The sequence below is a fragment of the Andrena cerasifolii genome, chromosome 11, assembly GCF_050908995.1.
Source record: "Andrena cerasifolii isolate SP2316 chromosome 11, iyAndCera1_principal, whole genome shotgun sequence".
Lineage (NCBI taxonomy): Eukaryota > Metazoa > Arthropoda > Insecta > Hymenoptera > Andrenidae > Andrena > Andrena cerasifolii.
Genome location: NC_135128.1, coordinates 11,553,043 through 11,625,131, shown reverse-complemented (window position 1 = coordinate 11,625,131; position 72,089 = coordinate 11,553,043). Strand labels below are relative to the sequence as shown.

At 50.1% G+C, this 72,089-nt stretch overlaps 1 protein-coding gene and 1 long non-coding RNA gene across 2 annotated transcripts; one reads left to right on the top strand and one right to left on the bottom strand.

Annotated features, from left to right (window-relative positions):
* Positions 1–44,691: 44,691 nt before the first annotated feature.
* On the top strand, positions 44,692–45,389 carry LOC143374489 (uncharacterized). The gene is made up of 2 exons (XR_013086670.1): positions 44,692–45,176; positions 45,250–45,389. It is a non-coding gene; the product is annotated as an uncharacterized LOC143374489 (long non-coding RNA).
* A 10,111-nt stretch (positions 45,390–55,500) lies between these two features.
* LOC143374888 (uncharacterized) lies at positions 55,501–66,906 on the bottom strand. Its single transcript, XM_076823436.1, has 4 exons — positions 66,902–66,906; positions 61,670–61,808; positions 61,330–61,399; positions 55,501–55,583 (listed from the first exon to the last, which is right to left on the bottom strand). Exons 1-4 carry the CDS (start codon positions 66,904–66,906, stop codon positions 55,501–55,503), a joined length of 297 nt encoding a protein of 98 aa, XP_076679551.1.
* Between the last annotated feature and the right edge of the window lie 5,183 nt (positions 66,907–72,089).

The following is a 72,089-nucleotide window of genomic DNA, read 5'->3' as shown; positions in this document are numbered from 1 at the left end:
GGCGATACACTGCGCCAACAGATCCATATAACGGCAAGTGTGCGGCTGCATGTTAAATGTCAATTGACGTCCGCCTGACGTATCGGATTACCACGAACACGGCCGCGAGATGGTATGGCACACGTCGATGTCGATGCCGAATCGAAAGCTAATATCTTGGGTTTGTTTCGCGGAAACGATATCACAATCGTTCGTTCTTCCGCGTATCGCGTATCGGGATGCGACGATTCGAAAATTCCACGGACCGCGGATCGTCCGATTACACTGGCGAACGCTTCGCCAGCCCATCTGTGCTCCTGTCGGCTTGGATCCTCCTACGATATTCGAGATGCCGATGAAATGGACGCGACCGATTAACCTCCGTCGCGTCGCGTCGCGATGCCGCGTGCCGCCCGGCCGAACCGCGGTGCTGGCTAGTGGCTACCAAGCAAACGTGCTTCGTATCGAGCCGAGCCGAACCGAGCCGAGCCGAGCCGAGGCGAGCCGTGTTTTCCAACTTTCCTTCCTGCTCCCTTTCTCTGTCTTCGACCCTGAACCCTGCTTAGTCCGATGTAAAGGTATAGCTCGTACGTAGGGGAGTTGTCGGCAGGGCGGTTCGCAAGCCTAAATATTGAGACGGTGTTTATTTAGCAGGGAGATATATGATATGACGCGGACAATATAATGCATTGTATTCAAATACGGGAGCCCGCGAATCGTGACCGGGAGCACCGTGGAGGCTTGGTCGTCGCTATCGTCGGCCGGTCTGGGTTAGGTCGGCATCGACGACACAACCACCGGTTACCACTTGGCCACCGGTCACCGTCGCCGCTCCCACCTATCTGCCCTTCTGCCCGGTATAAATAATATCGGGCGATCGCCGGATTCTTAGGATTAGAAGACGCGGCTCGCGCCCGCGAGGCCCGCTCCGGGAGCGTAGCGCAACAACGTAAAACAGTCGAATTACGCGCGCACCTACGTACGTTTCTTCGCTCGTGTCGAGCCGGTCGAGGAACGGGCCGATGTCGCGTCGGTCCGAACCATATATACTCGGACGGTTCGTAGGCAGCTATGTAGCTGCATGACAGGGAGTCTGCGCCCGGCGTACGTTACCAGCTATCTCCGGTCCATATCAAATGCGACCGTGTCCCTCCATCCCGCCCCGTTTACGCTCCGTCCCCAACTTTGTCCCATCCTGCGCCAACCTTCCTTCTCCTTTTACTTATTCTTCTTTTTCTTCCTCCCTGCTTCCACCGATCTCGCTTCGTTTTCCCATGATTCTTCGGCCGATGGGTTTCGCGACTTATCGATTCCTTCCCTTACTTTGTTCTCGCGGGCAAAAAGACCAATCCCTCGCGAGAGCAATTACACCGTCTGCCTGTCGGTCGATTCACCAACCAGATGATAATACCTGCGTTCTTGTTTTGCAGGTTCGCCGGTTCAGAGAAATAACGATACTTGCCGAACGAGGCTTCAGGGAAAGCGTGTCGGAACTTTCCGGCCGTTTCATATCGATAGGGCGCGTCCTTTCTTCTTTTGGTAGACCAAGAACAGCGGCTGTGCAGGAACATACGCGGCGGGTGGTCACTGGTCAGGAATCGTTTCGGCACGTACGCCCGCCCGTCAGCGATTCTCACCGTCTCGCGTGCATTATAATCGACGCGTCGCGTCGCGTTCATCCGCGTTTATCGAGTCGCCGCGCGTCCTGCGTACTCGGCAACATACAGGAGGAATCGTTTGGCCGGATGTGGCAAAAGAAGCAGCCACCTTAGCCAGGCAGATGGAGAAAGCTGAGGGGGTCTCTAAACCATCGACTACTTAGTCATCTCTGCACAGAGAAAAACAAGTATGTAGCCGTTGCGAGAAAAGGTCGGACGAGACACTGCTTAGGCTAGGGTAAAGGGTAAAATATACCGGACACAATATTCATTTTCATGATTTATAAAATCCAGGCTATATAAATTGAAATATAATATTCTTATAATAACACTTGAAATTCTAGTTTTCGAAATAAATGAAGGTTTTTATAATTAACGTAGATTAAACGTGTAAAAATGTATAGAAATTCTCATTCTAGCAATTATCGGCTTTTGACCATTTTCATTATCAAAATGGCTAAGCATCGCTTAGATTTCAGAGTCGATATAATAATAATTCAAATGATATAATGTACAAAAATGATTATGTAGCGATAGTACTAAGTTTAAATAATAATAAAAAAATGCATACGAAGGTGATTTAATAATATTGTAAAAAATTAAAGCGAATCCGGGGACTGCGTCAATATTCGCGTTGACTCGACAGAACGTTCGAAGAATCTAACCCATTTTCGAATCGATATAGATGTTTACATTAAAGTAACATTTTTAACATTAAAATTTTTATTTGGCAGATCTGAGTACGAGTAAAACTATAAGAAAAGAATACAGTAAAGATTCGAATAACAAAGCATTAGAGGTTATTACCTTCCATCAATCTTCGGTAAATGCAGCCAGCATACAGTTTGACATTCCAAGGAGCACGTTGCGCGTCAAAATTGAGAACAAATATAAGGACAAAAAAACAGGAACAGAATCTCACGAAGATGTTTTAGTTAAGTGGATAATGCATCTAGACAGTGTCCGGTAGCTCGGGCACGGTAAATAGTTCTCAAGCTTTAAGCTTGTCCGGTAATTACGACAAAATTTTGTTTTACATTTTTACTAATATCTCTTTAGTATTTCATTATTTATTTAAATCAAAAAGTCCTGAACTTATGAAAATGCTTAATAATCAGTTCAATGCAAAAAAAATCCAGAATGTATGAAAACTTATGTTGAAATTCTTAAATAACTTTCATGCCGTCACTAAATGTCCGGTATATGGACCCCATACCCTATCAAACTCTCTCTACCTTCGCTGAGGGAACGGATAAGCAAGAGCAGATGCAGCGGGAGTAGTGGCGGCAGAGTCTTTACGGAGGGGAATTAGGTCTGGCAGAAGGAACGGAAGGACGAGGGAAAGAGAGAATTCGGGGTAAAGTTTCGTCATTGCGAAATGACACGAGTGGTCTTTATAGCGACAACGCCGCGCCGAGAGAAAGAGAGAGAGAGAGACCGTCTGTTTCGGCGATGGTCTTTCTCATTCGTTCCACGTGTATTGACAAAAGTGTCGGTCGGCCTCTCCACCTCCCGTACTTTCGTCGCGCCATTCTCCGATATTACCGCCCCGTCGAGGGTTCTGGCACCCGGTAGGATGAGGGTGATTGCGACGAAATCATTGCGAGGAATAGAAGAGGTGCCGCAGTTGGCAACTCATAAGACGTAAAACCGTCTTACTGACGGAGGCAAGCGCGGCTACGAGCCACGGTGGTGCTGGCGGTGGCGGTGGCGGTGACAGTGGCAACGGGAACGAGGACGACGAAGATGACGACGACGCTCAAGGCAACGAAGATGGCAACGGCTGGGGCTGTGGCTCTGAAGACGTCGAAGGCTCTAATCGAAGGAGGAAAAGATGACAGTTGGAAAGTCTTACGTCTTCGTTTCTAGACCAATAAGGCTGTAGCAGTGGCAAATTTATTTCCCGGATACACTGCGAACTGCTAAACGCGATCCGCGATCCGCGCGGCTACGACATTCCCGATCGGACGCGTTCCTCGCCCGTCGATTTGACGCTCGTCCGTTTGCCCTCGATCCCTTGCCAGTTCTTGGCTCCGGTAGAGTCGATACTAGTCGCCTCACCGGTGATAAAGCAAATAGATAATGTCCGAACTTTAATTAAAACTGGACGGTTGAGTGACACATTTGATTACCCGAGAATTTAATTAATCGCTTCGCGAACTCGCAGCGGCGCGGCGGAACGCGAAGGAGGCAAGTCCGGTGAACGAGATGGAAGGGCGGCAGGGTGGTAGGGCAGCCAAGGCCGATAAGTCGTGGATTTGTATTGCAAAATTATCTCCTTCCCGCGTTGTCGCTTGTAGAACGGCCGCGTTCGCTAACGAGAGACTAATTAGTCGCGCGAAATTACTCGCATTCACGGACACGATAAGCAGCGACGTAGCTGTACAGCTGGACGCTTTGCGACACGCCTCGCTTCTCCTGCAGTGTCCCAGATAGGTATCATTGTCATCCTTTTTCTGCTTTGGAGACCGATAGATCGACGCGATCATCTCGGATGCCTCGCTTGCCCTCTGTACACGCTAATACCTACCGTTTAACCATCGTCCTTTCCGATCCTCGTCCAATGGGAAAGCATCCACTGTTATGAGATTATGCCGAGATACCTCCTCCTCCGATAAGTCTCCGTTCACGAGCAAGAGGTCGAAGTGGAAGGTGGACGTGTTCGCGTGTTTCGTTTGTGCCACTGTGAACTGGACATCGCGATAGGTAATTCATAGGGGAAACGGGTGCGGGATGCGTGGGCTTTGTCATCACGTTAGCGTAATTATCGTTTCCATTACGTTTTCCAAAGATTATCCGAAAGTCTTAATAAAGTGCCGTGGTCGGTTAGCTCGCATAACAGTCGAGTGTTTCGGATCGCGAGATTGTTAGCCACGAGGTTTTACATTAAGGGGTTATACCTAGTCAGGCGGCCGAAAAGAGGCGAATGTTTGTGAATTTTTTTTGAAAAAGCGGAAGCATATATTCCTACAGAACTTTTTGCGCTTAAAAGAGCAACATTTAAAGAACATTTGGTAATTTTTTCGGAGAAAAATATTTACGTTTATAATAAAATAACAACCGACATCCAAGATGTATTTTTAAAAATTTGGTTTTGCGATGAGCACTGCCATTCGGAACCAGATTATCTAAAATCAGAAAACAAAAAAGATTTCGTTATTATATTAATGTATCCTCAGGTTGACGGAGAGAATTATCCGAAATATTAATTTAAAACAAAATGGCGGATATTTAAAGTTGTAATCCTGATTTTTTCGCGTGATTTTTGTACGAAAGAATGCTTCTTGGATGTCGGTTGTTATTTTATTATAAACGTAAATATTTTTCTCCGAAAAAATTACCAAATGTTCTTTAAATGTTGCTCTTTTAAGCGCAAAAAGTTTTGTAAAAATATATGCTTCCGCATCTTCAAAAAAAAATCACAAATACTCGCCTCTCTTCGGCCTCCTGACTAGGTATAACCCCTTAATGATTCATCTCGTCGAGAGGTACACGCGCCGACAACGGTCAGGTTAAGAAATTCGTGTGTATACCGAACCGCGCACCTATGTAACCGGCTACGACGCGACGCGTTCATCCAAGAAAACGCAAGGTGCACAGCCAGACGTATAATCGAATGGTTCGATGGACACTGGCTCGTCACGCTGTTGCGTTTGAATTAGGCGGCGCGCGCTCGAGACCATAGGTACATAGAGACCAGCTCGGATGATCTCGGTGGCGAGAAGTAGAAGGGCAGAGCGGAGCGCCGAGCGAAAGGGAGACGGATGTAGAGAAATCGCCGAGGTAGGCTGAGAAGGGCACTCGCAGCGAGTTCTTGCGGCGAACCACACAAGGAGAAACCGAGGCGGATCCCCATCACCGCTCGTCACGCTGGCTCAAAATACCGACGCTCGCAATATTCACGACCGTATCGCTTGTACGTGTCCCGCGTGAACCGACCATCAAGGGTGATGGCCGTTCCGTTACCCCTGCTACACCGTGCCGCGGGAATTCTCAAGCGCTTCCCATCTTTCGAACGATCGGAAGTAAAGTTTGCGCGCGTTCATCTCTCGGGCGGCGCGGGCGCGGCGTCGGTATCGCTATCACGGTTGCGGTCGTGGTCTCCGCCGTGATTGCTAAAGGTTCGAAAGACGCGACGAGGCGCAAGACGCGAGACGCGCGATATTCGTCGGAACGGAAAGAGAAGAAGAACGCTGCGCCGTCAGGCTTTCAGCGCCAGGGTTTGCCAGGCGACTGCCGATCGTAAATATCGCGTGGCGCATCAGATATTTCGGAGGGAGCGACCGAGAGTTATGGCGGCCAGTCTGCCAGACGTGGCACCAAGAAGTCATAGACAGGGAGAAACGAAGGCCGAATGAAAGAGACGACGAGACGACTCGACTCGGTGGAGCGCCAGACAGAGAGATGAGAAACGAGAGAATGCGGATAGAAATTGAAGAAAGGGAGGAAACGAGATGGTGGATAAAACAGCGAGAAGAGAGGAAAGAAGTGAAGGGAGAAAAACAAGGAGGGAGGAGAAGGCGTGCAAGAACCCTTTGCTCTATCGGTCGGCGCTGGCGAAAACGGCTTTGGAAGAACGGAGAAAGAAGAACGAGCAGCGGAACGAAGAGACGCAGCGGCAGCATCGGTATAGCATAACTTCAGGTATATCCAGTGCCAGTAAATTATACGCAAAGTGTACGCGAAGGCCCCCTTCGTCCCTCCGCGTCACCGCCAGCTAACCCCCGTCCTCCCTCCTTCCTCCCCCTACCCTCTACCCCCTACCCCCTAGCAGCCGTCCCTCATCCTTTTCGTTTCGCCTCTCCTCTTTCTCGTCCTTCTCCACGACGCTGCTTCCCACCCTCGACACCCCAGAGGCCGCGCCTGCCTCACGTACATCATTATGATTGATCGCTTCACCTTACTTTGTAATTAAAACTAGTTGCCATTGTGCCCAGCTCCGTGTGCTCGTTCGCTCGCTCTGGTTCTCTCTCACCCTCTAGCTCTACCTCTACCTCTACCTCTACCTCTACCTCTACCGCTGCCTCTACCTCTCCATCACCCTCGCCCTCAACCTCACCCTCATCCTCATACTCTTCCTCTCCATCCTCGTCACCGACCTCCGCGTCTCTCGTCCACATTTACATACACAACGACGAAGCAAGAGCAATACCGTGCACCCACCACCGGTTATCGTACAACCACCCATTTAGCCATCCAGCCATCCAGCCATCCAGACAGTCAACCAGCCAACCAGCCAGACCAGCGACAGCGGCGAACCAGCAATGTCTGTCCTCGGTGCGAGAAACGCGAGAAACAGAAGCACGCCTGCCGACTCTGCTTCTGATTCCGCTTCTGCCGTTACCACCGCCGCGTCGCACAGTGGGCCGGATTTAAAATTTGGCGCCTTTTGGGTCTTTTTTTTTAAGATATCGGAATAAAATTTGCGCCAAAAAAATAGGAAAAAATATTCCTTTCTAATGATGTGTAATTTAATATTTCTTACATTTATAGGATATAGTATTTCTTACTTCTAAAGGATCTGTTTATATTGTAGGCACTATATTCATTAATTACTAATAGAAGATGGTGTTTAGCGCAAAAAAATTGGTCTTTAATTTAAACAAAACGATATTTGGCTGCATTCATTTATTATTCGACTTTTGCTTATAACATGGAAACGAAAACTTCCCGAACATTCCATTTAAACTACTGAAAAGGGCATTAAATATGGTACCAAATAAACAGAATTAAATTTTTTTCTATCACAAATAAGTTAAAAAACTGAAAAATAAATGTAAAAAAATATTAAATTATACATCATTAGAAAAGAATAATTTTTTCCTATTTTTCGGCGCAAATTGTATTCCGATATCTTACAAAATAGACCCAAAAGGCGCCAAATATTAAATCCGGCCTACTGTGCGTCGCGCCGTCACAGTGCAGCTCACGAGGCAACTACCCCACCGCCGCGCGTCGTGTCGAGCCGCGCCGGCTTTCTTCGCGACTCTGCCCTTCTTACCCCTTTATCTTTCTCCCCGTGCCCTTTTTCCTCTTGCTGCCCCGCGCTCCTTGTTTCCTTTCGCCTCGTCCAAGCTTCTCTCGACTCTTGACTCCTTCGACATCCCCTTTTCATGATCCGACCATCTCCTCCTCTTTCCCCTTTCGCGCCTCCCGTCTCTCGTGTTCTCTCTCTTGCCCCCTTCGTCGCGTTTCTGCCCATCCGAACGGAGTCACCACCGCCACAATCCGGTAAGCGCACCCTTGTCTCTTCCCGGGGGCCATGCGTCATAGTTATCTATGCTTTTTGCAACGGAGACTGATTTAGAGCTGTCTAAGGACCTGGAGCCCTACGAAAATTAAATAATTGCTAATTTATGGCGCGCATCGACCGGCTCGTTACCTCTCCTTCGAATCTCTCACTCCCTCGGTACCCTTAGCTCCCTTAGCTACGCATACAGGCACACGCGCTCGCGTTCTCTCTCTCCCCCTCCCCCCCCTTGCTCCCGGTGTTCGTTCTTCTCACAGTACTTCTGATACAATAGAAACGCGTCCAATGAAAATGCGCAAATCGAAAAGTTTCGCGTTATCGCGATACGGCCGCGGCGTCAGTGTTGTCGTGAGAAATTATTGCGCGCAGAAATACGAACCGCAACGTCCGGAGTGCTAAGAATCGTCATGCGGCGTGGAATTCCAGACGGCCGTTGACGTTCCTTTACGATTGTACGCTTGTGGTATGTAAATTAATGGTGACGCGCTTTAATTCGGCCATAAATAGGGGTCACTCTTGTGACAGCCATCGGACCATCGCTCACCCCGTTCCCTCTTTACGTGTGCAACATGGGAAAGCTTCGGATTTATTTGACGCGTTTCGATGATATTTATAGGTCCGGTTCACCCCGATCATGCATACGTCGCGTCGACGCGACGCGACACGGTCCGACCCGGCCCGACGTGGTTCCACGCAACCTTTTCTTCTTTCCTTCCCTCTCCCTGTTCAACTCTTTCTGCTTCCCGCTCTCTCCTATGGGACTGGGTCCTTCTATCGGCAGTCAGACCGCGAATCGTGGCGAAAAACTGTTGAGCATAATCGATTACCACCCCCGGACCTAACACCCTTGCCGTTTCGTTTGACGATCGATCGACTTCGTCGAAACTCGAAACTAAAACATCAGTCGCCATTCGTTGCAGTTGGGTACTTTGTAGTAAAGTTACTTGAATATTTACGAGACGTTCGTTAGATGTCGGCTTTACGGAGATCGTTCGTCGGTCGACAGTTTGCTAATCTACGGTAAAAGAGGAGAGAAGGCGATGAAATTTATCGCTAAAAAGAAAACGGGGCTACGGATATAAATCTTAGGTATTATAATGGGATCTGTCCATTATTAAAGAATGAGTGATTTAAAGGGGGGGTGGAGCTGAACCGTGCTTCACCGTCCAAGTGGGTGGGTTACCGGAGGATCGTGAATTTGATCGGCAATTCGGCCAGATACGAGCATCTTCTTTTTCGGTGGAGTTGCTTCGCGCAAAGTAAAGCAGGTACGTATACCTACGTATCAAGTCTTCGTGTAACTTGTGTCGGCACGGATGCCACGAATTCAGAAAGGATCTGGAAACTAATTTCAATCGTGTAGCCTGTAGATGGACATTTCGGGCGCAGATAGCAATTCGCCGACAACACGAACGTTCTGGTGCTCCAACATTCGTCCATTCGGGCCATTCAGGCCATCCGAGCCATTCGAACCATCCGGGCCATTCGGGCCATCCGGCTATCTGGCCCTCCTCCGCGCTCATCCATCCGTCCATCCGTCCATCCGTCCACCGTCTAAGAGTCTGCCAGGATATTTACGACTGACCAACTCATTGCCGCGGTGAGTTGAGCGAGCGGTCGCCACAAATCACGCCAGAGAAAGCCGGCCTTTCTCTGCTCTGGGAAACGTCTGGCATTTTTCTCTGCCGGGGATAACTTTGACTTATTGGTGACGGCAGCTAGAAGAGATAGATGGATAGATATACAGAGAGAACGAGAGGGAACGAGACTGCGTGTGTGTTCGTCCGTAAGAAAGAAAAGGAAAGAGCTGGAATACGAGAAAAACAGGATCGCGACAGGACGGAAAGCAGACACGCACGATAGGAGAGTTGAAAGAGGCGTCCAAAGAGATCGCATAAGGATCCCGTTTACGGGAATTGGGTAGCCATCTGTGGCGATACAGGGTAGATTTTTGCGCGCAATAGAGGCGAAGATTCGTCCTATATAGCGATGTTGTTTGGGTAAGTCATCGTTTGACAGGGGCAGGAAAAGGGAAAGGGAATCGCGGCAGTGAAACGGCACTAAAAGGGTAGCGGCCGTTTGGTCGCAAGACGATACAGGGAGAGTGGTTGTTGGGGCTCGGCAGTGGTGGTGGTTGGTGCGATGCGGTGCGGTGCGGTCGGTGCGCTCGATGCGCTCGGTGGATGTCCCTGTCGCATAAATCACTGCCGGTATCTTCTGGCACGGCGGCTCGCTCATCACGGCAGAGTTCTTGTCGCGCCTTAATAACGCGGCCGAGCGTCTCACCCGCGCCTCCGCTTCCTGCCCCACGAAGCCCACTCCAACCTATCGTACCTCTCGTCCTCCTCTGCAAGCCGTCCGGTCTGGCCCGGACGCTCTCTGCGCCGTACTGCCGCGGCTGCGACTTCGTGCCTCGCTACAAATCCTGATTATACTCTGCCACTGACGTTATGCTGTAAGGGGACGATGCCACGTTCGAGTCTGGTTTTTGTATTTCTCCGCGGTGTTTCTTCCTTCTCGCGACGCAGCGCGACGCCTTCTCCGCCCTTTTGCTCTTCCGCGTTCAACTACTATCACGTCTCATCGCTCCTCCCACGTTCCTCTTCTCACAATCAGACACGCCACTCGTCTTGCTCCCGGTTCACCATTCCCCTCTTCAACCGTATTTCTCCGGTCTCATCGCCAGAGTCAGCAGCACCGGCAGCGAGAGGAGAGAGCAGCTACCCTCGCGAAACGAGCCAACCTCCTCCACTCGTCTTTGCCAGAGCGACTGACAGCCTGGACCGCGTAAATCAATTTTCAATTACGGCACAGGCAGCCGAGCAAGACGGCGTAACGGTCCGCCGAGGTAAGGCAAAGTGAAGCAAAGCGAAGCAACGCGAACCGTCGTGGAGGAGAGGCTGATGGTAGGTCGGTCGATCGACTGATCGACCAATCGGTCTGTTCAGCTAGTTGCCTCTAAGCTTCACCGAGGCCGAGAAACAGTAAAGTCCACGCGTGAACGGGTCCCGCCTGTCGTCTCTCCCCCTTCTTCGCTCTCTCCCGTCCTAGGCATTCCACGTATCGCGAGCAGAGACAGATCGTATCGGGGTCGATGATAAAGTCGAAGAAGGAAAGACGAAGATGAGACAGCAGAGAACAGTGGACAACGTGCTAGGGAGCTAGCAGGGTGGAGAAGAGAGAGAGAGCGAGAGAGAGCTGGAGAGGGCACCAACGCGGCTTGGTGGATACGTACGTAGGTATTATTATACTTCGCTACAGTCATATTTATAAATCAGCGATATAGCACGACGAGCGGAGACGCGGAGGGATGGAATTTATAGCTTCGTTCTCTTTCCTCTACTGCCAGTTACTGCTACCCCTCCCCTCCCCGCTGGTAACCGTTCCCCTCGTCTTCTTCACCCTCCAGCACCGCTCATTCTACGAGCCACCCCTTCCGATATCCTAGCACGCTCGCTCTTCAGATACTCGTTCTCTCTCACTCTCTCTCTAGATTCGTAGCTTCTCTAGACGGAGAGTGCGCAGGCATACAAACTGCCAGGCCTGTACGTATGAGCTTAGGTCGACATTTTCCCTTCTCTCTTTGGCAATAAATCTGCGAGTCTTTTGAGCCGACGGTACGGTACGGTATGGTATGGTATGGCATGGTTCGGGGAAGGGAGGCGGGGGTTCGGAGCCGCGGCTCGCCGTTCCTGGGGTACCAGAGGTCGCCTTCTCTTTCTCCGTCTTTCTCCCTATCGACCTCTCACCGGCTCTCCCCGCTGCTGTTCCCCAAACCTCCCTCTCGCGCGTCACGGGAATGTATATAATTAGCAGCATTGTGCTTCCTCGGACAGATTTACGGGTCGTATCGCTACCGCGGCTGCATGCATAAGCGCGTTAAATAAGTATTTATCCGCCCCGTGGGGGATGCGATGCCGAGGCAGCCGCCTGATGGATTTGCCGCTCGAACGGCCGAAACTACGTTAAACGGATCCTCGCTAACCATCGCCCAGCTATGTACAGTGTACACTCCCACCCACCCCTTCCCTTTTCCTCGTTCTATCGCCAACCAACCGAACCAGCCAAAGATATCATCCGTTTTTCGCCCACTAATTTCTCTCTCTATCTTCAACGAATTTACGAAAATTATCACCAATCTCCCCCGCCGCAAGATATCGCGACAAAATGCGTAGCTTCCAACTTTCTGATCCTTGATTCCGCGAGCTGGAAAGGTTCCAAGATCGGTAAGCCCGGAGTAGGCCACCACCTCCGAGTAGAATCCACCTCCAAGTTAACTGTTAAGCGCCGGGGATGTATTTTAAATTTCAGCCGACATAAAAGAAAACTGCCCGCGGAGAGATGCAAGGAGGTATGTGCGCGTGAAGGAGCAGGAGCTTCCGGTACTGAAACGGACGCGAACGTACATAAGCTCGCGACCACGGACTTTGCAGCGCGGCGGTGAATCGGTGAATCCTCCGTCCCGATGCCATAATTTTGGCGGCAAAGTTGGATAGTCACGAATAGCATAGAACCGGGGGGGAGCGGTAATAGTAGGTAAACGAAGCGTACGCGCGAGCGAGAGATGGTGGTGCGGAAAGAGAACGCAGAGTAGATTCATCGTTTGATAACGACTATCGAGGCGAGTACCCCACATAGCTACCTATTTCTCCATCCGTTACGCCGTTTTAGCCAGAGCTTTCGAGAGCTTTCGAGTTAGGTTTGTTTCATTTCTGGGACACAATTCCACTCTGGGCTCGACAAGTTGCAACTTTACCACTCCTTTACAACGTCCGAGAAGTTACGTTTTGTCACAGGCTTTCGCTAGTAATGACAACTGTAGTGCTAGGAAAGGCAGCCTGATTTTGAGAATTTTTTTACGCGAGTGTAGTGAATGAAATACAAAATCTGTTTGAAGGGCTTTATTGTACATACCTTGAAGTATCAGCATAATTTTTTAAAAAATTTTTTAATACAAAATGGCAGCGCCATAGCTTAATAAAAGAAACTTCTTCTGAAAAACAGTGTTTCGCGGCCGGAATGATTTCTCTATCAATTTTTGATCTAGAACAAAAAACCGACAATTTTTTAGGTCTATATAAGATTATCTCGGGAATTACACGAGGAAATTAAAAAATACTGATTTCTGTAAGAATGGTGCGTGATTGAACAAAACACGGAACTGCCACAACCTCGAAATTGTTGAAACATTTTGTTCAATCACGCCCCATTCCTACAAAAAACAGTATTTTTTAATTTCCTCGCGCACTTCCCGAGATAATCTGACATAGAACTCAACAATTTTTGGTTTTTTGATCTAGGTAAAAAATTGAAGGAGAAATCTTTCCGGCCCAGGACACTTTTTCAGAAGAAGCTCCTTTTGTCGAGCTGTGGCGCTGACATTTTGTATTAAAAAATTTTTTAAAAATTTGTGATGATATTTCAAGATATGTACCTACAATAAAGCTATTCAAACAGAATTTATATTCCATTCACTATACCTACTCGCAAAAAAATATCCTCAAAATCAAGCTGCCGTTCCGGGCTCTACAGTGTCATTACTCCTTAAGGCTAATTGCGTAAATTCCGCATTCCGCGAAAGGAAGGATGCTTCGCAGCTGTGAAACTGGGGTGTCGGTTGGAGTAGGTAAGCGAAAGGATAAAGTAGCGGGCGTAGTTTTGCCGATGGCGCGGTCGTAAATCGGGGAAACGTAGCAGGATTATCCATAATTTTTCGCGACCTCGTCACGATACGCAAATGTCACCGGGCGACAGAGCGAACCACCGCGCGGCAGGGGGACGTGCCAGAGGATTCAATGGACCGGCGTGGTCAGCCCCGTTAAAATCGATGAATTACGAGACAACGCATTAGTGCAGTCCGCACGATACTAATCAGTGAAATTTCCGTGCGATAAATAAACGAATGAAAGCGCGTAACCAGATACGCGCGGTAATGTCGATGCGATGGAAACGGTGCCCTCGTAAATCGGCAGATTTTTCGGTAAAAAGGGAAAAACAAATAAATGAACGAAGAACGAAAATCAAAATCTCGGCCGCGCTGGCAACGATTGCGCCGCGCCGCGCCGGGAAATGTATACGAGGCCGCGGCTTATTGGTGGTTTCCAGGTGAATTTGCTCGTAAATATGTATTCGTAATATTGATTCGACATAGACGCATAAAGATAGACTAAACGGGATTTAAGCGTGGAATTGTAATTTGTGTAAATATTATGTTTGCGCGCCGATCTCCCCGGAATATCGTCCGACGAAATCATTTTTTAAATCTCGTTGTGGTTTTACACCAATTTCATAGGCGATCGAATAATTTCCGCTGGTACGAAGCGCGGCCGGACCGGCGCGGCGCGCGCGGTGAGACGATCGCGCGATATCGACCGCGATAAATTAGCAAAAATTCAAGCACACCCCTGCTTGCGGCACCCGCCCCGTCTGATTCGCCAAGTTTTCCGGAGATCACACCGCCCCGCGCCGTGTGCAGGAGGATCGAAAATCCAAACGCACTGGACTGCACACAGCGAACAAGAGAATGACAACGAGCTCGCATAACTACCGCGTCGAATGTAATGTAACGAGCCGTTCCTCTTATCTCTTTGCTATTATCTCCGCTCGATCCGGCCAGCCTTGCTTCCATTGGCCTGCTACGGCCGCGTTACGGCCTCTTACTTTGCCCAGCCTATACAAGAGTAGGTATTATACGATATTCCAGGTAGGTATGAATCTAGCTATCGCTAGGCCAAGGGGAACTCAGCCACGTAACAATGCTAGCCGGCAAATGTCCCGTCATCTTCCTTCTGATCCCTCTGATCCCTTGCACCAGTCGCTTCCCTCTTTTCCCTCCGCCTTCTCTCGGTGCTCGCAACTGCGCGGAGCCATTCGCGGATTCTTCGCATAGGTGGTAAGGTGAATGTCCCAATTTCTGATCATTTAAGAGGTTGCTCGTCAGAAAGAAGGTGTAAAAAGTTTGTTTGTGATCAAAATTTGCAGAGTAATTGATTAATTCTTTAATAATGAATCAACCAGTCGAAAACTATTTCAGAAAGATATTTCAAGATGTTTAATTACTAGTAATTTGTAATTAAATATAATGCTTTAAATGTTTAAATGATATACGTATTTCTACTCACCATTTGTACCAATTTCTGCTCACATAATATGTTGCCTTTTCAGGTTAAAATAAGTTACATTTTTTATGCAGGTGTTTTATAACACAACAGTAAAGCATAAAATAATGATAAACAAAGAAATAAAATGCCTTCGAATAGAAATAGAGGTTACAGCATATATTGAATTGTTAGGTTACGTTGCTAAAATTTTGATGAGTATATAGAAATGCGGACACGACGGTGATTCACTTGATCCTAAACCTACTCACCTGTTTTCTACTTAAAATAATAAAAAATAGTAAAAAATCTACATCTAGAGCACAGTACGATATTCATTTTAGTTATTAAATAAGAACTTTCAAAACACGGTCGAAAAATCATGAGTCTCTCATTTTAAACGTTTTTCGTTGCTTATGCTGCACTTTGATTAGCCCCAAGCTCGTGCAACCCTCGCGTAAATGTTCAAATAATTTACAATTATTTCGCTGTAACTATAGTACAAACGTGACGCTTATAATAATAAGAAAAATACGAAATGAGCAGAAATGGGGACATTCACCTTAGGCTTGCTCGGCGCCGCGTCGGTCGCGCGTCACCACTCACCTCGCGTCGTTTCGCCTGCGATCGTCACTGGATTACCCGCGGACATTCAATTGTCCTCATAAATGAAACGCATCGATTTCCGTCAGTCAACGAGCGTCCGGTTCTCCCTGCTATCGAATCACTTGGTGCAACAACGCAAGACGATCATGACTCGGCGTCTCTTCGCCGAATGGAGCAGACGATACGAAACGCGACGAGATGAGGCGGGACGAAGCGAGGCGAGGCGAGCCAAGAAGAAGAAAAAAGCAAAGAATCGAAAAGAGAGAGAATAAATATAATAGAAGAGACTGAGCAATGAGCAATGTGTTCTTGATCGGAGTGGTCCGAATGGTGATGTTTAAAGGTTTAAAGTTTGCCGCCACGACACCGCGGCAAGCGGATCGATCGGCGAGAATGATCGTGCACGGAGCTGCCTGGATACCCTCGATGACAATGAACAGTTCAACAGCCGCGTTGTTCCTCCCGCCTCGTCTGCTCCACCTGTTCGAGTCGTAACAGTTCCATACGCATTCTTGAAACAGTGAAAATTGTTTTAGAGTCGCGAGCACCGCGGGGACAAGGCGGAGAAGCTGAGGAAACAGAGGCACACGGTGGACTCGCGGTAACGAGATCAATCGTGCGTACGTCGCGGATAGACTCGATAAAAGGGGGGAAATATTAACGGCTCGCAGGGCACGGGAACGGTGGAAAAGTTGGAAAAACTCGTCCGCGCGGACAACGCGCAGGATTATCGGACCTTCTGTCGTGAGATCGGACCGAGTGAGGGATTGCTTCGACAGAGCGATTACGGTGGTCGACGCGTTTCAATGGAAAAAAGAGAGGAAAGAAAGAAAAAAAAATCAGTGATACCAAACAACGGGGTCGAGTCAACGTACAGAGGGATCCGGTGGGGTCGCGTTTTTCCGGGGTGAACTAATAGACTCCCGCTCGCTCGTTCGCTCGCTCAACTCGGCGTACACCCTCTCCCACACCCTCCTTTCTAGTTCCTCTTTCACCCTCCTTCTACACCCCTTCCTCTCGCTTTCTCTTTCCCTCTGTCGCTCGCTCCCTATTTCTCTCACGAGTTCCCTCGCTCGTTCGGCTCGCGCTCTCAAATAAAAGTTTCCCGTGACCCACCGCCACGACACCTGTTGAACCCCTGGCCAGAGCTGGCTCGACGTCCAAAAATGAAAAAAAAAAGGAAAAAAGGAAAAAAGGGCAATTAGCGTATGAAGCCTGTCCATCAAGGTCAACAGAAAAAGATTTACAACGAGGAAACGTGGAAGCGGATCGAATCGAATCGAATCGAATCGAATCGGCCAATTCAAATGTTGCTGCAACGCTCGATCGTACTCCACTTCATTCCCTTTTTGGTTCCCGGAGAACTTGAAAGTTGAAAGACGCGTCGTCACGGGCCCGACCGACCTTAATTGCCAGTGAATCGTCGATACAATTAGACAGCTAGCACGGGACATACCAGACTGAATTCTTGAGATCGCGTGCTCCCGGCTAGTGGAAAGGTGAAATGAAACCAGCCTCGAGATTCATCGACAGAGCTTAAAGAACTTACGGTCTACGTCTACGGCGTTCTGCTTTAGGCATCCGTGTATCCGTCAATGGGAGAAGCGGGAGGGGAACTGAATGAAAGGTAAGATACGCACACCATACGACCCCAACTGAGCCTCGAGTGTTTACTTTCTCACGTTTTTCCAAGTTGATTCAAGCCGATTGTCCCGGCGCAGCGGCGGTGGCGCTCGGAACGTGTTTACGTTAACGCCTCACCGAGTTGACCTACTTTTACTATTTTGCTGACCGTGCATGTGTAGCGCCGATGGAAGAGAAATAGGGAAATAGGTCAAATCATCCAGGCGTGAAGGTAAACAGGTTTTGCGTGCGCGTGAAAAAAAAAACGTGAGAAAATAAACACCCGTGGCTCACTTTTCGTCGTATAATCGTAGCACACCCCTTATTCCGTTCTCATCGATTCAATTGGAAAGTGCTCGAAATCATGAAATCGGACACCGTAGAGCGTAGCCGCAGACGGCTCTCAGCCTTACTGACAATGAGTGATGGACGAGTGACGAGCGAGTAGCGGCAAGGCCGCGGAGTAGTTGAACCCAAGCGAAAAGGTCCACGAACGTCCCTTCGTATCCATATCGAAAGTTACCCTGATCTTGAATAAACAACGCTTCCTGTGTCGGACCACCTGTACACGTACCTGTCGTTACATCGGCGTTACTGTCGCGCTTTGTTATTACAAATATTATAGGCACCTATGCGTCGCAACAGTGTCGTTTATCATTTATCATTTCGTCGAGTACATACCATACGCGATCGTTGAAGCTGCACTCTCATAGCCCGGCAACGATTCGCCAAGAACGGAGGTCGAAATGGAAATTTATGAGGCAGACTCCAGGATAAATGCTTCGGCGTACTAAACAGCTTTTAGGGCAATGGGTGATGCGTATTTTCCGCGCGAATCGTTTGTGACCGCATTTCGGGATTAACTTTGCGACGGTACGATTTCTTTGACGTTGGTGGTGGAGGTGGTGGTGACGGCGGCAGCGTGCTGCAATTTCCTCATCCTTATCTTTCGCAGGGGTGCAGTGCTCGACGAGTCTCGAGAGTAAAGTAGGTACGCGCGGCCGTCGCGTACAAGCTACGGACGAGAACAAAGAAACGGTTCGTCCGTTTCACGAGTTTCGAGACTTTATCGGATCGAATCGGTGCGACTGGGAGCCCTCGTCCCCCGTCTACCCGTCTGCTCCTCTACCCGTCTACCCGTCGCGCGTTTCCCGTTTCCCGTCTCGTCTGGAAGCGACTCGAGTCGCCAGAGGATCGAAGGCGAGTCACGGGGCTGCCGAGGGGTGGTATGTTTATTGCTCGGAGCTATCTCTTCTGGCGAGGGTGGTTGCCGCGTCACACGGGACCATTTTCATAATTCGGCCGTTCGTATTCTCCGCGACCGCGCGGCCCGAATCGAACAACAGCGCACCGCGAACGCCGCCCGCCCGCGGGCTCGCTTCTGGCTGCCTTCTCTCTTGGCCCTCTCCTCCTTGCTCGCGATCCTAGCTTTCCTAGCTCCCCAGCCATTTGCCTCCTTTTGCCTCAGATCCTCCTTTACCACCCTCCCTCCATCGTTCCCGCCCCCTTTTCCATCCGATCGCTCTGCCCTTCGCGTTTACACGTTCGCGTCCCAACACCTGCATACGTATACACACGTACACGGATTCGGCGATCCTTCTGCTAAGAGTCCCCTCTCTCAACTCTTTCCACCCCTCTGTCTTTCCTCCGAGGTCTCGCAATTTCTTTTGCCGCGCTTTCTCCGCTGCATCTTCCGCTCTCACCGTCCAAAACCAAACTTTCTATCTATCGGACAAGGGTCTCGTATCGTTTCCGTTCGTGGACGCGAATCGAGTACAGGATGAATGAGCGGGAAGAAAGAGAAACAAGGGGAGAGGAACCGAGGCCAGTATGGCGTCGATGTCTTCGGTGATCTATTGCTCTCAGCACGGCGGATCGATGCGAGCCAATCATCCGAAGCCGCAGGTTCTTCGCGTCGACCGCGATGACCAACCAGACCGATCTTCGAGTCGGCAGGTTATAGACCCGATCTAATCGAATTTTTCAACTCTTCGATCGACAGACTGAAATCACTTTTGTTTCTTCGCATGGATTATCAGCGATCTATTTAATTGCGAACGACACCAACCGGTGCTCTCGGAATGGCTCGACGCAGCCGTTGGCGAGAGAAACGTTAGCAGGGAGGGTTGCGAAGATGGGTGTGAGCAAGGATCCCACCCCTCTCGCTGTATTACAGTACTACCCCTAATGGCTCGCAAACACATAAAGCACATCCCGCGCATAGGTACACTAACTCGTTATTATTACCGTATAAATAACGCGATAATTCCGTCGTGGCGGTGACACACAGCGTCGGCGAGCGCGATGAATTCCTCGGGAATTGAGAGCCGATCGGTTGCCCAGAGTCCTGGGTACGCCCTGTTTCCTCAGCCCGCGGGGCGGTGCGGTACCTATGCGTCTCGATTCGCGTCTGGAGACGGAAAGCGGTCGCGTAGAAGACGGTTCGAAAGCCGGTGGCGAGCAGGTTCGTGACGGGGTTGCAGAGCGAAACACTGGATACGGTCTAAAGCTGCGCGACGTTTTCCCGGCATTACCGTGTAAAGACGAAGGTGGCCCTGTCCGTGGCGCTTCCGTGTGCGGGACAGGGCTGTAAAAGAGGGTTTGTACTGGGTTCTACGGCAGGAAGGTGAACAGCCGAAGCAAGAGCAGAGAGGCAGAGGGAGACTCTTTCCATCGGGGAATCCTAGAGGGTTTGCAGGAGGAAGGCTCTGACTCGGTTGCTGGCAGGGCGCGCGTCAATAAGCGTCCATCAGCCGTAATGGCAGCGAGCGCCACCTCGGATGCATTTAGATGGCTGTTTAGCCCCGGTTGTCTCGATGTGGCCTGAAATTCTCTTCTCCGCAACCTCCTTCTTACCGTTACCCGAGACTCGAGCGTTTCTCGGTGCCGCGGAAGCTCACGCTACCGCCCCCGCCCCCGCGACCGCTCCCACCCCGCCGCGCCCAGGCTTTTCCTAACTTTTGTAGTTGCGCCAAACGAGGCTGCTCGCCCGTACTGGTAATTAGGCGGTCCGGTTCGTTTCGCACGGTCCTCTAATTAATTTCTACCTGTATCCTCCTTCTCGAGCTAGAATTCTAGGCCTTCTCGACTTCGAGGCCCACCGTCCTCACGAACGTCGCGAATGCTTTCGGAACGCTCGCTCCCTTGCTTGACCAATTTTACTCGTTGCGTGTGCATTGGGCTCAGCTCGAACGCATCCTTGATGAATTGACGGTAGTAACTACGTACCAGGGCTTGAAACGGTTCCGAGAATAACTGTTTCAAACTGTTCTATATCGGTTCTGATTGAAACAGTTATGAAAAACAGATATTCTGAATAACTGTTATAAGGAACCGAAATTTCTGGCTATATCGATTTCGGTTACGGTTCTGCAGAACCGATATTATATCGGTTTTATAACAGTAATGTATCCTATCTGTTACGCATCGGGTACGCGTAGCACGTTCCAAAATATTTGCGATCAATGTCACATTTTTTTAATGGAAATTCGATTTGTTTATTATTTAAGCATAATTTAAAAGGCGCTTACGCATGTTTGAAGCGAGCCCAGCCTATAGCGAGAATTTACTGTATAACCGATATATAACCGTTACGGAACCGATATAATATCTGTTCCGTAGAACTGAAACCGAAACCGATATAGGCCAGAACCGTTTTCACTCGTAACTGTTTCAAGATTATTTCGGTTCTCGTAACTGTTTCGAGAACCGAAACCGATATCATAACTGTTTTCAACCCCTGCTACATACCTACTTAGTCGATAATTCGAACGGATGTTTTTCCCTGTTCGTGCGTAAACGTACGTACATCATCGCGGCGGGCAGTAATCTAGACGCGTGGCAATCGTTTCTGCTTGTTATTGGGGCTGGCGGAGGGGCGAGGGGCGAGGGAACGACGAGGTCGCGGCGTCGAGCCGATCGAAACGGTCGTAAAGTAGACGTCGCGTATCGTCGAAAAAGCTCCTCGAAAAACGAGAATTCGGTCGGTTCTCGGTATACGTTTGGCCGCGATATATGCAAAAAAGCTCCAGGGACGAGGGGTGGCAGAGGGAGGATCGCCGTAGAGCTGGAGCTCGGGCTCTGGTTGGGGCTCGAGCTCGGGTTCGGGTTCGAGCTCGGGCTCTGGCTCCGGCTCCGGCTACGGCTCGGGCTCCAGCTCGAGCTCGAGCTCGAGGATTAAGGACATTATTAACGGGCGTACCAGGGACCGACATACTTACGTCCGGCCGGAATGCCCCGCGATAAATACACCGGTGGCTACGAAACTGGACGAGAACGAAGAGGAAAGGGGAACTGGCGTTTAAATAAAATCAGCATTTTATGTTACAAGGGCCGCTCTTCGATAGCGGCCGGCTGGCCGGTCGGCCGGCATGGTACACGCCGATACAAACCGCAATCGACCAATCGACCGATCGACCGATCAACCGGCGCCAATTCTATCGCACAGGCGTAGACACGCGCGATCCGTCGCCAGCTATTTTCATTTACCGGTCATTAGCTAGAATTCGTCTCGTCGGTCTGGTCTGTGAAATCGATGCTCGATGAAGAATGGTGGAGAGAACTTTCCGATTCTCTTCTCGTCCACGGGGTAGCAGTCCGAACGAAGGAACTGATTAGGTGGTTTGTAGGTAGTATACTTATGAATACAGACGCGCCGGGTTGCACCCATCGTTTGTTGGTGCGTCGTCAAATCTTTCTCACGGTAAGATGGATGCGGCACACGGAGGAGGTCGGCTGTAGTAGTTGGAAGCAAGTGCTGCTTGTAATGTATGCTGTTGACGGACCCCCCTGCTCGACACCCTCCGAGGTACTAAACAACCCGATGGCTCGCGATATCCTGCCGCCACCAGCGCGTCATCGGGACATATTTACTTGCGCCACCAGCGACCTGGATCAGGTATCGAATCGAACCTGTCCTCTCTGTTCCAGTCGGAACCGAGCTGATCCGACCTAAACAAAACTGAATCAAACCGAACAGAACAGAGTAAAACAGAATCGAGCCGAATCGAAACGAAATGAATTGGACGTAGCGCACCAGATCGAAATCCGTGCTGGCCGTGCAATGACCCAACACGAATTCGCGATTCGCCGCTTTGACGCATCCGTGATACCTTGGTTCCGATTTCAAGCATCTCCGACCACGTCTCTCCATCTATCGGCTACACCTTCCGGATCGGCGGGGAATATCCGTGGATGCCGGAATGCGAGCAACGATCGGGACGCATAATGTCGCACAAGGACTCGAGTTTCCTATTTCCAGAATGCGATTCCAAGTTATATGAAAGGTGGACCAAGGCTTTACGAAACATACGTAGAGGGGAGAAAAGGACCGAAAAGGCTCTGATCGAACGACAGCATTTTCCTGTTCTCTCCCCTTGCTTTCCATTCTTTTCGGCCCAAAGGCTTCACTCCGCTTCCACGCTTCTCCGTTTCACCGTTTCTCGTTTCGCCGGTAAGCGACGCGGTAAAATTTTCATCCTCCAAGCTCGATATCGGTACTTGATATATACAGGCAGGCGTGTGTAGTCGACCACGCCATAGCAACGAAATATTAGACAAGAGGTCCGTGCGGCTGGAAGGTATTGGATGGGCAGTGCCGGCCCGGTCTGGCTACAACAAAGTTGTGGCTGCGGCGATGATTTAGTCCCGACCTTAATGGAGCTATAAATACTAGCTTTTCGATAGCGGAGGATGAGGATGGCACGGCTCGTCGTGCACGATGCTCACCGGGATCGTAGCTCTGGATTTCGCGTCAGGGGTGATGCGCCGCGCCGGTGGATCCCCTGGATCCCGGAAATCGCCGAAACTCGCGATTCTTCGTGCCAGGGCATTCCAAGGCCAACTTGAACGCTGGAGCCAGGGTATTCTCTCGTGGAACGGTGTCACTGGATATCGTCTTGCCACCTACCGCGGCATCCATGACCCGTTCTTTTTCGAGCTCGCTTTGCTTGCGATCCGATCGATCGATCTTTGGTCCAGCTTTCCCCGGCCAGCTTTGTTTCGCTTGCGCTTTGTTCCCGGAGAACGTGGCCAGACGCTGGCCGATGGTTAAATCGAAACAAGTCACCGTTTTGAAAGTCACCGTTGCTTTTGACGCGGCAAAGCGGAGGCGCATGTTTGCCGCACCGAGAAACTTCTCTCGTCTCTCTCCTCCTCTATCGGGCTCTATTTAAATACGCGTCAGCTCGGTGAGTTATAGGACGGGCCACGTGATTTGTGACGAACTCGCTCCGCCATTAATTACAGCGCAGCATCTTTCCTCGCCTTTACTTTACCGCGCGTGGTCTCGCGGAATATATCCAGCAGGTTCGCGCGTTTCACCGCTCGACCATTTCGCTTCGAAAAACACCGCTGTTTCGCATGAAACGATACCTCCTGCTTCTCGGGAGAAAAAGTTGATTGACTCTTAGAGTTTTACTGGCTACGATGACGGTCGCATCGAATACGATAGGCGTCCGATTCGCATTCACCGTTGCGGCGCGGCGTGGCGCGGCGGGCGAAGGAACCGCGAGTGGACGCAGGACGTCCTTGATCGCGAGTTAAGAACCACCAAGACGCCTCATATTTTAAGACCGAGAGAAGTTTGCGCGCAGTTTAGATACGAGATGCGACCGTCCTAGCGAGATAACGCGCGTCCGCCTCGAAAATATCTCGACAGAGTTAGATGATACTTTGGTATTAGTCTTTATTGCTACCGGCGTCCTCGAAAACCTGTTTAGTCTTTCTGCTCGACGACTCGCGCGTAAACTACTTTGCGACGCGATGGGGAGAAAGTATTCAGACCTTTTCTTTCGACATACCTAGCTTCGGAACGGCTGAATTCCCTTTTCCTTAATCGACGGATGGCTGATCTTTCAACGAAGAGGAAGGGACTCGTCGAGATAGCTCGAGTCCAGAGGGAACCAGCCACGCAACCACCAATTGTCCTTTCCTAGTTCCTCTCCCTCTCTACCGGTGCGTTTAGCTAACGAACGTTCAACACGAATCCTTGCAGACAATAGGGAATAAGTGGAAACAGCCTAAACTCGTAGGCGGACGAACGACGAACGACGAACAACGCAATTCGCGTCCTGCTTGCCACGCATCTATCCTGCCGAGTGCCGACTCTATAATTACGACCGTTCTTCCAAGGTCCGCGCGCGTCTGCACGTATACCTCCATAGCTAACAGCTAAGAACGTGTGCATGCGCGTCCTAAGGCGGAGTGAAGAGAGCCGCCTTATGCCCACCCGGAACGAACGATACGAACCCAGGTATGTATGTACGTACTTGCAGCTCGATCCTCCCCACGCGGCCAAGGATCGCATAAATCCACGGCCGGTAGCCGTCGTTGCTTCACCGTGCTCCTACGAGTACCGCGAGTACGCTCCCATTCCCATTCCCAGTCCTATTCCAATTCCAATTCCAAAGCAACTCGATTCTCGTGCTTCCTAATTATCCACGCGTTCGTCCAAAATATGCACTTGCACGCCATCACTCATCCTTCGATCTCGACGGCTCGCCGCGACGCTCGCCCATTATTAGCAACCACTTGTCAGCTTTGTCTTTGCTCTGGGTAGGTTCGTTTCCCCCACGAAACCGTAGTTGGAATCGAAGCTACAAGTCAGTCGCATATTTCGTGCCCCGCTAGTACCCACGGACGAGGGAAAGAATATGCGCGCTGGTACTTGGCCGACCTCGATCAACGATCAATCGTGAAACGGCCGCGATTATTTCACGTCAGTTTAATTAGCACGCGGCGCCGGTACGACCGATAAAACTCAACGGAGTGAAGCAGCTAGCCGGCTATCTCACGGGAATCTGATTTATGGCAAGTGACCAACGCGCGCGCACACTGCGAGCCTCGGGTATACGTAGCTGTCTGCGCGACCATCCGCGTACTCGTGGATCGCGTACGCGTGTTACGTACTCGTCTAGTCACGTAGTCGCGTATTCGCTTGTTCGCTTGTTCGCGTGTTCGCGTGTTCCCATGTTCGCGGCCTCGTGACGAGCGACGCGAGCCGACCCGGCCCGCCTGGCCTGGTCTGGCCCAGCCGTAGCAGCCCGTACGCGTAACAGTAGGCAAACTACCCCGCGAGATAAATAAATAAACCAGGAAGTAGCCACGGCGAAGACGGTTGCACCCAATCGATACGGCGCGGCGATTAGGGTTAGGAGCTCGCACTGACATTCACTTTCCTCTGCCAAGCCACTGCCCGTCAGGGGCAGCGGACAATGTTTCCAGCAGGCCCAAAAGCACCCACAATTTCGGAGGTGATTAGATGGCGATTCCTGAACCCTTACAGATCTCTACCACGCAGACTGAGGCAATCTGCTTGTGTAACCCTCGCTCTCTATCATCCCAACAAGTCTACGTAGACTTGTCGTACTCGCAGAATGCTGCAGCTAAGCCCCGTGCATGGTCTCAGCAGTGCTGAGCCTCCAGCTCAGGTACCCCGGGATCAGCAGTTCCCGTCCTGGGTTCATGCTTTCAGGCTACCACCTGTCAAACATACCTCAGACCCTGGGATATGCAAGAAGGTGGTTCTGACCCATCAGTGTCTTGCGACCCGAATCTTTATGTAAGGAATTTAATAAAACGCACCGCGATCAATCATTGCCACTCATCACCGGGTTATCTGCTGTGTTTCTATTCGTTACAAGCACCTACGATGATTCCTTGCGAATATACCCTCGTAGGAACGTGTTTTAAATATACTCTCGGACCACTTCGATAGGTCACCTTCAGACTACCCGCGCCATCTGTCGGCTTGGTATACAACTATAAGAATCCTTTGCAACCGATGTAACGCGTAATACGAGGGGTAGAGAAAGAGAGTGAAAGGACATGGTATCCGCCTTGTGCGCAGAGTATAAGCTTCTTGCAACCGCGGCGGCGGGACGTTTAAATTTCAACAGAAGAAGAAACGGGCCCAGTTGTTTAAATTCGTCTCCCGTACCAGATCGACAGTTCTTGGAATCTGGCGTTTGTCAACAGGCAGATAGCGAGGCTTGAGGAACCGTCAAAAAAGGAAGCAAGGTGAGAAGGAAAAGTAACGTCAAACGTGACCGCTGATACCGGTGTGCTGCGGATATAATAAAGATGGCGATATAGGAGTCATAATGTAGTGGTGTACTTAAGATGCACCGATGCACCGGTGTGCATTCCGATGGTCCCGTGAGACACACACAGGGGCGAGGGAGAGAGTTTGGGAATGGGTGGGGGAGAGCGAGAGTGAGAAAGGAGAGACAGGTAAGGAGTAAAAGGGTTGGTGGGGAGATGAAAAGGCAGCATCGTCCTCGTCAGCCTCTCGCTCACGCTCGAGGTTCCGAGACAAGCTCTTACTAATGGAGGAAATAAATTTGGGATTAAATCGTAGCCGGGCTACTTTATAAGGCTGCTTGCTCTTTCCCGAGTGCGAGGTGAGGTACATGTGTGACGCCATAGACCCCTCCTGACATCCATGGATGGTCCACCATGCCCGTCGAACGACCACCCGCCCCCTTCTTATTTCTTCTTCTTCTTCTTCTTCTTCTCCTCCGTCTTGCTCCTGCTACTGCCGTTCTTCGGTGGCTTTCACGTTCCTGTTCCTCGCGGTGCTGCTCAGATCCATCCGTTCCGTCTGGCATCGCGTTGACGCGCCGACGTGACTCGAGGAGACGAGAATGACGCGCGTATCGCCACCGCCGCCGCGGCCGCGGCTGCCGTCGCCTCACCGGTGAGGTGAAAAAAGGAACACCGAAGAAACCGTTGTACGAGACTGGAGGGCGGGCAGGTGGGTGGTGGTGGCGGTGGCAGTGGCGATGCTAGCGGTGGACAGGGAGTTGCACAGGGGGAGTGAGTGGGTAGTGGGGGAGGATGGCAGGGGGCAGGAGGGACCACGCTGCGCTGTCCTCCATAAATCTATCAGTCGCGGTTGTATAAATACGACTCAATGAGGCGGCCGTGAATCACCCTGACGTGCTTCATAAGTCCCGGGAGTTTATTAAACCGGCGGGCATTTCTCATGTCGGGGGATAAGATCAATACGGCCGCGCGCGGCCACGGTTGCCCCTAACCTCCGTCTCCTATCCACCTCCTTCCACTTCTCGTTCTCGTGCCCTCGACTCTCCCCCTCCCCTCCGCCGCCTCTGCGCCCATGCCCTGCTCTTGGCATCACCCCCGCCCTTCCACCCACCCCCTATCGTCCAACCGCTCTTGCCCCAGACACCGATACCGACACCGACACCGACACCGACATCACCCTACGCCGCACCACTTTCACGTGCACCTTTCTCCTTTCCGTACCTTCTCGACCAGCCTAAATAATTGGATGAACGACGGACCATGGTTCGCCGCGGCGCGATGCTTCTCCGGCAAACGAGAACTCTGCTCTTTTTCTTCTACGAAATCCCAGGGTGTGAAACGCTTTCCTGGAGCACAGTCGCGTTGATCGCGTAAATCCTGATCGGGATCGACTGTTTGGTTCCTCGATTATCTCATCTCGCTCGTAGAGCCTCCCCTTCGCCGGCTCACTTTCAAATTTACGCTGGAGGCGCTGACCGCGGCGTTAAGGTGGGACCTCCTACCTGCGACTGGTCGCTGCGACTGGTCGCAGCGATTTGGCCCAGCGACTGGCCCTAGGCTGACTCTCCTTGCCTGCGACCAAGTCCATTGCCACAGTGGGACAGAATCCCAAGAAACAAGGAAACGAGTCAGAATTCAAAAGTTGTGGGAGGATTATGTATTTTTATATATTTCTTGTAAGCTACTAATATGAACTCCTAAAAATGGTAAAAATATCATGACGCCTACTTCTGATCTGTGTGTAAACACGTGTCTAAGTTTGTGTGTACTTTTCGTGTAGAGTTTTAAATCGAGTCTTTTAATTTTTGGTGATATAAAAGAGAAAAAAATTGAGTCACAAATCGATTTTGCTAAGTAATAGCAAATAATTAGTTGCAGATAGTTTTTTTCTTCATAAGAAACACATTGAAAAAATATCAGCAATTGTCGGCGTTTTAGTTACTTTCCGAGAATTTCAGAGCAAATTTCTTTTTTAAACGATTTTAATCAGCTTCGATCCTCTGTGTGTGTGTGTGTGTATGTGCGGCGTGTGTGCGCGCGCGCATGTGAGTGTGTGTGTGAGTTTGTTGGTTTAAATCTGGAAACTCAATTTTAACCCACTTCCACCAATCCAATTGTCTTGAAACTTTGTGGGCATGCGTAGTGATGATAGCAATGCAAAATTATGAAAAGAAAAACCGGGGGTGTGAGAAAATGACCCAGTCACCAATAATTTTAACCCATAACCCCAAATTCAATCGATTTGAAATCAGCCACTCGCGTTCTTTACGAAAACGACAAAAAGCCGCTGCTGCGTTGTTCGGGTCGTTGTTATCGCGATCCTGTCATCGAGCGAAATCGGTCGACAGTTTATGTATATGGAGGTCGCGTACCAGGGAATATATGTGAACACGAACAATATGATATAAGTAATTAATACAATTACTTAGCACTATAGGGTTTAAGCAATCTGTTAACCTGTATATAGCAATACGAGATATTTGTAAAGAATTCTGAGCTGTGAAATGTAAATTCACAAACCATAAAAACTAGAAAATAAAGAAATATATATAAAACAAATTTATGCTAAACAATTTGATTAAAAATTCACTAAAAACTAATAAATAATTATTTTCTTGTACTACAATTTCAATGGGGCTTTTTCAATTTAAATAAAATCGTGGAGCTGGATGTTTCATAACCGAATATGAATCAATTTAATGCAGCATCAAGCGTCAAAATTAATTTGTTGTGAGATATTCTGCTCCACGATTTTATTTAAAGTGAAAAAATGCCATCGAAATTGTAGTACAAAAAAAATTTTTTTTCGCTTTTAGTGCATTTTTAATAAAATCGTTTAACATAAAAATGTTATTATATATTTGATTTGTTTTATAATCAACATATTATAATACTTGTCCTTGCTACTGCGGAAAAACATTTGCGAATATTTAGCAATACATATTCGATTAAATGCCTGTATTCTATGTCGCACAGTGGGGGACTGATTCCCAAGAAATAAGGGAAAAATGCAACGTCCCATATTTCGCATTCAAAAATGTCGAATTTCATTAAGGAAGTTAATAAAAGTGTTATTTAAGAAACTAACGCCAATTTGTCAATAATTCCAATACAACTAAAAGAATTTGATAAATAAACCGTGGGAAGTGCAGAAATATTTGTAAACCTGTATCCATGTTATCCTATATACCAAATACTGTTCACAAAGTGTTAATACATTCCTGCGAATGTATAAAATATTTTGGCAACCTTCCACTCGGCCAATTGGGTGAAGAGACCCCAGAAGAAGCCAGAAATAAAGATTTTAAAAATTATAGAAAAAATTGTAGCTCAAAATATTCTATGCTCCCAATGGCCCACCTTCTCTCGCATCTGAATACGTCAGATTTAATATTCCAACGCGTGTTCATACTTGAGAGATACGGGATCTCTCTCGAATTTGTAGGGAGGATAAAGCAGGCCTCATCGGTCTCGAATTTGTCGGGAGAACGAAACTGGGGGCATCACGCGCAGTCAGCGGACCACCCCTTTTCTTCCTGTGGCTCTCCGCGAGGCGTACTGGTCTTTCTGCAGAATAATTTCGTTTCCTACCCCATTGCCAGGGAAACATTCTTCGATCTAACATAAGAACATCTTCCTCTTTTGGTAACTGTGCGGAGCATAAAATTAACTATCGTATTTCTTGGGATTCACTCCCACTGTGACAATGGGTTGCAGTGCGACTGGTCGCTAGACTCCCTTCGGGAGCAGTCTAGCGACCGGTGGTCGCAGTGCCCAGCCTGCGACTAGGTACAATGGGAAACAGTCCCTATCGCATTGTGTTGCGTCTCGAGTAGCCTAGGCTGGTACTCAAACAGACTCGCGTCAGGCTCCTTCGTCTGGCGCATACCCGACGATCGCAGACGTTTGTAGGAGAACAGATGCCTGCTTCCCCATTACACCAGCGTACTGCGACCAGTCGCAGATAGGAGATCCCGCCTTTACACTACCGATCCAGTGAGAAAAAACGTTTCCTCGATTCTCAACGTGCCTGAGTTCCCAACCGGGCCGATATCTTTTTGGCTGCAAAGATATTCGTGTCCAACGCGTGGCTCGTCGGAGACTTGGCCAATTATCTACGCATGAAAGATCGCGTCATTGATGAACGAACGCGTTGCGACGAGCTGGCACGGGAGACGGAAAGCATTGGTATGGGGGTTGGGTTCGAAAAGAGGACGAGGAGTAGATGGAGGTTGAATGTTTCTTCTAGGAGCCCGGCGCGCGATTTATGGAGCGAAGTGACGGGAGGTGTTTATTGTGCAGCATCTGTTACGTTACTCTGGCTCTGCAGTCTCCCTCCTCTCAACCCTTGGTTGCTTCTCTTTCCCGCTCTCGTTCCATATTTCCACGGATCTCTTGGCCGTCTCTTTCCCTCTGCGACTCGTTCGTTCTCGGAGCTAGCAGGTTCGCGCCAGCCCGCCATCATACATACAACAGACGCCCTCGATTTATAGTTTTGAATTAGATGGAAGTAAAGGAAAGGTCGCTGGTTGCTGTTGCGTAAATTTCAAGCCCCTGAAATATCTCGTTTCTTCTCTCTTTCTCTTCCTTCCTCTCCCTCATTTGGTGCGTTTCCTCGCACTATTCCCTCACTGGCGAGTGTGAGGTAGAATGACCGACGAAATAACGGTAATTTAAGCGTTAAATGCATTCTGACTACACAGAGGAGAGGTTGGGTGAGAGTAGGTTTCAGTGGAGTAGGTGGTGGGAATGCGACCATACGCGTAGCAAATGAGACGCGCTCAGAGGTGATCTGATGATCCTAGAGATGGAGGTGAACGGAATCGGGACGATGAGGACGATTGGAGATGAAGGCCGATGGAAAGGGGGCAGAGGGGTCGTGCCAGAGACGCGTCACTCGTTCGCTTCGCGTCATTTACACAAACAGACATACATCACGGGCAGGCGGGCCGCCTGGCAAGCAAGCAAGAAAGCAAGCAAGCAGGCGAGCAAGCAAGCAAGCAAGCAGGCAAGCAGGCGAGCAGGCAAGCAGGCAAGCAGGCAAGCAGGCAGGCAGGCAGGCAGCAGGCATGTAGCTAGCTACGTGTTCCCTTTTATGTTCCCACACGCGCGCTCGCATAAACCTGTCAGTCTCGTGTCACGTGCAGCGCAGTCATTCACTGTCGCCGGCAGCGTACCCGCACTCAGGACGCGACGCGAGGTGACGGTCCTGTTGCTGGGCGACTCGGAGAAGACCCTTATCGCGTGTGGAACGCGCGACTAAGAGCGCGGAAAACACGGACACGTTTCTAAGGGGAAAAGTTTGGGTAAAGCTGGGAATAAGATCGGGGAGGGATCGGCCGGCCAGGCAAGACGAAATGCGACGAGCTCGAGCGGTGGCTGCAAGAGTTTCCGTTGAAGCGGGAACGTCGCGTCGCGTCGGCTCGGGAAAGAGGGAGAAGGAGAAAGGGGAGGGCTGATAATTTCGCCACGTGAGTCAGATCGTGGATTATACGTATATCAAGCTCGTCCACGGACGAGAAGAGAAGAGCCCCGGAGGTTTTATGAGATATGAAAATGAGGACGGCCGTAATAAAAGTGATGTAGGGGGCTCCTCAGAGTCGTTCCTGAAGGCGCCACGAGTCACTCGTCAGGTTTATGCGGAGACGTCCATCATCCCCTTGACGTGCTTCATTGCCTCCTGGGCAAACTCCGCCGTTCCGGTTCCACGGTTTACCGCATTCGTCTTTCCCTTCTTCTTTCTGCGCGTCACCCCTCTTCATCCGCCCTACCCTCCTTTCCACCTCTCCACCCTCGCGCAGCGCCACGTATATCGCGACTGGAATGCTTCCCTTGCCCCGCAGGACTTCTCCTCGTTTCTCTCTCCAGCCCTGTCTCCTTCGCAATTTCTTTTGGCACCCCATTTCCAAGTGGTCGAGGAAGGAGGCATCTACGAAAGGGTCAGCTTCGTGGCCTCCAAGGTTTGCGCGTGTCGTCCACCCTCGCGGACGAAGCCCGAACGAGAAGCCCTCGTGATCTACGATTCGATTTCGATCCGATATACCGTTTGGCCCTATCTTAAGGTAGAAGGCTTCTTTACGCCAGACGAGGCCAGGCCATTTTCAAAGTCGCGTTATCTCCTCGTACCTCCTCCTCTTTGTCGTTCACTTCCTTTTCCTTTTCCTTTTCGTTTTTTTCCTTTTCCTTTTCCTTTTCCTTTTCCTTTTCCTTTTCCTTTTCCTTTTCCTTTTCCTTTTCCTTTTCCTTTTCCTTTTCCTTTTCCTTTTCCTTTTCCTTTTCCTTTTCCTTTTCCTTTTCCTTTTCCTTTTCCTTTTCCTTTTCCTTTTCCTTTTCCTTTTCCCTTTCCTTTTCCATTTCCTTTTTCTCTTTCTTTTCCTTTTCCTTTTCCTTTTCCTTTTCCTTTTCCTTTTCCTTTTCCTTTTCCTTTTCTTTTTCCTTTTCCTTTTCCTTTTCCTTTTCCTTTTCCTTTTCCCTTTCCTTTTCCATTTCCTTTTCTCTTTCTTTTCCTTTTCCTTTTCCTTTTCCTTTTCCTTTTCCTTTTCCTTTTCCTTTTCCTTTTCCTTTTCCTTTTCCTTTTCCTTTTCCTTTTCCTTTTCCTTTTCCTTTTCCTTTTCCTTTTCCTTTTCCTTTTCCTTTTCCTTTTCCTTTTCCTTTTCCTTTTCCTTTTCCTTTTCCTTTTCCTTTTCCTTTCCATTTTCCCCTTCTCGGACAACAGAGAAGCGAATCGCTTGTGAAAGTATAAACCACTGATCGAAATATGTATTTTCTTCCAACGTTCTCGAAAGGGTTCGACAATACCCCCTGCAACGTTTGTACGCATTTGTTTCTATCGCTAACCTCCTGTTGCTCGTCGCGGCACGGCGACTCTTCGACTTCTCTACCGGGAGAACACGGGAAAGTGAAATATCCCCGTGTAAGACACGATCCCCTTTGTAAGCGGGTTGGAGGGCCGTCCGAATGCGTCTAAGCGAGAAGGGAATAAGAAGCGCGAGGAAACCGAACGAAGAAAGATGCTTGAGGCAGAACACTGTGCTGAGGGCCCGGGGGTATCAGTCGGGACTCGAGAATCGAGGACTGAGAACCGAGAACCGAGAACCGAGAGCCGAGAGCCGAGAACCGAGAACCGAGAACCGTGAATCGAGAGCCTGGAGGAGAGGAGATGAGAGGAGAGGAGGGATCGTGGGCGCAGATAAATCGGCTTTGCCGCCGTAAGAGGCAGCTCGCGTGAACGTGTCTCCATTAAGGCAGCCAGAACTCGCGCTGACGTAGACGAGAGGCCGCTGTTGCGGCCTTCCTCTTACTCTTCGTTTCTTTCTTCCTCTTTTGGTTACCATCCTTCCCACCCTCCTCATTGTCAGCTATTCTTGAGGGTGATACACCAGGCGTAGGATAGGGGTGAAAAAATAGAAACTCCGCTCTGAGTATATTAAATATGTAAACTGGTGATGAGTGAACAAAATACGATACGCGCCGTAGGCGTAGTGTCAAGTCCTTCACCAATCTTTATTTTATCCCCAGTCGGTTTCCTTTCCTTTCTGGTATAGGTATACCTACATGCGAGTATGTGTTTGTCGCCTGATGTCGCCGAGTGGATCTTGTTTATGTATACCCCAGTCAGTGGCGCAACTGTCAAGTTGGCGGAGCTCGGCCCGTTTACCGTTCACCATCGAAAATTATCGCGCCGCACCGCGCCGGAAAGATTTATATTTCGTTCCAGCCCGCAGTGAATTGATCCCTTTTTATACATTCGACTGATATCGAAATCTCCCGTGTGAATGTAATCGAACCGTAACCGATTGATCAAAGCTCGAATGCAACACATCCTGGATGTGTCAACGGTGACGCTGTAGGTTGTAGTTTGTTGCGAAGACCGAAACGAGGCAGGCGCTTGTATTATTCTCGCATTGACGCGGTCAAGTTGGAGAAGGCACGCGCTGCCCACCGTCGAAGCCGTCTTTTAACGTTTAACCGTCGCGTCGTGCATATAAGTACTCGTATCAGCCAAGTGCCGACTCCGGAGCAACGAAGACGAGGGAACCAAGTAAAAGGTTGAGAAGGAAGAAAGCGAGAAGCGCATTTGTAGATACGGCACGTTTCGCTTTTAAACCTATCTACATGGCACGCAGGCAGGCTTGCACTTTCGAGTTACGATCTCGCGCACAGAGTTTCGATGAATGCTAAACGCGAACACGTGAGCTTTCTCGTCGTGGCGCACTTTATTGCCGAACGAAGCGACTCTCCCTTGTAGACAACCACCACTACCGCGTTTATCGTCACTGGCGGCTACACGTGCGCGTACTGCCTCGCAACTCGTCCTACACCGTACGTGTCGACGATGCACGCGCAATCGTATCTTCTTCTTCTTTTCGTCCCGGTAAACACGCGACCATGTACGACAAACAGATCGCACCTGCGACAACCTCACACCCGCCAACTTCCCTTCAGTCGCGGAAACGTTAAAATGTCTTTTCTGTCCCGTCCAGTTCGTCTCATTCTTGTCTCGTCGCGAGCCACAACTGCCTATGTATACAGGTAATTTAGATGCGCTTCAGAGACAGGGCGGGAGATAAGTACACGTAGGTATGTAATACGTTACTCGTATTTCCGTAAACATTCGTTCGTTTCGTTTCGGAAGAGTCCACGACGCCCTCTTTATCCGATATCAGTACAATCGTATTCCAAAGCGAGCGTAAACCCGGAGAACATCGTAGGGGCGCAAAACACAGGGAAAGAGAAGCTGGACGTGAATACGAATGCAAAGTGGTAGGTGGGAGTGAAACGCAGCAAGAGTGGCAAGATTGGCAAGATTGGCAAGATTGGCAAGATTGGCAAGAGTGGGAAAAGCGGAAGGGTGCAGAACCGCTCGGTTTGCAAGACACGTCGCAGGGTTGACCCGGCCTCTTCTCGATCCCCCACTGGTCAGCTTTCGCGTCGTGTATCTGACTCTCCCTCTTCTCCCTTTTCTCCCTCTCCTTCCCTCCTCCCCCTCCTCTTTCCTCTGCACCCTCTTCACCCTGTTCACCCTGTTCTGCCTGTGTGCGGGCGCACTGTTGCGGCGACCCCTCAGGGCTGCCCGTTACTTTAGCATCAACAACAATCTCCACCAGCGAGCGCCGTTATTCCGTTAGTGTCTTAGTGGCAGCGGAACCACCACCGGCCGGCACCAACACGACGGTAAACGGGGTTGCCAATGGTGTGTCGGTTCCGAGCGGATATCTCCGCTTCTCCGTCTTCCGTTGCTTCTCTCTTATCCGGTGCATTCACGTTCTCTCCGCTTCTGCACCTCCGCCTCTCTTCCTCCCTCGGAATACTGCTCGATGCGCGTCTCGTTTCGACCGTCCTTCCCTCCTACTCGCGGCCATGGTCCACTCTCCGGCCAGTAATTAAACAGCCACGCGGCAGGCAAATTGAATCAGTCCAAGAGACAAGGGAGCGTCGACGCAGAGGTGACGGCCAACCAGCCACAACTATGGTGTCTATAGTGAAGGGGCTATCGTACCGCGTTCGCGTACTTCCGAAGCCAAAGCAGTTGAACGAGGACCGAAATGCAGGGATCGCGGAAGGAGGGCTGCGGGTGCCCGTTCGCAGAGGCCATCCGGACGTTTACAAGCCCGAACTAGCCTCACCCACCACCACCACCACCGAACCTGGGGACTTGAAACCATAGACCACCGCCCATCGCGTCCTTCCATCGTCTTTCTGTCCATCGCTTCGCGCCGCGTCTCACTTCCCTGTGCCTGACAACGCTGCATTAACTCCCCGTCCCATCTAAGTGCTAAGTTTACCCCAAGATTGCATAATGTCCCGCTAGCTTGACTGCGTATAGACGGCTACACCGTTACAATCACTCTTCCCGTGCTCTCCACTTCGAGCTTTCTCGATATGTAATATGTAACGGGCCAGGCTTTAGTCGCTCGCGAACAAAGACGACCAGATTTCCCGTTTGTCTATACTTTTAGTGGTCTAATCCAGCAAAGGCATAGTTTCAAGGAAATTTATACGCACAGCACCCACGCGTAGCAGTATCACTGCTTATGCGCTACAACTTACAACGCGTTAGTCGCGATCGCGGTCGCGGTCGACTCGCAAACGGGTCCCGCTATTCTTTTGCATTCATCGAATGCACCCTTCGTTACGATCTCGACAGTCTAATGAAAATATAACGGTTCCTATGCCGAGCAGAGTTTGTCTGATAGTCTTCTGGCGCATCAACCTGACACATAAACTCTTATTATGCTATACGTTACCGGCCGGGGGCGCTAATGGAGCCACAAGTCAGGCAGGTATCGTGGCGAGCACCTTACCGCTACACCCGTCTACTTATTTTATATTTAAGCGTCGTAAAGAAGGAACTACTTACAAGACGAAGGGGATATTTAATAATTGATATGGTGGCTCGCGGGAAAATAGTGATGCGCGACCGTTTAGTTGTGACGAGGATCGACGATGCATGTAGGTAAGTGTACGTGGGTAGCTACATAGGTATCTGTGTCGGCTGGAGAAAAGTTTGCGGACAGTAGCGCCGATTACGATGATGCGGTGACGTGCACCGATACACGACGGCTGGAAATTTTCACGACGCGTTCCATCGCATTACAGAAGAACCCATGGAAGATTAGCACGGACCGACTATCGTCTACCATCGCGCGAAATCGATAATCGCGAGCGAAAACGTATCCATAAATTCCGCGACGCGGCCCGTGTACGCCTGTATGAAAATTACAAAGCTATTAATTACGACCGCGATAAATTAAGCAGCCGTGGGGCCATTATAGAGCGCGAGCCCCGGTGAATTGTTGGTAAACTTGGTCCAAGTACGCAACATGGGCGTTGGTGGTACTCTCGGCCCAACGCGGCTCACCAGGCATATAATAATGGTTGGTTAGAATGCTAATATATGTCCGGACGGGGGTGGCACCGGGGGACCTTGCATCATCGGAGGACCCAACTGGGCACTCGCCCGTTCCTGGCCGGACACCGTATAATCTACACCCCGAGACGTTATTACTCCCCGAGACACTAAAATCCCTCCGATGGTAACGCCGACCCGCCACCGATACTGCCATCGCCGCGCCCGCCGCTACCGTCACCACCACAGTCGTCTGCCTTCCAGCCACCACCGCCCTTCTCGCCTATGCTGCCTACCACCCTCGACACACCACTTTCGCATCGTCCGTCGCCTCTTCCTCGCCGCAACTTCCATCTAACCGCTTTCCTATCACCGTCCGTCCACCGTCTCCTCTTCAACCCTCGTGGGGCTAATTGGCCCATTCCATAGCCCAACTAGTTACCCCCCCTATCTAGGCTATCTCGCTATACCGCACCTTCGATACGCACTTATCTATTCCACGGCACAGACTCGTGAGAAATCGTAGCCAACAATTTATGGCGCACGAATCTACCACGAATATGCCACACGCGGTTCTAGTTGGAGTGGCTCGCGAGATTCGGCTGCGCGTCGACCAGCCGGACGTTTCGTAACAGGGACGTTCCATGCGAACTCGGACAGATTTCGGAGTAAGTTTTCGTAGATTGCTGAAATTTGAATATGTCGTAGGCTTTAGTGATATTTAAACGTACCTCAAAGGATTTTTCGAAATTTTGAAAAATGTCGATTTTACAGCTGTTTGAAGTCAAGTGCTACCTTTTCTTCAATACATTATAGCTATGGAAGTAGTAAACGGATGGAGATGAGCTTTACGGTGCTTATAGAGAAGACATTGAAGTTTCAAGAAAAAATTATTTCAGTTTAAAAAAAAAAATTTGAACCATTTTTGTGCAATTATTTTAAAGAAATGCAGGTTTTTAACATCGGGCGCGATTTTTAAAATATGAAAAAAGGAGAATATAATTTTATCCTTCCGCTTGATGGACAAATTTTCAAAAATATGGACACTTTAAAATTGGCTCTGTAAAAATTGCCGAAAGTTGACGCTGCGTCGCCCAGCACCGCGGTACTCGCAGCGGCCAAGCGGCTATACCTGATATTCTTATACAGGATTCTCGAGAATGATAAGTATTTGAAAAAAAAACTGAAGAAGGAAAATTCGTACTGTTTTTTAAAACCAACATAATACGGTATCTGAATTTTTGGTGTTCGCAATATTTTCCTTGAAACGAGGGTGACTTTCAGTTTTTTAAATGGAATGCTATATATTTGATTACCTAATATAAAAGCCACTGTCAAGACAAATTCAACCATATGGTATACTATGACCTTCAAGGCCACGCAAGATTAGAAATGAAGTAAATATATTGAACTATCTATCTCGTAGATTGAGTCTCTTTCTTTCATTCGCATGGAATGTCCCAACAGGCAAAGTGTATGCGAGCTACCGTGGTAGCAGTCATCGCTGGTGATGACAGTGACGGCGAACACGCGAGTACAGTTGGCTGCTGTCGGTAGGTAAGCCGAACGATGGTGTGGCAACGTTTCTTGACGCTGCTACGGGGCGAATGACATATCAAGCAAGAAGATCTCCTGGGTGTCCAGTCCATATGGTCGATTCGGTGGAATGATTCCAGTGGCGAGGTTTGCGGCAGTCGTCGTGGCAGTGGCCGAAAGCACCGGCACAATGCTCACGGCCGGGGGGTCACGTCACTTGGCGAATGCCGACCCGCAGTTAGCTTTGTACCGGGACGTGTTCTAAGATTCTAAGATCTCGCAAACAACCGTCATCCTACCGACGCTGACGCGACATTCCGGCTGCGTGCATCCTATATACCCACACCTACATATTTAGCACGCGCTAATTCTAGACTCGAGCCGTTTGCTATACGCACTTGCATCGTATATGAAACAATCGAACCGTCAAACTCCCCATCGGGGGCCAAGAACAATTTTTAGACCCCCGCGGCGAGGCTCGACGAATTCGATCGAAATTCCTGACGTCTAGAACGAGACTTTAAGGGGGGAGGCCACTGTAAAAAATCGGAAAAATTGATTTTTTCCACTTCACATTTTCTGAAAGACACGCGTTTCAAGAATGCTCTCTCAAAATTTTATGAAGAAATTTTATGAAATTTATTATATAATAAATTTGATTGAAAAATTTTGTTTACCCTTCAATATGCACGTATTAACTATACTAAGCAATACATTGATTTACTTGGGTTGTTTGGTTAAAGAAAAATCATGAGAACACCCTTACTGTTCAGACCATTACAGTGGTCTCCCCCCTTAAACCGAAATCGCAACATACGTGTTGCGTGCGTGGTTGAGACGGTACCAGGCATGCCGGCTTTACACGACGGACGACAGGACGCATAATATAACGGACGTACATAAATCCACGTGCCAGTCAACAATGTGCATAAATACTGGCCCCTTGTAGCGTGGTCCGTGTGACTGGGCAGTTGAGCGAGCGAGTGGTTAGCAGACAACGCTAGGGGTGCGCGGAGATTCGTATAAACGACCCACGCATCGACGGGGGTCGGTCGATTTCAAGGGAGAAAAAGTATGCACTGAGTTTGCGGCAAGACTGACGGTGGTGTCCGTCTCAGCACTCTCAGCTAGCCTCAACCAATGACTACTCCATGAGACCATTCTGTCTCGGCTACCGTCGCGTCTCTATGTAAGCAGAGCACGCGATGTACATAAAAAGAAAACTTTTACCGGTCAGTGTCTGACCAATTATGAAACTAACTACTGCGCCCACGACTAGCGGCCAACTACTTAGAGAAACAAGCACGATAGAATAGCAGAAGAAGAAATATTGGCCCGGAAAGGTGGAGGGTAGTAGTCGGAGTGACTATGCCTGTGGCTGTGGCGTTGGTGGTGGAGCAAGAAGAAAAGGAAAGGGAAAAGGAAAGGGAAAGGGATTCTTGTGAGCTCGTCGTACTCTCCGGAGGCATGGTTACGTTCGTAAATACATATATACGTTTCAATCTCCGAGGTAATCCCGTACGGGCGACGGTATTAGGAAAGTTTTTCCTGCCAGTACATCACGGAGCTTGCTTAGCTGAGCTTACCCGCGTCCTGCTACGCCTTATCCCTTCTCCTCCGATTCTCTTATTTCTCTTGACCCACACGGCGCGTTCTGCCGGCAAAGCCGATGTACATACACGGTGAAACCCGAGACGAACCTATCGCGATCTCTGACTAAAAATCAAGAGAAACGTACGCCTCCGATACGTAACTCCGTTTCCTGGATCCGAATCCGAATCCGTTTCCGGATTCGGGCAACGCTATCTTCCTTACCGAAGCCCGAAGCCAGAAGCCACAAGCCAGAAGCCAGAAGCCAGAAGCTAAAGGACGCCAGGGACCGGAACACTGGTTTCGCAATCTTATCTGACCAGTACGGTCCTCTCATTCCGTAGCGCGTACCATCTAGACCAGATAGGTACCCAGTCCAGCCACTCTACTTTTCCCTCCGCCATCTATCCGTTCTCCTTCACGCGACCCTTCTGCACCCTTTCCCTCTTCGTTTCGCACGAGAGCGATCCCTCTTTTTCTTTCTCATCGACACCGGCATTTTTCTTCCCCGTCCCTCTCGAACGCGTTTCCGATCTCGCGTCCCCCTGACCGCGATCGCGTCAGCCTCTCGCACCAGTCTCGTAGCAGCTAACAATAAGATCAGCGGCTTTCCACCGATCGGTTGTTTCGTAAATACCGTACTCGATAGCCAAGGATATCGACTAAGATTCCGAGGGACGTAGCATCGCGACTACCCCGGCCACGCAGGTGAACCCTTTCCTTCTCCCTCTCATTCTATACAGCCTTTTACTTTGCTCTCCCCTCTCTTCGGTCTCCTCTTATTTTCGTCGTTTTCATTGCTTCGACATTTCCGCTCGTTCCTCCATCTGGCTCCCCGGTCAACCTGGAGGTTACAACGGACGGCGACTGTACAATATTTATATTATCCCAACAGGACACTCTCGGGTAACACGGACATGATTGCAATCCCGTTCATATGTCTTCGGCTATACGACCGTGCACGAGTCTACGCTACGCTGGGGACGTATCAAAACCGGCGCGGCGGCCACCTTGCACCGACAACACGGACCGCACCGTCATAATATTTTCAGATAAACCTACGATTTCTCTGCTACCCTCCGCCGCTTGCAGGCTCGCTAGCATACACATTACACACCCTCTTCTTCCCAGTATGCATTTGTATCGGAACGTATCGGGTCGGCTCCGTTGCATCGTCGGGTCGGCGAAAGCTAGCCAGAGCTGTCGCTCGATTTTCAGCCGTTTAGACATTCGACGGCGTTCCGCCGAACTCGGTTCCGCGAGCAGAATAGGAATCGGCGAAACTACGAAGACGCCCGATTCGCGGAAGTAAAGGGGTAACGACAACGAAGATTACGCTACTTCGCTCGAGCCGAGGGGAATTCGCGAAGAAAGAAGCGTGCACGGGTCGGGAGTGGTAAATGAGGCGGAGCCAATCGTTTCATTGCATCAATAGTCGTAGCGAAGTTATACCAACTTTCTTGATAAATCCCGCTTACTTTGCGCCATAACATAACTTTACAGAATCGGAACCACGGCCATGGAAGAATTGCGATTTGTAACTTTAGATGAGGTCCCCCGCTACGAAGCTCCTTCCTCTCCCCCTTTCCCGCCCTCTTTAACCGTATTACCCCGTCGACCCGTATCCGCGCGTTGCCCCGGTACAGGAATTTTCCTACGAGACCCGTTTCCGCCGGATTTCGAGGGAAACTCCTCCGGGGGATTCTTGCCTGTTGGTTATGATCGTCTTAACTCCATTCCAGCGTCGAACCACCCCGTCTCCGTGCTTCTCCCTGGGTGTCGCGTTCCTGATCCGGAGAGCGTTCGCGATCCGATCGACTGTTCGGTGGACGAGTGTTGTCTATAGTACTTATCATGTATGCCGTATAGTATAGATCCGCCGATCTCTCGCATCCGCCAACGCGATTTTGCGCGGGTCAGAGAAAGAGAAAGCAAAGAAAGTCAGTCGGCTGTTCTTAACGAGCGAAAACCGTGTCGGACACCGTCGCCGGAGCGCCGAGCGACGAACGACGAGCGTCTGCGGAGCAACGTTCCTCCCGGAATTCCAGCCGGCCGCATCAGAATTTCCATTCCGTCGCACGACGCGACGACATTTGCCACCGCGAAGAGGGCTTTCGGCAAATTGGCATTCTTCTTTCGAACGGAACGACGGTAAATGCGAGCGAGCGGGTTTGACGTTCGCCGGGCTCCTTTGAACGGGAGATCCTGGACATCGCATCCGAGCCGAGTGAAGTGATCTCCGGCTGCCACGAACAGTTCCCTCTTGCCTGCCCTAACCCTCCCCCCTTCACCCTTCCACCCTCCTACCTCACCTTCACCCTTACCTTCGCCACCGTATCCGGAGCATCCCGTGCAACCCCCTCGCCGCCACTAGCCGCGCCGCGCCTTTCCCCGCTGGTCTCGCGCTCTTTCTCGCTTACATGGCCTTTCTACTACCGCCGTTCACGATGGCATTGTGCGCGACTAATTAGTCGAAGCGCGAGATCGAGGAGCGAACGGCTTTAATTAACATTCCTGGCTCACCCACCACCGCCGCCTTCTCGGAAGGGCAAATTGAAGGCTGTAAATGTCGAGAGAATCGTCGGAACAGTGCCGATGGTCCTCCTGCGTATTCCACATCCACCCCGAAATTAGACTTTCTTTACCTCCCAACCTAGCCTCCACCTCTGCCACTGCCTCTGCCTCCGACTCCACCTCTCCACTCACCCTTGGTTCCTCCATTCCAGAAAGCCTCGGTTTTTTGTTTTTCCGTGCCTCAACGGTTTCTCTCGCAGGATAGAAGTCGTTGCGACCATCCTGTCCGCCTCTACCGCATACGATGTCTATCGCGTTAATCGTCAACGATGGATCGCGTCGAACGCGGAAGGTTAATTTTCCGCCAATAATTGGTATCCGGCTGATCGATCTAGCAGCCGGGCCGCGCCTCCGCCACCCTTCCCCAAGGTGGTGAAGCGCCGTCTAAGTCATCTCATTCGTCTTCAGTGAGATACTCGAGAGAGGAGATCATCGATTCCGACGGTGGGGCTAAGGAAAATTAAATGACGCAGACCCCCGTTGAAGGAGAGTTATTTGTCACGGTCGTTGATGTACCTCTCTCCTTCTTGCTCGCACCTACCGCTTTGCCCTGACTCTTTGCCAAGACAACATATACCGTCGTCCTCCCCCTCTCTCTCGCCACCCTTTTCATCGATGTCGACGGCGGTGGCAGCGAGCTCGTTGTTTAACCTAGCCGTACCGCTATCTGTAACGCGTCTATTAGGCAGATCCTTCCCTCCTAACCTCAACCATTTCTTTCCACCCAATTCCTGGTCAGCGGTAGAAAGTCGCGACGCGGCTCGGCTCACACTTTCTATCCCCGGCTTGCAGCCGTTAAAAAAGGAACCGTTCAACACTATCACCGTTTTCGTTCATTTCTTGCTAATGACTAATAAATTCTATAGGTAAACCCTATTGGGGAATAGGGAATATCTACACATGGGTATACTTACCCATACAGCACACTCCGTTGCCCGAAGCTTGCAGGAAGATTCCATGGGGATTGCCGTGGAATGTTCCCCCGGTGCGGACATAGGAATCTTCCTGGAACATTCCAGCAATGTTGCGGTAGAACATTGCACATGGAACCTTCCTGCAAGCTTCACGGAACGTTCCGGACATTCTCTGGCAATGGTCACGGAATTTTTCGGACATTTTACAACAAAGGTCCCGCACTAAGCAGGGCTCGAAAACGGTTATATTATCGATTTCGGTTCTCCAAACCTTTATTCTGAATAACTGTTATGAAAAACCGAAATTTCCAACTATTATCTGTTTCGGTTACGGTTCCTATTTCCGTAAATTTTTCTTCTGTATATTAGGTTACGCTTTGTGTAGACGATGTAAGCTCAATTGTTGTATGTTTTATATAAACAATGGGACTATTCCCGTTTATAATAATAATAATAATATTATCAATAATAATAATAACAACAACAACAGCAAAAACAACAACAACAATAATAATAATAATAATAATAGTATTGGCTCTGGTGGAACTTCCCAAGCCCGCGTGGTGAAGCTTCAGGGATTGTGTGACGTCACTCACGTGCGACGTGACAGGTTGCAAAGCCAAAGCACGTAAGAAAGCACAAGCGCAAATAGTTAGAGTGTGATTACTTCTTAATTGCTTTTAAGTAATAAAAATGGTTAGGACGTGTGTATTTTGTGGCGCAGGAGACCTGAGTGAATTGGATAAAGGTTTGACATATCACGGGTAAGTAGAACCTATGTATATACTGTTTGTAATTTAAGTTGAACTTCCTAAAAATAAATATTTTTGTTTGTTTCATATAGATTTCCGTGGGTTACAGAACATGGGTCTGAGCCAGAATTTCGTACAATCAAAGAACGCCTTATTGTGTTGTAATCATTTTGAAAAACACTGTTTCCAAGAAGCATCTCTACTAAATTTAGAATTATTCAAATTAAGGAGCTTATTTTTAAGTTAAATTAACTAATATAAAATATTTTATGCTTATTAACCAGCTGCAATTGTTTAATTATTTACATATATTTCTTTGATTTCTGTGCTACAAGCTTTTCCTTTTCACACAGTTTCCTTGTAAAAATGCATATACTGTACAACTTTCATTTCACTTTCCGTTCAATTATTTAAAGTAATGGTGATTGTTATTTTTTCACTGCTTCGCTTCAATGTACATAGTGATGTGCGTTACATGAATACTGTTTTTAATGAAGCCATTTTTCATGACTAAAATAATTTATTAATGACCTTTTATCGATTCATTTACTGAAGAGGAGCTGCGGAAGCAATGTTGCGATAACGGCGTTGATGTTATTAAATAAATTAATAGAGGATTCTGTGCCAGAGAAATATAGTTGGTACGGAAAATAGCAAAAACAATCATTCAGTACATTCAAACGTATAGTAAAATTAGCAATGAGTAAGTAAATTTATTATTTATCACATTTCAGTACTTAAAATTGTAAAATTGTAAAATGCATGTATTATTCCAGATTCATTACACGCTGCATGCAGTACATTTTAAGTAAAGAGGACAGAAGAGCCTGGAACTCCACATACGCGGACTTGGGAAGTTCCACCAGTGCCAATACTATTATTTTTATTAAAATATATGAATATTTAATTGTCAATATTTATTGTAATTTAATCAATTTCCCTTACATTTTCTATCCTTTCTGTAATGTCACACAAATTTTGCCGAAACAACATCGCTGTAAAATCTGCAAACAGTTACGGGACCATTGCCAGAGAATGTCCGGAACGTTCCGTGACCATAGCCAGAAAATGTCCGGAACGTTCCGTGACCATAGCCAGAAAATGTCCGGAACGTTCCGTGACCATAGCCAGAAAATGTCCGGAACGTTCCATGAGGCTTGCAGGAAGGTTGCATGTGCGTTGCCGTGGAATGTTCCACAGGAGCGGACATAGGAACCTTCCTGCAATGGAGCGTGCTGTATGGGTAATTGTAGGCTTGCGTAGTTCAACTTTGCTGATCTAACATTCTAACGTGTTCCGTTCAATCCTTTAGACTTTAGATTCATTCCGATTCATCGCCCCTTTCTAGCTTACTCTGCTTCTCATCTCATCTTGGTCTCCCTTTCCGTTTCACCTCCCCCGCAGCCGGAGGGTAGCGAGTTGAATTTCTGGCGCGCGGGGGAAAGTAGAAGGATGGGGGTAAAGGCGAAACGGGGTGAGTCGGGCTACCCACCCCTACCCCCGCGATAACTTTTTCCTTCTCCGCTTGTACCGTGCTCGAATTTATGCTGGACGGAGAATTAATGCGTGACAGATTTGTAGTTATTACGAGGAGGAGGCGGAGGTCGGATGGAAAGAGTAGGAAGACGAGTGGCTTGGCCTCCTCACTCAGCCCCAGGGAATGAAAAGGTGAAAGAGAGAACGAGCGACAGGGGTAAGCTAGAGATAGAGCTACAGAAAGAGTAAACGAGTGAATGAGGAAGACAGGGAGGGAGAGAGAGAGAGAGAGAGAGAGAGGGGGGGAGCGGGGGCGAAAGAGAAAGAGGGCGAGACGATGAAAAGGTACGAAGGTTTCGCAGGGCATTGGAGGCATAACCGGGCAAGGCAGTCGGGCATTCAGGCAGCGACGGCGGCGGAAGTGAGCCCATTACTTATTATAACTGCCTGGCGAGCGAGCGAGCGAGCAAGCGCCTGTCAGGCATCCATCATCGCGACGAATGGCCTCGCTGCCAATAACATCCGCCGTCATCGCCAACTTTTCGCGGTCCTCCTTGCTTGGTTGCTTGCTTGCTTGCCCGCACGTTTGCCTGTGTGGCTGCATATTTAAAACCGTATCGAGTGTGTAGGCCTTTCATGGTTCGTCGAGTGATCAGAACATCGGCTTGCAAACGAAAATACCAAACGAGATCAACACTCGTAAATTCTTTCGATGCGGCCAGATGCTTGGTCTTTTGTTCGCTTGGTCTCTTCGATTCTCTGTCTTTATCTGTTCTTCGCACTCTTCCCTTCGTTTTGCTGTCCTTCGGTATCATTGATGTATTTAGGGGCATCGCGATCCTTGACGGTAAAATTTGCTGCAGGACGTTGATATCTAGCCTGCTCTCCGTTTACCCCAGCTCCATTCTTTTTACCCCCAGTCCGATGCGTTTGTTTCTTCACTCGCTGAAAGTTGAGCCTATCGAAACGTCGCGGATATTTAACCATAGCGCGCGCAACGAATCTCGGTGAATGAATGGGCACGCAAAGAGATGAGAAGATGAGAATCGCGAAATGCCATGCCATCGCTCGCAACAGCGGTCAATATGACAAGAATAGCAGGGGTTCGGCCGATACGTGGAGCAACTGCAGCGCATACTCAACTGCAGCCCGTTCCCGTTTCGCCGGGCATATGGCACGTCGTATCTCAACGTAGTCAGCCGGACAGTCGGAGTGACTCATGGCGGATTACCGTGATTGCTTGTTTATGGTCATTAACATCCTCGTGGTCCCATAACTACCGCATGGCGTCCCGTTCCATCAGCGCGCATCACCGTAGGTGTTGCGTTCCCCGGGCAGGTGCGCGTACGCAACCATATCTGTCCTGCCCGCGACGCGCCACGTTCGAATAAGCCACCTACCTACACGACTGATCTCCTTCCCTGGTTGCTTGCCACCGATCTGTCAGCGTTACTTCGGCCTCGGAAATTGTACGAAAAGTCTACGATTTCGATGTCGAGCCGATGCTTTATTGCTTTCGCGTCGAAAACTTGAACGGTCCACCGAAAAGTCGATCGCGTCGAAAGATTTTCTGCCGCGTGAAACTGTGCTATATGCATCTATGTATGTGGTTCTCGCAAGTAACAGAGAGACGGTCAGGCACAGAGAGAAATCGCTTTCGAACAATTGCTATCGGACGATGCGATTCGCGCGTGACTGTTTAGCGGAGCTGATTGATGGAAACGGGTCCTCCTAGAGCAACTGCTGCCCACCAACGGCAATTATACCTGGTACACGCATTGTATCGTTTCCGACGCATAGATCGCCGAGCTCGTTCGGCTCGGTTCGGCTCGGTAGCCAGTAACGCTAATACGATCCCGGGATGCGTAACTCGCGTCACTTCGTAACGCCGACATCGGCACGTGCAGGAGCACAGACACACCAACATCGGCATGGACATCGACATCGACATGAACATGGACATGGACATGGACACCGTCACTGACACCGACACCAAAATCGACCATCGACAACAACCATCGATACCGTCAACCAACGTTCGCTGCCGTTCCCGCCGCTACCACCACCGCTGCCGCCGCAGCCAGTATGCCGCCGACGCCACTGCCACCCCTTGATTGCCTCATTGGATCGCATTATGTCGGCGCCATTATCATAATTCAGGGATTTTTCACAGCCGTCCCGCAGAGCGCACGAGCTTTGGCTCGAGGCCCGGTCACCCGCAGAGGGGGACACGCGCCGATCGATCTGCCTTGTCGCGAGAGTTCCCGTCGTCTTCCAACTTTCGTCGGTTTACTCGGTTTAGTGAGTTTAGTCGGCTCCTCTGATAATTTCGGTCTCGATTAATCGGTCGCGCGCTCATGGTAACTCTTAGTCTCTCTGTCTTTTCCATTGCTCGTCATTTAAATACCTCCGAAACAAGTCTTGGCTGTTGATTCGATGTAGGATCGACCTCGATCACCGAATGTCTGAGAAACCCAGCGCACGGAACAGTACGGTGGCAGCGGAGATTCGAGTGATATGGTACGACCCTGGTTGAGGGCGGTGCGGCGCCCTCGGTACTTTGGCACGTCAAGCAGAAGTGGATTTGCGTACACGCTTGCTTTCTAGACGCGACCGAGGGGTAACGCGAGGGGTGCAATATGATAATAACAGCCATCGCGAACGTAGATAGGTATAATTGTCGAGCATAACTCAAGGCGGAGCAGCCTGGACGTCCGTGATGTACGCCTGGGTAAAGCGACTGCGACGTATCGTACAGTTCTGTATGGTGAGCATAAACTCTGGTGCGGTAACATCGATGGAAATAGTGAACGAAGAAAAAGCGAAAGAAAAATAGGGGGAAGAGGTTCTGTAGCGAGAGGCTGTGAGACGGTTGCCCGTAGACACGCGGGTTTCCAGCCAACGACCGTCAGTCGAAAAGGCGTGAAAAGGTTGAAGAGACGGGGTGAGAACGAGTTAGCGGACCACGGCCTGCTAAACGCTAAAGCATCGATAGACAGGGTGGCCAGAGCGCACCAAGTACGAGTACCGGAGCGATGGACTGCCGTACGTAACCCCTACGCGCGGGCCGCGGCCGGTAACACGTGAAACATACCGCCCCCATGTATCTCTCTCTTAGCCATTGCTGCGTTTATGATCCTCCGAATGAGAATGCGATCTCGCGCGCGTCATCGGGCTTTTCACTTTGAAAAGTCGTGCACAAGTACCTAAGTACTTCCGTATGAAAATCGAACGAAGGGCGTACGGTGAACGGAGTAATAAGAGGTTGCTGGGGAGTGTACGCGGGGAGCTCCTCAGATACGTATACGTATGTAAGTAGTTTATAGCGATGCGACAAAAATGTAAATGCGACTTCGTCCGAGGAGTCCACGGTATAAATCTCGTGTTAATGCGTGGAGCGAGCGACACGCCGCGCCGTTACCTACAGCAACGGACGAGGACAGCGTACATGGAGAATGGAATGGAAAAGCGAGAAAGGGATACAGAAGAAAAGAGACTCCGTCGTGGCGTTCATTAGGAATCCTTCCGACTCCCTCGGTCTGCCACCCCCGCCTGCCGAATCGGGGCAAACTACAGACTATAGAGACGGGTAGACAGAGGGAGCGAGAGGCGCTGCGTGGCGAGGCGAGGCGAGAGGAAGTGGGTGCCGAAGAGGAAAGAAGAGAAAAGAGTAGTGGCGGGACGGAAGGGTGAGGGAGCTGCGATAGATCACGCGGGCGGCAGCGCTCCTTCGAAAAACATCCATAAAACGCAGTAGGGCGGACTCAGCGACAATAAACTCTACATATAAATCTTGCCCTGTGACGCTGTGATACGCTGATGGCGAGCACGATAATCTCCGAGAATGCGGGCTCCTCCTCTCTTCCCTCGACTCCATCCCTTTTCTTCTTCCTCCTCTCCTTTCTCCTCCCGATCTTCCAACCTTCCCTTTCTCTTCCCAATGTGTCCACGCTGTCTACGCTGTCTGCGTTGACTACGTTGTTTCCGTTGTCTCCGTCAACGTCGTGCATGTCATTTCAATTCCCTTCCCTCTGTGCTACGACGCTACACCTTTCGTCCCCCTTAGCATCGTTTTTTCGCATTCATCTCCGTTTGGTCGATCTCGGCCAAAGTCCATATGTTTGCCGGTGCGCGACTTTCTCGCGTGCGAAAGTCGTGAAAAGTGAAAAGCTTGAAGCAAGGGGCAACAGAAAGGAGAGAAAGGTGAGGAAGAGATAGGTGGATAAGGGGGAGGCGGAGGACGAGGAGGAGGAGGAGGAGGTGGAGGTGGAGGACGGGCAAAGTAAAGGGACCGGCGATTAATCTCGTTTCGCCACGCAGAGTCAGAGTCGAAGTCGTTTACGGCGAAGAATCGTTGCTCCGTTAGCCGGCCGATGTAGCTCGGAATTAAAGTCTCAGCGCTGGCACAGCCCCTTACCTTGTCCCTGGCCTCCTTCACCCTCGACTGTTCTTCCATGGCATCCCTCGGTTTCTTCGTCGCGTCCCGCCGTATCTTGGACCGTAATTCACCTCCCTGCGCTTGCTTGCCGTTCCCTAAATGCTTCTAACTCCTATTCCTTTGGCGAAATCGAACAATGGCGCGTGAAATTTCAACTTTGAGCCTCCTCTCCCTTATACCTTCCACCTTCCACCTTCCACCTTTGAGCTTCGTTCTATCTCCAATACCGACGACCTTTTCTCCTTCCACAGTTGGTCCCATTCTACGCTCCATCGTCAGATCTCTCGCTCGCATAATTTAATTATTCACTCGAGAGCCAAACTCGCTGGATCTTGGTCGACTACCGTTTGTTCAGCTGCCTTTCTTGTATCCAGTGTTAACTCGGTCGCAAGTCTGACTCCGATTCGGATACAGACCCCGAAACTCGATCCACGTTTCGATTTCACGGGGGGAGGCAACGACGCTGGCGACGCGCGGCGCTTAAAAAAAAAACTGTACGGAGGGACGAATGAAACGGTTCGTCGTAACGCCTGATATCTTTGCCGGTAGCACGTCACGTAAATCTTCGTTGCTGCTTAGTCGCAAGAACGATTTTCCCGGCAACTCGGCAGACAGATAAAACGGCCAGGCGCGCGGAGCGGAGTCATCTTCCCTGGTGGCGTCTTCGCCCTCGTTCCCTCCTTTCTCCTCTTTCTTCCTCTCCCTTCCCGCCTGCATCGCCGGTTTTTTCTCCAAAGTGTCCGGCTTATTTGTAAGGGCGGTAATTAGCGAAGAATGCAGTTGTCGCGAGCGAAGCCAGTTAGCCCGGCCGTGACGGTCTCGGAGTACCTAGTGGATGTGAAGCGTAGGGAACGGAAGGCATGTCGATAATCGACGTGCCGCGTCTAGACGTCGCCGCGGTTAAGGCAAGATGGATTTGTCACGCATCGCTGTCGTTTAGTCGATAAAGTGACGGGCACGGGAGTCAGCCGGTGGCGCGAGGTGCTAACTAGACAGAGCGGCACTCAATTACTACCGTCAGACCTCGTGTAGTTTAACTCATCTACCCCATTCCGGCGAGTCCTCCTCTCCACCTGGCTTCCCCTCGGCTAAACACTTTACGAGCAGCTTGCCTATGCGTCGCGCGCGATCAGCGTCCTCCTTGCCACGTCTCTTATCGAAAATGGCAGCGCGTTAACGGAGTGTACTGTACCGCGCGCCGCGGCGCCGCGCCGATAGCAATACGCGATCGCGTATTCACCGAACCGCATACCTACGTACAACATTCGCTCTTCCTGCTCTACATCTCGTCCTCAGCCCTGTCGAATTTTCCCCGACACTCGACCTATCCATCGCGAACCCTTTCGTGCGACCGTCCACGCTTCCGTTTCGACGGGTTTCTGAACGGATTCCCCCTAGTCTTCGTTGTCGTTGTTCCACTCGGTCTTCGGTTATTCTCTAACTCGTCCGGTATCACCGGCAATGTATTTCACAAATTTTTTACGCGCTGGATACGTGCGATAAGGCTCGCCACGGTATCGTGCGATGCGAAACAAATTTGTTGCAATCGTATTCGATGATGCAACGGTTCCAAGATTTCTCCGAGGAATTGGCGGGATCGCTGGAATTCTTCTTCTCCCGGAGGGCCGCGCGATTCCTGCCATTCATCGCAAGATCATGCAACGAAAATTGGATGCGCAACTTTGAACGGGACCCGTCGGAGCTTCTTCTCCCTTGCCACGGCTTTTTTAACCGAGCAACAAGATCCCATGTACGCGCAGGAATTGGTCGAAACGTTAAAAGCATCGTCCGGATCGTAAGGTTTTTTCGTCGTCGAATAATTCAGAATCGCGAATATCGGACGCGTTGCTTTTGTCACTGTTTCGTACATGTAGGTGTACATGTTCCGAGACGCGCTCTGTCGCAGTTGGGAAGGAAAGATATCGCTATTTGCGTTGGGTCTCTTTCCGTTGGCAGCAATTACCAGCAGCCGTGCCCTCGCTCCCGACGACGTACGTTGTCGGTTGCTAGTTGCTTCCAGACAACGAAACAATCAATAAACAACACGTGTAGATAACAATCGTGGGATAGAAACCCTCTATTTTCCAGAATGGTCGTTGTAATTGCCGTACGTGTTTCGGAACGGTTCTCCTCTCTTCGCCTCGGCGCGATTCGGCTCGACTTGCTTCTGCCTTCTATTCTGCGCGAGACCGTGTCGCGTGAACGCGTAGCTATACATTTCTGCCTCCACCCTCCCGCGCACTTGCCTCTGCACATTTTTATTAGGTATTGTTGGCACAGCACCGAAACAATTATGAGCCCAATCGTTGGCCCTTGATCGTTACTTCCTTATTTCGCCCCGCCTTGTTTCGCACATGCACGAATAATAAACACCGTCGACATCCTACCGCGTTACACATTTCATCCTGGTGGCACATCTCCCTTTCCATTAACAACAACAAATACAGCTGAGGATTCAGTTTATCCAGGCCGGGATTAATTGGCAGCTGCATAGGCGATGCGACCTATCTATCGTATCTATCTGCGCAAGGTCCGTCGAGTAGAATGTGTCGTTGCCATCGGACACATCCTACGAGACGAAGAAGCCAGCTTTCAAGAATTAGTGGATCGCCAGATGCGAAATTCCGAGGCGTGCCTAGCATTGGAGGTGAGACGCGTTATCTGGCTCGCGTTGATAGCTTTGCTTCGCGGGATAAGGTGGGAGCGTAAGCGATATCGAGTAAACGAAATCGCGTAGGGCTGGTGTAGGTACAGATACACTCGTGTATAGATTCTATAGGTACCGCGTATACGTATGTAGGTAACGCGGATACAGCCGGGCAGCCGGCTAGCCAGCTGGCTGGGGTAGCCCGGCTCCCGTCTAGCTGGGATCACATGCAAATACAAGCGAAACCTCGAAACTTAGCGCCAGCTAATTACAATCTTGACTTCACCCTTGAGCTTCATAACGGCTAACGGCTCCCGCTATGCTTGCCTTACCAACTTTTTGGCTTATTGTCCTTACGTACTGGCCACGGGGGATATCCGACCCACGGCTAACCTATCTCACCCACCTACCAACCCCTGCCCACTCCCGTCGATCCTCTACCGCCAGCGACTTTTACTCCGCAGCTACTTTCAAACTCGCGTACAATTCCAAACTCGCGAAACGCGTATTCTCCTTTAATAATATTCGCCGGCCGCGAAACAAGAGATACACTGAACTTCCACAGCGGACAAAGGATGAACAACGGAAGGGGATATTTTCAACGCCTTAATCGGATTTTCGAATCGCAATCTACCTCTCCGTTCTCGACTGGTGACAAACGACAACGTTCTGATCGATGTGAAATCTCGCCACGTCGATTGCCGATTGCGTCTTCTTCGGCGTTTAGAGCTTTGGTGAATTCTGCGAGACAAGTTTTCGCAGCAGCGCTTGCGCGACTTGGAGTAGCTTCTGTCCAAGGGAAGACGAGACAGCGAGCTGACGGGACAGCGAGTCCACTTAAAATCGATACCGGGCTGCAGCCGTCTCCGCCGAGTGCAATTCCCATGCAAATGAATTGCACTGACACCGGCGTTAGGTGAACCCACGGTGGGATTGATTTTTCCAAACTTTCCAACCGCCCTGCGATCAACCCCTCCCGGCGGAGGTTCCGCCAATGAACGTACCGCGCCGCGCCGCGCCGATCAACGGTACCGAGACATTTAAAAGACAACTATTGGCCGAATGAATTCGCAAAGTAAAGATGCGAGACGAGGCATCAAATTCCTCTTACCCTTCGAAGAAGCAGAAACGTGGCAATGCATTACCCGAACTATTCTGCCTCGAGTTCGGCTGTACGCTAATGAAACGTAGCAGAAATATCTCGGTCGTTTAATTAGGAGCAATAAACGGGAGGAGTTGAATCGTCTGGTGCATTCGTACGGTAAGGTACCCCAAACCGTTTCACCCATCCACCGAACGCTACGGCAGCCTCTCCTGCAACCTTCTTCGCCATCCAACTCGTAACCTTCGAGATACCTCGCGCCGCTTTCCCTAAGACTCTCCCTGTCCTTTTCCCCCGTTCTAAACCAACCGGCAGCTTCAGTTCCGCCCTCGGTTCCTATCTCTTTAGCTTTATTCTGTGTACTCGCGTCCCGACCGTACAACGTCCACGCGCGAGCCTTCTCTTCTATAATTCCGAGGGGGGTTGGGTTCTTCCAATATTTAATGCGCCTCTCCTCTACGAACGGCAAACTACGGAGCAGCCTTCCGCGGCAAAGAGTATAGAGCAAGTGTGTACGTGTAGGTGACGCGCGATAAGTACGTGCTACCGCGATTAAGATTTCACGAGGACCAACCGAGATCCAAGGGAGGGTGTCGTTCATTCGATATGCACAGACAACTGTGTGACGGGACTTGGTTACGGCCTCGCTCCAAAGCAACTTTGTCGCCTCGCTCTCTTCCAAAAGTCTTCCCGATGTCCACCGATCCTCCTCATTCCACTCTTTCGCGTAACCAGACGTATGTAAGGACAAACGCAATGCCGCGCTAATAACTTGCAGTGTAACTAAGGAAAAGGAGAGGTGAGCACTTGAATGCGAATGCGAAATCGAACTCGAATGCAGAGGGTAGTTGCTCTCTTCTAAAGTGTGAGGAGAGCTAGAGAGGCGAGGAGTGAGAGAGAGAGAGAGGGAGAGAGAGAGAGAAGTGCCCTAGATCACCGGACGTCTAGCAGCGGAGCTGTGAGTGCAGATAAGGACCGCCACGGCGACGGCCAAGATGGACGGCCGACCGGTCTCAGCACTAGCCGGGCTTTCTACTCGGCTACCACGTCGCTACCAAGCGAGGATCTCCTCTGCCTGCTGTCCCCTTACCCCCACAAGCTTCCTGGGGATCCTTATTTATACGCCGTCGGCCCAGACTAACGCCCATTGTCCCATTTCACCCCCGGGGTAATCTGCCGGACGCAAATCTAAGGCCCTGATCCTGCGGGCTACCGCGAAAATCTATGACGCCTTTAATTTACACGCACCTCGACCCGCTATGGCCCCACCACTCGTTGTCACTGATGCTACCATCACCGTCTTCGTCTTCGCCTAACATCCCCGTATACATCTCAGCTGCCGATATCCTCTCCTCTCCTCCGGCTCACTTCTGCCTCGTCTCTTTATCTATCTTTTCTTTTCCTCCATTCTCCTCCATCATGTTCGTTTCATTTTCGTCAGCCCCAACTGTATTTTGCGCATCTTGCGAATTTTTAATGTCGCGATAAGCTGCGATCTGGACGGTGGAAAATCGTTATACCTGCCTTGCAAAGTGCAAGCAAGGGTAGCAAAGTGCTTTGGTGTGCAGTGTATTTGGAGGAGAAATGGAATTCGAGCGATTTCTTCGTAAACTGAGAGTAGAGCGGAGACGATGGCCGTGGGTCAAATATTAACGTCGTGCCCGATAATTGCGAAGTAGATTGTAGGGAGGGCGGATTTCGCAGCGCGATCGGACAAACCCAGGGTCCTCGTGCCCGATAACATCTCGTCCGCTCCATAAATATGTCGCAGCGAGCTTAACCCCCTCGCCTATCTGCCGAGCACGAAGTAGGGGAGGCATTAATGTCAAACCGAGACGGGAGTTATGGTTCCCCCGTCAGTTCTCAATGAATCGAACGTTTTCGGTAGAAAATCCAGCCCGAAAACGAATTCCATCGATAGGATCCAGTGAAACGGGCCCGGCCGCGCCGCGCCGGGACCCTCGGTGTAACCCTTCGCTCTCGAGCAATTCCCTTTCGCTCAAAACTATTCACTTTCTCCTGCATCGTGGATATATCGTTACATATAGTATGTTTATGTACCTATGCAACTTGCGAGAAGGACCATAGAGTTGTAAGGTTCAAGTGTAAGAGCTTTCTCACAAATACATACGATATGTACTAAACGAGCGCGCTGTCTTCTCCAAGGTGATACAAATAACGCAATCAGTATGCACAAGGTTCATGCATATTTCAGAGGGGGCTGCGAGGGTGGTCGGTGCTAAGAAGGGTTTATGACAGGGGTTGATCCGAGGATCCCCATCAAATCGCGCCAGTCTGAATATCGAGCTAAACGGCCAGGGAACGGCCGCGGCGTGGCACGGCGAACAGAGAGGGGATACAGGACTCTTAACTCCTGCAAACTCATTACAATAAATCAAGCTTTGTTCTTCGAGCGAGTGAACGAACCAGCCACCCAGCCAACGAGCAGGGGCTTGTTAAATTCCACAACTGCCCGTTAACCCCTTCAGCCCTTTCCATTTTTCCCGTTCGGCAGCACTTGCGCCAATTTCACGCGGTTTACAAACTTGCTTCCTTACGTGCAATCGCGACGACTGAGTAGGTACGTTTCCGATCACTCGCTTCCACTGGCCCATGGTAATGCACTTGCATACAAGTGTCAGAGGCGTGACAATATGACCAACGATCCTCGAACCGATAGGTGTCCAATGGGAATTACGTAAAAACGATGTAGGGAACACACCGGCGTATCAAGGAGAAGGCGAAGGACAGTCGCGGCTTTGCGACAGGAAATCCGCAGCTCGGATTTGTAGCCGAGATACAGGAGGATATTAAGCAGATGGTGCATTCTGCGGGACTCTACGTGCTACAAGCGTCGACATTGACTAATGACGGCGTACCAGCGCGAGTGAGAGTGAAAGAGGCGGACGGAACAGGGGACAAGTGTAGGGGTGTAGGGGGTAGGAAGATAGAGAGAGAGAGGGAGGGAACAGAATACAGAGCGACTAGGTGGAAGCGGGAGAACGGTGGTGCGGCCTGGCCGGTGGCGTTGGCGTTGGCAGTGGCAGTGGCGGCAGCAGTGGCAGTGGCAGCGGCAGTGGCAGTGGCTATGATAGCATGCCGGGGTGCAAACGGGTCAGAGGGAAGAAGGGAGGAAGGGGAATGCAGGAGGGCCAGACTGCGCGCTCTGGAACAGAAAATTCACCCAAGTTCACGCGACCTGTTGCACCCCTAGCTCACCGTTTAACCTATAACCTGCCCGCCAAACATGGGTTTAACCTCGCCTTATCGCGTTATCGAACTGCTCGGACCGCCTTCGCTGCTTTCACCTCTTCTGTCCTTTACGATTTCTACGACATCCATCCCTCTCGACGTGCAACTTCGCATCTTTCGCGGTTCTCCTTAATTCACTGTAAATGATACCATTGAGTGCCTCTCGAAAGTGAAGCGGGAGTCTTATGAACCCATATTCTTATAGTAAGCATTTGTTAACCATAAAATTTCTGTCTCTTTCATCTGCAGGTTCAAGTGTGCAAAAGGGTCTCGATGCTCGATTATCCGTCTCGGTGCTCGATGGTAGAAAGACATGAATCGACGGCAACGGATCTGAGAACGTTGGACCCGCCTCCTACGTGCTCTTCCTTATTGGCCATCTTTCTCTATCCCTACGAATTCACTTTACCAATTATCTCGACGCTGTTTTACACGAGGAGAAACTCTTCGTAATATTCGCCTGGCCATGAATTCCAGCGACCCTTTCGGCCCTCTCCGTCGGGTTTTTCGGACGTCTTGCCTCGAGAAGGGTTGCAAACCTTTTCGGAAATCAAGAAATCACGAAATCACGAGAAACACGCAAAATCTTCGAGACCGTCCGTCGTTGGCGTCGAACGGATTTTGGTGGCGCGGAATTAGAGAGCCGGAGGTGAAACGTTTTAAAAGCAACTCGGCGTGCTCGGCCGCTGATGAATATTCATGCCCCTATATAATAACATTTTTGAGCCACTGTTTAGCTAATCCTCCGGACTCATTTATCGTGGCTGGCAAGGACAGCAATAATTCTTGAAAACGTTCCAACGGCGTTACTATTATTATTATGCGAATAAATACCCTGGGATTACAGAAGACGGGGAAGGGCGTAGAGGTGCATTTTACGGAAACAAACGCAGAGTAGTTGTCGACGATTTATAATTTTCCGTTTCGGGGTTGAATGAGTTTTGATGTCTCCGAGCTTCTCCAGCACTTTTACCAGGAGGAATGTGAAAAAATGAGGAAAACGAGAACAGTGCCAAGACTAGCCATGGAACGATACTTTTCAGAACGTAACGACTAATCCGTTCCTGTAAATTTTCTGACTTGCTTGATCTTTGACTCAGCGCGGTCAGTGGTTTCTTATCTTGTCACCCAATAGTACCTGCATTATCTACAAAGTAGTTCCGTTCCGATATCATCCGATTCATCAACGAAACGATACGGAGTTTCTTCTTCTCTGATTCTCACGTTTCCATCCATTCTCGCGATTTTTCATTCCCTTCTGTTTATCCTTTTTTCCTGGTTTCCTTCCAACAACTATACCAGAAATAGCTTCAGCGCCAATCTGCGTTTGGATATAGACGCAAAATCGTTCGTTCCAGTGTGTGACCGAATTCATGCAAAATCTTGGCAGCAGCTATTCTCTCACTTCTTTGCGCTATTACAGCAAACCTTGAAGTTAATCCGTATCCAGGTTCCGTTACGAGGAAACGTATCGGAAAGTCGCCAGCAAACTTTCTTTCCGTCTCACCCTCGACGTCTCTCTCTCTCTCTCTCTCTCTTTCTCTCTCTCTATCCGATCCTCTACCGATTACCCTCGCTCCTTTCTTGCACTCTTTCAGGCCCACGTACAACGTAGCAACCTCTAGACTATAGAGTACGAAGCAAAGGGCACGTCCCTTCGTTTAATGTTGCCGCAGTCGAGCCTCGGAGAGATTATAATAATCTCGGTTTACGTAACGTCTCCTGAGCCAGTTAAGTTGAGAAGGAAACTTGTGCCGTCTGTGGGATTCCCGAATCTCACGTCTCGCGTTCCTTCGCGATTACACCCTACTGTCTTTCCGACTCTCCCCCTTGCTCCCTTGTACCTACCCCTCCTCACGCGCTATTCGATAGCTAACGTTTCGACTCGATCCACCAAATGCAAGGACTAGACCACTACAGGCTGTTGAAGCGAACGAGGAGGTCGGATCGGGTCGAATGGACCTTTCGTAAACATATATGCTCGGCTTTTGAATAACGATCGAACGAGGGACCAGCAGGTTGTATCACAAAACACTTGAAAGGCGACCGATAAGCTCGATACCCGTTCTACGTGACTTGGCGGAATGCTATCAGTTGTGACGCCAATCGACAAAAGTTTGTCACGAAGAAAGGAGAAATCGACAAAGTTGGAAAAAGTTCGCGAGAGCTCAATGAATATTTCAGGCGCGTAGTTCCGTAGAGTCGATCGGTCGATGAGTAAGGGTGATTTCGTTTGATTCCCTGCGATTCTGCGATCGTCGCGGCGCGCGACACAGCGCGCTCCGTTATTTCGTTCGTTCGTTCGTTCGTTCGTTTGTTTGTTTGGCGCCTCTGCTCAGCTGCCTGGACGAGACGTTAGCAGCAAAGTTTTGGAATCTCAAATGAGGAATTGCAATCAGTGCATCGGTCGCGATATACCGTTTCGAATGTTTTGTTCAAGATCCGAGTGGAAAAGTCGCACCGTTCTGGTCGGGAAAATCGGCGCAACTTGGGTGGATCGCGTGTTACGATTAGAAATGCGTGAGTGGTGACAGTTTTTATTTGACAGTGGGATCATATCCCTGACCGCTGCTGCCGAGAGGTTCGATGCATCGCGCAACACGTTGTACCTTTCTGTAACACCACGGCAACTTCCAGACAAGTTTAAGTTAGCGTCGCAACCAAGAACGAGGGAAGTCACGCAACCAAGTGATATGTGTCAGGTCCACGATACTCGGGCGCGACGCTGCCAAGTAAATGTTACTTCCGCCCGTGCATAATTGTGACTAGGCAGTGAAACGTCGTGACACAGTAAACGTTAAGAACAAGCAGAAGCTAACGTAGCACGGTCTTTTCAGTTGTTCGCTGTGGGTAAAGTGATGGAACCGGGAGCACTAAGCAAGCGAAGAGTGACGAGTAGAGATCCGGGGACACTTAAAAATTGGCTCGTTGGATTCGGTATTGTAAGTACGGCATGAATTGTTTTCCATTCGAGTAAGTAATTTCAAAGCGGAATCGAAATTGCAAAGGGAGGATGAGCCTGTTTAGACCACTGAAGAGTATAGCAGGTAATCATCCGCGGATGAAAGAGCTGTCGGAGTCGGTCGAGGCGAACGAAAGGGAGCAGAAGAGAACGGCACGAAACAGAGCCACTCTCTGCTTTGGCTCGTGCTCTTCCTCGTCAGCTACCTCGTTCAGCTCGCATCCACTCTTGCTTTACCCTCGAACGTTGGGCCCCGCGGGCTGTCGTTTCCCCTCGTTCCCAGTTCATACGTACCTCTTCCCCCCAAGCCGCGCCGCGCCGCACCGTCTTACCGTCCCTTTAAATTAACCGATCAATCCTGCCGCACCAATGTTCGCTTCAACATCAAACACGCGTCGCTTTACGATAATTAATCTTCAAATTCCGTACGTCCGCATCGATTCCCCTTATCTATTGGAACAGAGATTGGTGGAATGGACTTGGAATTTTTTTAGTACTTTTCTTCCTCTTCCGTTATGACGAGCAGAGAGTGCTCTATGATTCATACCTACATAAGTAGAGTCTGTTGCGCACAGATCGAAGGGGGAAGAGAAAGGTAGCGCGTTTAGAAGACGATGGTTGGCAGTAGTCGTGCTGCATTCTAATTATTTAACGACGGATGGCTTAATGTAGCTCCGCGCACAGGGTACCTGCTAATAATGGCCGTCCGGTTTGCGGTTAACGTAGCTGGAACGCAGCACTCGAGAGGTTCGTGTAATCTCTCTGTGAGAGCACACCCTTCTCTGTACCGGCCAAGTCGAGGGTGACAGTACCCTTATCGTGGCGCACCGCTGCGCCACGGCGCCTGTAGCGGCCACGCTTCTCCTTCTGCTTCTCCATCGACTTTTGCTTTTGCTTCGGCTTCGGCTTCGGCTTCGGCTTCGGCTTCGGCTTCGGCTTCGGCTTCGGCTTCGGCTTCGGCTTCGGCTTCGGCTTCGGCTTCGGCTTCGGCTTCGGCTTCGGCTTCGGCTTCGGCTTCGGCTTCGGCTTCGGCTTCGGCTTCGGCTTCGGCTTCGGCTTCGGCTTCGGCTTCGGCTTCGGCTTCGGCTTCGGCTTCGGCTTCGGCTTCGGCTTCGGCTTCGGCTTCGGCTTCGGCTTCGGCTTCGGCTTCGGCTTCGGCTTCGGCTTCGGCTTCGGCTTCGGCTTCGGCTTCGGCTTCGGCTTCGGCTTCGGCTTCGGCTTCGGCTTCGGCTTCGGCTTCGGCTTCGGCTTCGGCTTCGGCTTCGGCTTCGGCTTCGGCTTCGGCTTCGGCTTCGGCTTCGGCTTCGGCTTCGGCTTCGGCTTCGGCTTCGGCTTCGGCTTCGGCTTCGGCTTCGGCTTCGGCTTCGGCTTCGGCTTCGGCTTCGGCTTCGGCTTCGGCTTCGGCTTCGGCTTCGGCTTCGGCTTCGGCTTCGGCTTCGGCTTCGGCTTCGGCTTCGGCTTCGGCTTCGGCTTCGGCTTCGGCTTCGGCTTCGGCTTGAAATTGAAATCCTGATTTTTTCACGTGATTTTTGTACGAAAAAATCAGGATTTCAATTTTAAATATCCGCCATTTTGTTTTAAATTAATATTTCGGATAATTCTCTCCGTCAATCTGAGGATACATTAATATACTAACGAAATCTTTTTTGTTTTTTGATTTTAGATAATCTGGTTCCGAATGGCAATGCTCGCCGCAAAACCAAATTTTTAAAAATGGTTCTTGGATGTCGGTTGTTACTATATTATAAACGTAAATATTTTTCCACGAAAAAATTACCAAATGTTCTTTAAATGTTGCTCTTTTAAGCGCAAAAAGTTTCGTAAAAATATACGCTTCCGCTTCTACAAAAAAAAATTCACAAATATTCACCTCTTTTCAGCCGCCTGACTAGGTATAACCCCTTAAGTCCTGGGGGGTGAATTCGATGCGGTCGTACTTTGAAAAATCTTGCCCACTTGGAAGCGATCGGCCAACTAACTATTCCTTCGTGTTCGTTGGTGCACGTCTATCGTTTAATAAAAATGTTATTGCGGTGGGAAGGGGATAGAAGAGGGGACCGAGGACGAGGACGGTGTCGGCGATGGCGACGGCGACAAGGGATGCGAGTAGCAGCCAATAACATTTCCGAAAGGGAAGATTGGCGTCGGACATACGGTGGAACGGAATAGACAGCAAAGGAGGATAGAGGGGCCACGGATATTGAGTCCATCTTCTCCGCTCTGAGAGCAGAATTATTTTTTAACCTGCTCGCTTTGTTTCTCTTCGGCCAAGTTGACCATCCGCCCGGATGGCAGTAGTTACACATCTCTATGGCAGCAGTCAGTAACTTGTAGCTGTTAACCAGCGAAAACTATTGACCCTTTTTGAATCCCGCCGTACTACTTTACAAGAGCCCCTACGTCCGCGACAAAACGACCGACCAATGTATGATGCGTGAAAGCTAGTGTTCTCTCACAAGGGACTGCCATGTAATAACGAAACGAGGGATTGCGTTTGAGTCTAGTGAATAGGGCAGCAGAAGGAGGGGACGAAATTGCGCGGCCAGAGGATCGCGTCAACCGTGGCCTCTCGTTCTTGTGCGGTCATATATAACTTTAATGTTTTAATATCGTGTCGGCGCGGCCATTCGAGCAACGTGGCGTCTAGATCGTTATCGATGCACTCCACGCGATGTTCTCCTCGTCCTTCCTCCCGTCCAATCTCTCGTTAACCCTTATCCGCTAGTAAAGGCGACAGAAGGCAAGGGAAAAAGAGGTACCTACAGATCGGGGGAGAACCTTCTGAGGAGGTGGAAAGTGCGGTGGGTGGAGGTGGGGATGGTGGCGCGACGCGGCGCAGCGGGTGCGAGAGAAAGATGCCCCGTGACACGACTTAACAGCTTCTGAATGAGTGGCGAGACTACGGACGAACAGAAGGATAACCAGCTCGTTTTGTCGATACTCGTGCGCGTCGATAATGACAGCGGGCCAACAACACGCAATGGAAAAGGAAAAGTACACGTATCGTCGAATTGTATTCTCGCGGCTCCCGGTTCGCGGACGATTTAACACGGGGCCGATAACGACCGGGATAAATCAGCGCCCGTCCGAACGAGGCGCGGCCCGAAATCAATAATAATGGGCAGGAGCCATTAGTAAAATTAATAAATTATGCCTCACATTATGTGCGCATTGTGAGTCGCGCGCGCTAGCACGTCGGGGTAATACGTCGTAAATCATATTAGTGAATAATCCGCATCACCATAACCAACCGCGCGAGCAACGAGCAACGGGCAACGGGGAACGAGCAACGACCAGCTAGCAACGAACGCGGTTTGCCCAGAGGCAAAAGTCGCGTCGAATCCCTTTGCCCTCTCCGCTGGCTCGCCTCGGCTACCATCGGCGCTCCATTGCTCGACGACGCGACGCGTCGATATCTCTCCAACTCTATCCTGCTAGCTGTGCAGAATGATAAATGAAAGGAAGATTCAACTTGCAACCGCTTGTATTTCTTTCATATACCAAAGATAGGTACGTGGACGCTAGAATGATGGGACGCGGTGGGAGGAAACCACTGCAAACCTGAACGTCTTTCCAAGCGATGGTTGCGTTTAGGAATTCAAATTGTCGGCCAATCGACCAAGCCGGTCGGGTTAGGTATCTATCGATGAACGCATAGCTTCCTATTAGCGGAACATTCCCTACGAACGCGATTCTCGCTTCGTTTCGTTTCGTCTCGCCTCGCCTCGCCTCGCCTCGCCTCACCTCACCACACCTCGCCGCCCCTCACCCCCGCTTTCGTGTCTCTTCACCGTTTTGCGCCAGGCCGCGCTGCGCCGAGCCGCACCGCGCCGCGCAGTACCGCACCCGTGGGCGATATCGTATAAATGTGTCGTTAATTACTTACCCCGCGGCCACGACACCACCCTTCTCTCCAACCGCTGTTTCTCCTCCCTCTAACCATCTCCACCGCCTCCTCCACCGACACCCTTCTGTTCCACAGACCCGTCACCTCTTCCGACCTGCCTTCCGACTGCACCAACTCTCCACATTCTCTCTCCCTCTACAACTTTGATTCCCCGATCCAACTTTCTCACTCTGCCATAACCGCCGCCGCCCTTCTCCTGCTCCTCCGTCCCTTTCGCCAACGGTCTCTCGTTCTCCGTCGATTTCGACGTTCCTATCTTCTTTCCGCTATCGACTATTTCTAGTCTCTGTTCGTTCTTGTTCTCGTTCTCGTTCTCGTTCTCGTCGCGGTCCTCCTCCTCCTCCTCCTCCTCCACCTCCTCCTCCTCCTCTTCCTCCGCCACGTTATGGCGCCGCGTGTTAAGGAAACTAATGTTTATTTGAAAAACTAATTGAACGGGACTCTCGCGTCTACAGCCGGCAATTAAACGAGATTACTGCAGTAGCGTTCGAGCCCCCGTGGGGATTAGATAGCACAGTAAGATATGGAACGCGTAATGTTTAACTACGACTGCCGGCAGTCCTCTGAAGCGCCGCCAATAATTAATTGTTAGCTCGATACTGCTAGCACCGTGGAAACCGGCCGATATAAAAAAAGCAGAATAACCGCCGCCACCGTAACTGAGACTCTCACGAAGCGTTCCACCTTTCTCTGTCCCTATCCCTCTTGCTCTTCTCTTCGTCTCCTATGCTCCTCGCAACTTCTACACCTTTTCATCACCCTTTCCCAATTCCGACCCCCCGCCCCGGCCCCCGGTCGTTGGTCGTTAGTCGTTAGTAAGCTTTGTTTCTTCGTGGTTTCGCTTTGATCACGATTCGAGTAATCTCCCAAGATGAAAGTGTGTGCGTGGCTAGGCCGAATCACCGTTTCACCAAAGCGCTGTATGATGATGGCCAGCAAAGTCCACCGGGGCCAGAGTCTCCCGACACCGAATTCGATTTGTCGAAGCTTCGCAAAGTGCTCTTCTATAATCTCCAATTGCTAGTCTTCGTGAATCGACAGCAAAGAAAGGTTCAAAGTTTTGTCACACCTGTCGTCTGTTTCTACGGCCCCATTGTACAGGCAAGAATGCATTCTGGGCGTAATTACGCCACACGATAGTCTCCGCTTCGATTCCTCCTATCTGCGTCCGCAGTAGGTACACACAGTTCCCTGACAAAGGGAAACAAGTCGCGAGCACGGTGAGCCTTCGGAAGGCTGGAGATGCGTCAGCCACCTAATCCGCAGTACGGTGCACTCTTTCGCACACCTTTCTGCATCGCATTCCCGACAGACAGCACAACTTAGACCGTGCAAATTCACTTACCAGCTAGGTGCGATTGATGTTGAGCGAAAGCGAGAGCGAAAGCGAAAGCGAAAGCGAAAGTGGAAGGGAAAGGGAAAGCGAAAGCGAAAGCATTCTCAGGCACACTCGTACAGGGGGTGCACGTTCCGTACGCGTACGATACACTATCTTCTGCCGTCCCAGCGAGCAGCCGTTTCTTTGGGCTTCGTGACCACCTCAACATCTTCATCGATCCGTACAAGATCATCTCCAGCGATATGCCACGATATGAGCTGCGTTAAAAGCGACAGTGATAGTGCGACAATCGGATCCCTCTGGTGGAAAGGAGGAACAAGGTCCGTAACGTATTCGTAAACCATTCGAGGTCCGGTGTCTGCCGATACTAGCTGCACGGAGATTAATGCAACGTAGCAACACGATAGTGTCCGCGCGCCGAGCCGCAACCAGCACTCGCTTCGTAACCTCTGCTATCATAGTCAACCCAGCCACCCCTCTTCTAACCTACGAAACGCCGAGCCTCGCAAGTTCGTAACTTATAATTATTATCTGGCGATACGCTCGAGCTCGCCCATGACAACGTTAGAGGAATTAGAGGAATACGATACGATCCGCACACTTTACATAACTACGTATGTATACATATGTATACCCGTTCCTTACTATGTATATAGGGGAAGAGGGTGCATGATGGGGAAGCTAAGCAAACATGCAAAAAAAAATTCATAATTATACCTTTTCTTTAAGTTTTTATGAATCAATATATAATTATAAGTTAATACTTTAACCTTTGGTACATAGCTTGAGCAACATTTAAATAAAAATTTGAAGTTATTAAACTTTAAAAAAAAGTAATAAAAAACCATCTTGCCCCTGCCACGGGGCATCACTGTGTACCGAAAATGGGGTAAGACGGTTCCGCTAAATATTTCCACATTCGATGCAAATATGAATTTTTTCTAAATTATTTTCTTCTTACCCCTCGTACAAGAGTTGTGGGACCATATCTTTTAAATATTCGACAAGTTCTCCCACTTCTGTTTGCGAAAATACACTCTTAATTGGACCTAACCCAATGGCCACTTCATTTCCTGTTTCCATTTTTCGACATAACGTTTCAATGTTGTTTGTGGGAGGCAATATTCTCGAGCAGCTTTCTCGTACCCCATTTTGTTGCTTGAAACTTCATCTACAGATTTCTTCATAACTTCTTTTGACCATTTTCCTCGTCTAGTTTCTTTCTTATATGTTCTTACCATTTTCAAATCCGAATTAAAAGTAACGAAAATTCAACTTAAATTATAATAGAGAATAGTGGCGTACCCCATCATGCCCCCTTCCCCTACGTGTGCACTGTGCACTGTGCACTGTGCACTGTGCACTGTGCAGCATGAACGCGACGCTGCATTGTATTTATAATAGAAACTAAACTCACAATTATAAGACTTTTCCACGGGAATCAAAAGGTCGTACGTTGCCCCATATAAGTAGGTACCTACATACTACATAATGTAGAATCTAGAATCTAGTATCTAGAGAATCTAGGAAGTAGAAGAATATGTATCTGCTCTCAACTCTGAGCAGCTCCCAGTCCGACCAAATTCCCTCGTATCACTGAAGGCGCCCGGTCTGGCCACGCACGGTCTTGTACCACTTGTGCCTTCATCACTTGCATGTCATAATACATACTCACACTCAGTATGCTCACTACAGCCTGGACAGTCGCTATTGTATGTACATACCTCCTCCTGCTCCTACTCCCCTTCATCCCGCACCACTACTATATCCATTGTTCACCTATTGTTTCATTGAATCTAACGTAATTAGTGTGTTTAACTTAAACTTAAGTAGTATTTCGCTTTACCGATGCCTTACGAGTTTTTCACAGCAGCTACATTAGAGATTAGGGAATGAAGAGATGTAGTGGAAAAGACACGATCGATGTTCATAACCGCCTCTCGTACACAATACCGATATCTCGCCTATCCCGCGTCCCATTATCGTCGCCAGGTCGAATAGAGGAAGAAGGAAAAACGCATTGACGTAGCCCGAGTAGAAAGCCCGATATTTTGGACATAAAACAACGGCAAGCGCCTAACCGGCGTACCAACGGCCCTGATAACGAATGGAAGCCACTCATTGGCCCGCGATTTATAATCCCCTGAACAGAGTATACACGTGCACGTGGTTGCGAGCGAACGAGCTAGCTAACCCAACTAGTTGGCTAGCTAGTATAAACGAGCGAGCGAACGAGTGACTGTCCTCCCGTTCACGCTCGTTCATTGTCTACGCCCCCACCTCTGAGTCTAGAGACGCTTCCGCCAACATCGACATCACATTCCACATTAACCAAATTATGATTTAAGGTCCGTATTGTCGGCGCTCCAATTGTTCACGTCCAAATAGTCCTTCCTCAGAGATGCGTACATACCTATTATAATACTAGCAACTATAACATCCAAGCAATGCTGTTGAATAGAGAAACAGACCAGGGTTATCAATCGACATTGTCGTTCGTTCACATTCGCGATACCTATCTCTCGGAGAACCTTTATCGTGTTCGTTTCTCTCGGCTTCCACCGATCCTTGGAGTTTCCAATCGAAATCGGCGCTAATCACCGAATTCCCCAACGATATTAGCTCCTTCGCAAGGAACCAACGCGCGACGCGTGCAACTAACGAAACAATATCCATCCTCGAGGGGTTGATGAATTTCGGAAAAATATCATTATCCTATGTACCTGCGTATCGGACACAGGACGGTAAGGTCGATCGTGCGAACGTCGATTTCCCGAGCGGATCGGTCAACCCACCCTTTTGCTTTGTAATTAGTGAAAGTAGACACGGGACAAGGGAAGGAAGATGGAAAAAGCGACGTGGAGAGGGCCGTGAACGAGAGGAGTGGCAGAAAGCGGCGGAAAAAGAAAGAGAGGGGGAGGGTAGCGGTTTCGGGGGAGGAACCAAAGCCGCTGAGGGAGGGTGAGGGTGAAACTGAAGGGGGGGATAGAAACAGGCAGTCGGTCGTTAGATGGGTAGCGCGAAAGGTGGTCGGTGGAGGAGAAGGAGGAGGAAGAGGAGGAGGAGGAGGTGGTGGTGGTAGTGGAAGAGGAAGGGCGGTGGTAGAAGGGTAGCCATAAAAGTTTATGCTCTCCATATGTTGTAATATAGTCGGTAGCAAGCGGCAGGGCGCGGGGGATCGGTAAAATATGCGGGCAATAAGTATGGATTGTTATTAACACGGGGCGCGCGGTGTCCGCCGCGTTTCTGAATCCATTACCTCCGCATGGCGGCTGAAATACCGGCCGATATATCCGACCTGGTGTGTACATCGCCACACCAATGGCGAGGGAAAGAGTAGAGGGGCAAGAGAGCTAGATAGCGAGTGCGAGAATGAGAATGAGAATGGTAGAGCGAAAGAGAGAAGAGGACTCGGAGAGCGTATGAATGGATTAGCAGGTACGGCAGGCGCGGTGTGGCTAAAATTACGATCGGATTTCACGTGCCGTACACCCAAACCAGACGTATACGTACGTACATTCCGGCCGCGTGCGTCCTGCAGCGCGCATTCAGTGCCATAGATGCCCCGACACGAAGAAAAACCCTTCGCCGTTCCCCTCTGACACGTGCCCTTTAATTGAACCGCGTCCGTTAGTGCATCGGCTCATCGGAGAGTCAACGCATTATGTAACCCTCCGTTGTTCGCGACCGGTACTTTCCCTTTTAGACTCTTAAAATGGCAAGACAAATAATCGCGGTGGAACGAACGCGGCAGGCGACTGATGGGTCTGGCGTGGCTCTAACTAGACGCAATCAAGCGAGGAGCCGTAGTTTGCGGCTGCTTACGAGAGAGGTGGAGAGGAATGAAGACTAACAGCGCGTCGCTCCGAGGCTAACCAGAAGTAATGCTACCTCGGATCAATCTCCTCGGTGCAGAATCCAGAGTCGAGAGACCGAGGAAGAGGTCGAGAAGGCCGAGAGTCGAGAGCTATGAGAACAGTATCGACAGCGACAGCGACAGCGATATCAACACAGACGCTATATGTATACAACCACCTACACCCACCCACTTCACCATCGCTCTTTACGCCCTAGACATATTTTAGTTTGCAAATTGCGCACTGCCGTATCATTTCAAAGATCAAAGTGGACAATTAAAAATTTTGGAATGGGTGAAAAAAGCGAAAGTCAATTTCGTCTAACAATCAGCTGCTCGCTCGAAAGAGAACCGCGTAAAATGCGAAGAGAAGTGGCGTAAAGGCGAGAGAGGGTCGTGCGACGCGACCGAATCGCCACCGTATTTATCGCTATCCGAAATACATTCATTTTCATTTCGAACATTACGCGCCAGTGGAGGAGAAGGGTGAGGCGAGTGTGGCGATCGAAGGGTAACGAGGAGGGGTAGGATAGGGAAGGGGGAGCGAAGGGAAGCATCAGCAGCACCGCCAGCAGCCAGGGTATTACCAAGAGCCAATGATATAGTGACTATTACCGTCACTACATACCCGTGCACGGAGTGATGGCGGGTGACTGCGTGCTTCGATAGCGCTAAGCCTCCGGGCAGTAAAATACATTGGTCCGGTAGCTGTGATCCGGCCGTATCAATGCTGCTCGCCCGTTATGCACGCGGTCCGCCACCACCCTCGCCACCTTCCACAAGGATAGTGCACGCTTACTGCTTACGCGCGTGTACATTTCCACCGCGGGCCCAACGGCCCAGCGGCCCATCTCGGCTGACAATGAGTCAGCGCGAGCAATCGTTCGACATCGTGTTTTGCAACATCAGTTCCCGAGACACAGCGCTACTCCGTGTTGCGCGACGCGTTGCATACCTCCGCCGATTGCCAAACCAACGATCGATGAATATCGGGACCAGTCATGGAACTTGGGACTCGATCCTTGAGACATCCGAGGAGCCGGGCGATAGATCGCCTCTGCCCCCGGTGAGCTTCGGCTAGCGGTAGCCGGTGCTAAAGTTAGGTAATTTCCGGGAAGCGGTGCTTCTCTTGGGAAAACCGTAGAAGGAAGAAGGGCGTCCGGGCGTCTTTCACACCCGCGGCCTTGGCAACTGGTTAAATATGCATATTCCGAGAAGAGAGCCAGACACGGCTGGCAAGACCTAGGGAAAACCAGGAGAAGGGGATTTTCGTCGGCCCGCGTCTTCCTTAATTATCTCACGGTTGACGATCTAATCGCGCGTCCGCACCATCGCGGCTACACGAAAGCTTTGGAAAACCTTTGAACCACCGTCCACCTTTGCCTTAATACTACCGGCTTAATCCGCGGCGCGGCGCAGCACCGTCCCGCGTTCCGTCGCTTTTCCCACATCGGTCGAATCGCGAGAAAGAAAAATAGCACCGGTAGCGTTATCGGTCTCCTTACGGTTACAGTTAATCGTTTATCACAGTGAATGCGTTTCTGGTTCAACGTTCTTCGCGTCATCCCTTCGACTTTACGCGACAAATCGATCGTGCCCCCATTCAAACAAGCTTCGTCGCATTTGGATGCAATTTCGGTTGGAATTCCGGCACGGTTCTATTCTATATTCGATGTAACGACGTTAAACGGGACCAGCAACCAGTTATCGTCGAATGATCAATGTTACCAAACTATGTGCCGCGTCGCGCAACTCGGAATCAAGAGATCCTGGGTCACCAGTGTTCGTTCTACGGTGCGCTGCTCCACAGAAGAAAGCTTTGCAACGTTTCCGCAAAGATTCTCTGCCGACGAGCGAACAAATCCCCGCAAGCCAATCACTTGCTACCGGTCACCGGTCTCGCGGTCCCCGACCATTCGAACGGCGAAAGACTTTTTCTGGTGTTGAATTTTCATCGCGCGATCGGTAAGCCATGCTTAATCCCATGGACCCGTTATTTACTGGCATCAAACTGTGTCCTCTTAACAGGACGGTGGGCCGCGCGAACCGGGTGGACCGGGTGAACTGAATGAACAGGGTGAATCGGGTGGACTGGGCGCATCGGGTGGGTGGATCGTGCGGTGGAACGGGTGGCGAGTGCTGCGAGACTCGTACATTCGTAGAACCACCGGTAAAATAGTAACAGCAGATGGTACAGCAGGGAGAAGGTGAGTCGTGGCGAGGGTGGTATGCATAGATGAGAAATATCGAGAGAAGGGGAGTTGGGCGGGAAGGGTTGCCGGTTGGCTACAGCCTCACTACCGAGGCGAAGCAAGTTGTATCTCACAGATCTGTCGCGTGATTAAGCTTATTAAACGCTTAACTCACCTTACCCTGCGCCCTCCCTTCCGTTTTACCCCTCTTCCATCCCTGCCCCCACTCTTTCTCGCTTTCGCAGTCACTCCCCTTGTACGGCCGAGTGTAACCTAATTTCAAGTACCGATAGCTTGTGCAGGAAGAGTTCTCTCTCTCTCTCTAGAGACAGAGGCCTTGCTGTTCGTCTCACTGTCCTATGTTCGTCGCACTCGTAAACTCGCTAATTCAAAGACTCCCCTTCCCTCCTGCTCTGTGACAAGACCGATGATTAGTACAGCAGCT

Excerpts from the sequence above, each read along its gene's own strand:
- LOC143374888 (XM_076823436.1), bottom strand. Across the intron at positions 61,400-61,669 it reads GCCGAAGCCGAAGCCGAAGC|CGAAGCCGAAGCCGAAGCCG; the intron begins CGAAGCCGAAGC and ends CGAAGCCGAAGC. Across the intron at positions 55,584-61,329 it reads AAGCCGAAGCCGAAGCCGAA|TTGGGGCTGACGAAAATGAA; the intron begins GCCGAAGCCGAA and ends CGCAAAATACAG.